We start from the raw sequence: 62896 nt of genomic DNA, 5'->3' as shown, positions 1-62896 counted from the left end.
AAACAAATTTAAGAGCAACCCCTGATTTCTTGTTTGTCTTTTCTAACGCCCCTTTTTCTTTATGAACATCATTCAATCAGAGGTGTGAAGATTGGAACTAGCAAAAATCGGATTCAAGGAACAAAAAGGGGTAGGAAAAAAAAAATTGGTATAGAAATAAATTACCCACCTCAGGATCTCAATGTGCTCGATTTCTCCAGTAAACGAGAAGAACTCGTGAATCTCTCTCTCACCAGCTAGATTTGAAACTTGCTGCACATGAACCGTCCTCGTCTGAAATAATCAAGGCCAAAAAAAAAAAGACCCAGAAAGAGAAAACCAAATAAGGCTCCAATTACAAGAAGAAAAAATAGAAAAGATGGGATTTTGAATTGGAAGAAGAAGAAATAACAGCTTGAAGTGTAGTTCGAATGCTGTAAAAAATGACCTGCATTGCGATATCAGGCAATAGAAGTGTGAGCTATTTTGCAAAGTGGAAAATGTTTCTGTTTTGAAAACAGTCTTTGAAGAGAGAGAGGGGTAGCGGTTGCTATGTTCAGAGCGATGCTGTGTCACCGAACATAATGAAGTTGCATTGAAGCAGAAACTGAAAATAAAAGAAAGAAAGAGAGAAGAATGTATGATGAGGTTAAGGAATGGAATCATGATGTCCCTAGTCAAAGACCATATCCTCTAATTCCACAATTGTCCCCTTATTTCTTTATAAATTTCGGTGATTAACATTTTTTATTTTTTTATTAAATACAAAAAGAAAATTTGTTAATTCGAAAGTTGCTTTTAAAATATAAGATGAGAAAGGAGTGTCTGTCATTTTAGAAGATGTAAAGTTATATTATTTTAAGCGATAAAAAAAGATAGTTAAAGGAAGAGAGAATAGACAAAAAAATATAAAAATGTGGGTCTCACTTCTTTGTAAAAATGAAATAACATTATGTCATTTAAAAAATAAACATTTTTCCATAAAATAATAATATTAACCCAAATTTTATTCCCACGTCTTCAAATGTAAACTTATACGAGACATTCAATAAGGAAGTGGATCATGTCCTATTAAAATTTTACATAACTTTAGTCATTTTATTTTGGCTTAAAAAAATGTGAAAGTGTTCCTTTATAAGAATGATGTGCTAGAGGTGTCAACTGAGAAATATTTAATATGGTCCAGGATTATTGAATTTTTTTGTGCTTTCTCTCACATCATTAATTTTTTTTCTCTCTTTTTATCTCTGTTATTTTCTTTCTTTTTCAATTTTACCCTCTATTTATACTAAGGGACCACATAAAAAATGGTGGTCCCAGTTCACAAAAAATAATCTCATAAAGTGGGGAAAAATTGATTTCATATTATAATGGAAATTATATAAAAAAACTACATTTATTTCTCTATTTATTAATGATAATTGAATTCGACCTATATAATACATATAAAGATAGATAAATATTGAAATTTTATAAATATCCAATCTCTTCAACAAGGTTATCATTGATATTAATTAATCCAAACTTCTGCACTGTATATGCTATGCCGGCATATTGTATTCATTGTAGTTGTACGCAGCCAATGCGCGGTGGAAAGGTAATTTTCTTTAATTATTAAAACATTAAATTTCTTGCAAAAGTTAGTTGAAATAAAGAGCGACGTCGCTTTCCGAAAAAAAAAAAGAGCGACGTCTACCTCCCTTGAAATGAAAATCCAAGTTTACTTTTTTTTTTTTTTTAAATGATTTTTGTGCTCAGAGAGTAGTACTTTAAAGATATCTTATGTTTTAAAAAAGATTAGCTTGTGAAGTTCAGATAAATTATCTGCAATAAATTTAATACGATGTCGTTTTAGAGCGGAAATCATGGTATTTTTGTAATTTTAATTTATTTCAGGTTATAATAATCTTTATATTTATAATTTTTTAAAATTTTAATACCAAAACGACGTCATTTTGGAAATAATGCAGATAACTTATCTGCATTAATTACAAAAATATTTTTCCCTTTCAAAAATAATAATAATATAATTATCAAATGTGATTAACATTTGGAAATGCTTTATTATCTAAGACTAGATTTGATTATAAATTTATTATTAATAAAAAAGCTTTCGACAAAATGTAAGTAATTCAGTACCCCGTCTGCTGCTTAACCACCAAATAACCAACATCATTAAAACAAGGCAATAATGCTACTAAAGACAAATAGATAGCATTCAATGTACTTTTCACGTATTTAACGACATTGTTTTTCACACAATATATATATATATATATATATAAAAGTCAAGATCATTTTATACCAGTGTAAGTTACATTCTCAATCTTATCCATTGTTTTCACTTATATCTAAGGGCTCTAATTTTTTAGTAACGTGAGCCATTGGATATAAGTGGATCAATAGTCAAGATTGAATGTAACACTTCTAACTCTTACATCGGTGTAAGAATATTCTGCCCATATATATATATATATATATATATATATATATATAGACAAGATCATGTAATATCAAATTCTAATTGTTAATTTTTGTTAATACAATGGTTATAATTTATTAGATTAAATTTATTAATTAATTAGTAATTTTCAATAAATTATAACTGTTGATTGTCGAAAATCAACATTTGGGATCTGGTGTTAATAGGGGTGTTCGCGGTCTGGATTGGATTGGTTTTGTAAGCAAAAATCATCTGATCCAATCCCTTCGGTTTGATCATGTAATCATCCATTTGGTTTGGATTTTTTTTAAATCCGATCTAATCCAATCTAATTTTTTCGGTTTGGATTGGTTCGATTTTCGATTTTTTGAAAATCCTAAAATTTGTTTCATGGTTATTGTGCAAATAACATCTTTTGTATACTATTATCTTAAACGATAATATAATTTCCTTTTTTGGTACTGAGATATAAAGCTTTACACAAATAAAATTTTGTTGATGATATGTGACTAGGTTTTTTCTTGGATTTAGTTGATGGGTTAATAAGTCTTGAGTTTAGAAATTTTTGGGTTATGATTGGGTAAAGATCCAAGTAGGTAGAGGAAAATTAATATATTGGATCGGTTTTCATCAACCCATCCGAAAATCGATCCAATCCAATTAAAATTTGCGATTTTTTCGGTTCTTGATTTTTCGATTTTCGGTTTATTTGGGGGGTTTCGGTCACCGCGATATGAATCAGTTTGGATCGGTTGATGAACACCCTTAAGTGTCAAACTTTTAATCAATGGTTGGGATCTAAGTTTGACACCAGATTTCGAACCGTTGATTTCCACCAATCAACGATTATAATTTATTAGCTTAAACTTATTAATTAATTAGTAATTCTCAATAAATTATAATCATTGATTAACAAAAATTAACGGTTAAGATTTGATATCAAACTAAAAAGTTTGACACTGGTATCAAAGAATCCTATCCTTATATGGTAAAATCTTTTGACATCGGTGTCAAACATTTTTATTTTTATTTTTATTTTTTTTTGTAATATGGTGTCAAACATTTTAGTTTCATACCAGATCCTAACTGTTGATTTCTACTAATCAATGATTATAATTTATTAGCTCAAACTTATTAATTAATTAGTAATTTGACAAATTATCACATTAATTATATATTATCAAATGTGATTAACATTTGAAATGATTTGATTATAAATTTATTAATAATAAAAAAGCTTTCGAACAAAATGTAAATAATCCAGTACCCCTTCTGCTGCTTAACAACCAAATAACCAACTTCATTAAAACAAGGCAATAATGCTTACTAAAGACAAATAGATAGCATTCAATGTACTTTTCACGTATTTAAGGACATTGTTTTTCACACAATGTTTCTCACATTGTTTTTCAAATAGACAAATGACATTGTTTTTTGTTTTTTTTTTCGGTTCCCTTTATTTATAGGGTGCTTATCCATAATTAATCATCTGTTACAGTTTCATCAAACACTATACACGTCACCACCTGGTGTTTATTACAGTAAAGCTGAGTATCTTGCACTGACACCGACACGGCATACGACACAACACAATACTTCAACACATTAATTTTAAAAAATATTAAATTTCACACGTTAGGATACGTTTTGATATTATATAATATTTTTAATTTATGTAGTATATATTATATTTATTATTCAATAATTTAAGAAAAAATAACGCTAAACTTATAATGTCCATCAATTTTATAAATAAACATAATATATCTCAAATGTTCATATTAAACTCAATAAAATCGTAATCGTAATCTAACGAATCTAATAGTTGGAAATCAAAATGCAACGCAACGTAACCTTTAAACCTTTTTTGAGTCTTTGCTACGAGTGTTGGAGTGTCGGGAAGTGTCGGATATGACACGTCAGGAATTTTGAAGTGTCGGTGCTTCATAGATCTACAATTTGACACTAACAACTATGACTCAAATCAGATGGTACGTCCGTTCTCTTCACTTTGACTCTCAATCTTTATTATTTGATTATAATAAAGGAGAAGATTATATTTACAAACTTTTTGTTTACAAACTACACTAAGTATGACCGGTCATACTTCAATCAGGAGTGTATGACCGATCATACTTAATGTAATTTGTAAAAAAAAATTGTAAACGGATCCTTCCCCTATAATAAATTACATTTTGGTCTTATTCTCTACACACTCCATTAAATAAGAATCCTTTCGACTTGAAATATGGCTATTGCACAGATCCAATTTTTTTTAGTTTACCTTGTGTTTATTTTAATTCCATCGAAAGTGGAGGGCGGTGAGGATCGAACTCGTAATCTTATGATCACTGAAGCTCTGACCATATAAAGAACCATTTCAATCCAAAACCTTAAGATATTAGATAAGAACCTTTTTAATGGTTTATATTATTCTCTACAATCTCACACATGATTGGTGTACAAAAATACTTTTTATTCGTATCTAGTGCAATATTATTGGTTATTAACAATAACAAGCAACATCAAAATAGTATGCAAAGGAATTTCTTTTAATTATTGTAATTTACAAAATAAGAAGAACTAGTATCCCTTCCAAAAAATGTACTTTTCAAACAACATAAAAAATAATAATTTTAGATCGTTACTTTTATTACACATATTTTTGGGATTAATGTTTATCATTTTAAAAGAGAAAAAATTGTGTCATTTCAATCAAAATTATGGTATTTTTTGTTTAGAAAAATGATTACAAAATAAAAATTATGGTGGAAAAAATGGAGGTTTTTTTAATTTAAATATTAAATAAATAATAATAATTTTAACTAAATGATTTTCAAGGATAAATATTTTTTAAGAAAATCAATTAAAACATTTGCCAAATAAATAGTAAGTGAATTTTGTGTGATTCCATGTGCAATGATAGAACTTAAATATAAAATTTAGAGGTTAGAAAAGTGAAAAGAAAATAAATGGGTGGAATATATATACATACATATACACACATATATATATATATATATATATATATATATATATATAGTTTATTATTTGTCATATCACATGATATAATGTTATGACATGTCATCCTAAAACTACATTGTTTTGAGTTTGAGGAATTAATGAAAATTGAAGAGTGTTTTACTATTTTTGTTTGTTTATTTATTATATGAATTTTATCAAAATATCCTTAATTAATCCACCGAATTTTCAAAACGACGTAATTTTAGGGTAATAAGACATAACTATATGTCACGAGACATGACAAATGATAAACCCATATATATATGTGTGTGTGTGTGTGTATACACGGAAAAATATTTCTGCATTTGCTGTAGAAAATATTTTTCACATAAAAGTGAGTGATGAGACTCACTTACTTTTATATGAGAGTGACATAAAATCTTTTTCTGTAGTGAAAATAGAAACTACATATATATAGGGGAGGACTTTTTGACCACTATAGCTTTTTTTTAATAATTAATTACCAAATTGACCCTATTTATAAACTATTTCAAAAATTTAACCTCTCCAGAAAATATAACACCAATCTGTCCCTGTTTGACCGTTGACCATCAAGCCTACCCAGGTACACCCCTACCTACCCGGGTACACCCCTCCTTACCCGGGTATATTTCTTGAATCTGAAAAAATGTTTGAATTATTTATCCGGGTAAATAGGGGTGTACCCGGGTAAATAATCAATGAGTAATATTTCAGTTAAAGAAATTTTTGGCAGCAATCAACAGAAAGTAAAAAGCATAATATTTCAATCTCCATTTTGGCTGCTGGGGTTAATTGAAAAGTAGCAAAAATAATTTCACATATTCAGTCAATAAAAAGGGGAGGGGAAGGTTGGGGGGGGGGGGGGGGTTGAGAGGAACAAAGAAAGGAAATAGGGATGTTTCTGTTTAATCTATTTCTAGCTGTAAGCAGTGACGCATCATGATGAGTTGTTAGCATCAGAAAGATGGATCAGTAGATTAACCGCTCAATAGCTAAAGAAAAAAGGTCATCTTTTTATCACTGAAACAATGATTAAGGCCGAATAGAATCAAACGATAAAGACAAATTCTGAATCAGCAGATTCATTTACAGAATCACAGCACAAAGTTCCAAAGTAGGAACGAGTATACCGCAGAATAGAGTAAAGAGTACACGCGTAGAACAGCTACATACACACAAACAAGATGAAATAAGCGAAAACATTCTACTAGCCTTCTTGGAATTTCTCAGAAACCAAACTAAGGCACGGTACATGTAGAAAGTAGAAACTGCAAAAAAAGGTATGATTATTTACTCGGGTACATCCCTATCTACCCGGGTAAATAATTCAAACATTTTTCAGATTCAAGAAATATACCCGGGTAGGGAGGGGTGTACCCAGGTAGGTAAAAAATTTCAAAATATACCCGGGTAAGTAGGGGTGTACCCGGGTAGGCTTCATGGTCAACGGTCAAACAGGGGCAGATTGATGTTATATTTTCTGGAGAGGTTAAATTTTTGAAATAGTTTATAAATAGGGTCAATTTGGTAATTAATTATTAAAAAAAGGCTATAAAAAGGGTGAATTTTACCTACTTTTTTGTGTTTTGCATAAAGTAATTTACCTTATACAACATGAGAAACACACACACACACAGATATATACAGTGGCAGACCTGAAAAATTTTATTTATGTCTGTATACTTAGTGGCTGGTGTTGTCCCCAATATATTTTTTTTAAAAACTTTTCAAATGCATTAATAAATAAAAGAATATAAATAAGAAGAGAAAAATAAACTATTCACATATATCAAACTTTGTTATTTCAAGATATTTCACGCATATCTCATTTTTTGTAAATGTTATTTCAAGTTAGAGTAAAGTACCTTTTGGGTCCTCAACAAATATTACGGGCCTAATTTAATCTTTTAGAAAAAAAAGTCGCTTGTGGTCCCTCTGAAATTCATAATAGACCTATGTTATTCCTTTTGTGGGACTAACATGAGTCTTATTTGAATTTCAGAGGGACCAAGATTTCGACTAACTTTGTCTATTTTAAATTTTAGAGTGAGCACAAGTCGATTTTTTTTTCCTAAGGGATTAAAAATGGGTCCTATGACTTTTGTTGAGGACCCAAAAGGTACCTTATACTTCAAGCTATTTCAAACGATTTTTTTTTTTGTGTCTGCACTTGCACAGATAGGCAACCATGTAGGTCCACAAATGTGTCTATGTGTGAGTGTGTGTGTGTATATATATATATGTGTATATATATATATATATATATATATATATATATATATATCATAGTTATTAAAACTGGACCGACCCGGCCGGGTCGACCCGGGAACCGGTCATATAACCGATCCGGTTGAAGCAACGGACCGGCCATGCATCAGAACCGGTGCGACCCGGCCGATTTTCATGAAAATTGGTGACCCGATCGGTTAACTGGTGACCCGGCCCGGTCCTAAAAAAAAATCAATTTTTTTCAAAAAAAAATAAATACAATGGACATATTTGAATTTTTTTTACTTATTTATGTACCTAGAACACTAATATTATCTCAATTGTGCATTATGCAGAAAATTTTGATTTGATTTATAGTTAGAGATGTCATTTTTTGAATTTAAAGCCCCGTATCACGATCATTATATTTTGTATTTGATCCTTTATTGGATAATAACATGTGATTTATTATTTTTTATATTAAAATATTTGAAATTTGTATTTTTTTTAGATATTTGAGTATATTTATAATTTTTTAATATAAATTATAAAATTACATATAATTACCGGGTCATGCGGTTGAACCAGTGACCTACTGACCCAGTACATCGACTGGGTCAATGACCGAGCCGATTTTAATAACATTGATATATATATATATATATATATATATATATATATATATGAGAAATAGTAGTCTCATGTGGTAGGAGACTAGTATCTTATGTCATAGACACTTCGATAAGTGTGCTGTTATTTTCTTTTTCTTTTTCTTTTTCTTTTTTAGTGGTGGGTCCCATCATCTTGTGTCTTAGCATAAGATATGATCTCTTATGCAACATGAGAGTAAACAAACCCTATATATATATATATATATATATATATATATATATATATATATATATATATATATATATATATATGTGTGTGTAGGATCCTTTGACATCGGTATCAAATTTAAAGTTTGACACCTCATCTGAGAGCCGTTAGATAAAAAAAATCAATGGTGTCATATGCTTACAACTCAGAGTCGATGATATTTTTTGATATAATGGCTCTCAGATGATATGTCAAATTTTAAATTTGACACCAGTGTCAAAGAATCTTATATATATATATATATATATATATATGAGCCAGGATCCTTTGACATCGGTGTCAAATTTGAAATTTGACACCTCATCTGAGAGCCCTTAGATCAAAAAAGATTAATGATGTCACATGCTTACAAATCAGAGCCGTTGATCTTTTTTGATCTAACAGCTCTCAGATAAGGTGTCAAATTTCAAATTTGACACTGGTGTTAAAAGATCCTACCTCTATATATACATAGGCTTTAATGTTTCTAAAGTGAATGTAGATAAGTTATCTACGTTCGCTCTCAAAACGACGTCGTTTTGGATTGAAAAATTAAAAATTAAAATAAAAAAGACAATTATAACTCTGAAATAAATTATAATTACAAAAATATCTTGATTTTCGTCTCAAAGCGACGTCGTTTTGGACTCACTGTAAATAAATTATCTACATTGACCGTAGAAAAATCGAACCTATATATATATATAGATATAGATATATATATCATCTGTAATTTTTTTTATATATTTTATTATAAATTATGATGATTTGTGTCAGCTTAGTTGTGCCTGTGCGCCAACTCATACTTGTGTTGTGCACGCCTTGTGGCTTACACCTTACGGAACTATTAAAGTACGTCTGAATAGAATTAAACTGTTTCTTCTTCTCGTAGTAATCAAGTTTAAGGTCTTCGATGCTTTAATTATATCAAAATTTAATTCTCTAAAATTTTTTTAAGTGATAATAAAATCTAACTTAAAATATAAACATAATTAACCACTTACAATATTTTTTCTTTTTCAATTTATATATTGATTAACTTATTATTAAACTAATTGAATTAATAATCACCTATGTATACTTAATCGTAACAATTAACATATCTACATTTTAACACCGTTGAATCAGTTAGCCGTGTCTAAATTATTGGCTAAAGTAATTAGGCATTAAGTTAATTAATATTCGAACTAAAATTTTAAAACATCTAGATGAGCCCCACTGTGGTTAATATTTAATGTGTTTGATGTTTATGATGTTGTAAGAGATATTTTTTTTTGGTAAAAATAAAATATATTTTCTATACACAAATATAAGTGTACGGAGTTCACGTGAAACTATATGAAGAGAAGAAAAAGAAAATATAAATCCTACACACTTTATGTATAGAAAATAATTTTATTTGTTATAACATCATGTTATAAGATCCATATTTAATAAGCGTTTAAAAGTAGGGGTGATGAAAAGTTTTATGAGACAGATTGTAACTAAATCAAATGTATTCTGGAATTTCAACCAATAATGTTATAAAAGAAGAATGGATGTTGCGCCATTCTTCCGAGTGCAATAGTGCATGGCTATAAGATACTATTTACTTACACCTCACTAAGTTTGCAAGGGTAGGTAGATATATAGTCCAGGAAACACACAGGTCCATTTATTTTCCAGGGTACCTGATATATGGATTTTCCTAGCTACCTAAGTTAGTTTTTTTCTGTGTCACTACGCATGCAGCAGAGCAAGCACACGACGCAAGATTCTTGTTGGGTCATTGGGAAGATAGAAAAAAAAAAGTTTATAATTTGGCAATGTTGGGAGGAGGATATTTGAGAAAAGTAAAAGTTATAGAAAGATATGTAGGAAGAGAACACTTTTATTGCTATGCAACTCTTTTTTTCTTTTTGGCTTGTTTTGGCTTGATTCAAAATGATGGAGGACACACCTATTTATACTAGTGGCACCTCCTTTTTGTTTTTAGTACAGGGAGGGGCAAAGTCCCAAGAAACGAAACTAACAGATAGCCTCAGAGGCCACTAACAGCCTCATCCCCATAGGGGGGGGGGGGTCATGGTAAACGATTAAATTCTCCTCCTTGCCGAGTGTTTCCTTCGCAAGCCCGTCCACGCAACTGTCTATCAATCTTCTCCAACCTCACGTTCCAGTCCTTCTTCCACCAATCTTTGATATTGTTCACTAAGTGAGTTTGGACTCCTTCTCCCTCGATAGTGTTTATAGCCTCCACTGCAATTGTGGAATCACTTTCCACTATGAGGTGCTGCGCTCCTCCATCCCAAGGGCTAGGATTGTGCCAACACAATTCTCATCTAAGGGCTACAAATTATTCTCTAGAATTTTCTGTAATCTCCTAGCCTAGATATTTATGATGGTGGTTTCTAGATACAATTATTCTCTAGATATTTTGATGGAGACATCTAGAGTTGATTATTCTAGGATTTGGGCTAGATAACTCTTGGATATTTCTAGATGTTTGGCTAAATGTATACTAAGCCCAATGGACCAAAAAACTAAATCAAGTTTATTATTCAACACCCCCCTTAAACTTGATTTTTTAAGCCAATCATATTATGTGGAACACATTTGTCTGGTGGCTTCGAGGATGGTGGAAGATAAACAATCTTTATCGGTGTTTGTGGCGTCTCCGGTACATACACGATCTCTGCTAAATTTGACCAAGTAATCCTTGGTTTTTCCCTTTGCTCATTCTCCAAAATATCTTCTTTCTTTTGCTTTTCTGGCACATCAACGAGAGTTTGTTTTTCTTTTATTGGAATTATTTCTCCTTTGTTTGTCTTCTTTGTTGGTACTCCCCCTGACTTGTTGCTACTGCTCCTTGGCTTCACTTTATGTTTAATTTCTTTGTTGCTATTGCTTCTTCCTGTTGATGGTGTAGATGCAAGAGTTATTGGAGTAGGACTTGGTGGAGGAGTTTGATCATTTTCATCTTGAACTGTCTGCCCTTCTGAGTCATCAACATTTCTAAAGAATACGCCTTCAACTTTTATTTCTCCAGTTGCTATATGCTTTTTCTTGGTTGTCATTGTTTCATCCAATATAATTTTTTTTTGGGGTTCTATCTTTGATTCTGGCAATGTTAGCACTGCTTCATTCTCCTCTTCTTCCTCACGTTCCTCATCATCATCATCGATGTCGTCAGGGTCACTACTACGCTCGTTGTCACCTTCTCCTCCTCTTTTTTTTTCATGTTCTTTCATCAAATTGGATTTATTTATCCACTCAGCAGCTTCTGTATCTTCTTCCATATCATCAATATTATCAGCTTCAGCTTCAGTTTCCGCTTGACTTTCTTCTTCTTCTTCTTCCATAGTCTCTGATTTCTCTGACTCCAATTCATTTTGGATATCGAATTCTGATTCTGGATTGCTTGATTCTGTGTCTAGATACTATGTATTCTCTTGTTCTCATATATTGTCATTGCGTACCATCAATAGAGTGCCATCTTCTTGACTCCTTTCCTCCACATAGTTCGCCTTCTCCTCAATTTTTCTTGTAGGAGTTCTACATTTATAAGCATAATGGCCGAACCTTTGATAGTTGTAGCACTTGATTTGAGACTTGTCACGTCTTGGTTGAGAGACACCTCTTCCACGATCTCTTGTTGAGCTCTATCTTCGATCTTCATTGGCATAGTTGTTGTTGAGGCCTATTCTTCTACGTCCACGATCTCTTCCTCGACCACGATATCCTCCTCGTCCTGTTGTGTTGCCAAAGTCTTCTTCCTTTTCTTTGAAGTTGAGTTGTGTCTTGAGTAATTGTTCACCAACCCCTTGCTTCTTCTTTTGCTTCTCCTCATATGCTTGTAAGGAGCCCAAGAGTTGCTCTATTGTCATAGCTTCCAAATCTTTTGTTTCTTCTATTACAGTGACAATATGATCGAATTTTGAATATAAAGATCGCAAAATTTTCTCCATAATTTTTACATCATCTATCTTTTCACCATTTCTTTTTAATTGATTAGTCACCGTCAAGACTCTAAAAAAATAATCGGAGATATTTTCGGCATCTTTCATGTGTAAAGTTTCAAACTCTCTTCTTAGAGTTTGAAGACGTACCTTCTTGACCGGCTCAGCACCCTTGTAAGAGGTTTGTAGCTTCTCCTATGCTTCCTTTGCGGTGGCTGCCTCCGAAATCTTCTCAAAAGCATCTTCATCCAATCCTTGATAGATGAGATAAAGAGCTTTCTTGTCTCTCTTTCTTGAATCCTTCAAGCTATCCCTTTGAGCTTGGAATAGAGTGACTCCTTCTTGTGGCTCATCGTAGCCTTTCTCTACCACTTCCCACACATCTTGAGATCCAAGGAGGGCCTTCATCTTGATGCTCCAATTATCATAGTTGCTCTTGGTGGCATAGGGACTTGGAAAGGAATCATGTTGCTACTTGCCATTTCTCTAGAAAGGATCTTAAGGCTCTGATACCACTTTGTTGGGAGGAGGATATTTGAGAAAAGTAAAGGTTATAGAAAGATATGGAGGAAGAGAATACTTTTATTGCTACAGAACTCTCTTTTTTTGGCTTGTTTTGGCTTGATTCAAAATGATGGAGGACACACCTATTTATACTAGTGGTACTTCCTTAACCAATGGCTAGGATTGTGCCAACACAATTCTCATCTAAGGGCTACATATTATTCTCTAGAATTTTCTATAATCTCCTAGCCTAGATATTTATGATGGTGGTTTCTAGATACAATTATTCTCTAGATATTTTGATGGAGATATCTAGAGTTGATTATTCTAGAATTTGGGCTAGATAACTCTTGGATATTTCTAGATGTTGGGCTAAATGTATACTAAGCCCAATGGACCAAAAAACTAAATCAAATTTATTTATTCAACAAATGTATGCATCCCTTTCTTTCTCTTAAATCTCAGCTTATAAACCTTTGGTTTACCATGTTTTTAGGCTAAATTGTACAAGAATTATGTAGTAGAATGCATGGAATTCAAGGTTTTAATACATTTAAGTCATAAGATAGGAAATTGAGCTGACATTTTGATAATATTTGCATTTTGAAGGTAAAATCACAAGAATTGGTGCTAAAAGTGCTAAAGAAATCATGACGAAGAAGTAGCGGCTCAATATGGATCAAAGGAAACCAAAATAATTCAATTCAAGGTCCATGAAAGCATGCTCAAACGCACAAGAGGACGCTCGAGCGTTTGGAAGCAGGAAAACAGCCAAACTAGGCACATTAGGACGCTCAAGCGCACACAAGCACGCTTAAGCGCCCAAGAATACACAAATCCAGACTCGAGGAGCACGCTCGAGCGCCCAGTAGCACGCTCGAGCGCTCCAAGGCAGACGCAATTTCAGCAATTTGGCATGCTCAAGCGCACAACAGCACGCTTGAGCGCCCAAACACGTCCCAGACAGCAAAGATTCACCAAGATTTGCTGAGATTTAAGAAGATTTGTCTAATTATGATATGGAACTAAAACGGGAACATATCAAAGCTGATTCTTGAGAAGATTGAAGGAAGATTATGACAAGATTCAAAGCTCAAATCTCTCAACCAATCCACAAGATATTAATTGCAAAAAGGAAACAATTGGAGAATCAACTACAAATCTAATATGGATACGGCAAGAGATGCAATGAAGGATACAACCTCCAATGGCTATAAATAAAGAGCTTGGGGTCAGAACCAAAGGACATTCAGAAATTCATTCATCCCTATTCATACTCCAAGGAGGAATCCTGTTCCGGAGCGCTGGAACACTGAGGAACCAAGTCAACATCACACCAATGGAGGCTTGGGGTTCTCTTTTCTTTATTATTTCTTTTCAATTCAGTATGCTAGAGTAGTCTTTTATGTAGTTAAGGGTAGATGGAACCCAATTGAATCTTTATGTTTATGAATTAAATTGTCTCCGAATCCTGTTCTTTTTATAATTGAATAAATTATCTGTCTTTAATGCTTTCTATGAGTTTGTTCCTTATAGAATGATTTTGGAGAATTGTATGACAATAGGGATGTTGGTGCATGAACCCTGACTTGATAATTTATCACAATCCTTATGATCTAGGAATATGCATAGGGTAATTATGCAATCTTGTAATTCTTGATCTAAATGCATGTTCTATTGGGGAATAATCGGAGAACTAGAGTTCTTTCAAGATTACATAGATTTATGGTAACAAGGAATTGAGCCGTAATTAACTCTGATAGAATTGATTGACAATATATAAAGAAACAGATTCTTGGCTATTTAATTCATAACATATTGAGGATATTGGGGGAAGTCGAAACCTTAACCACACTTGTTTTAAATTCTTAATCAAACATCATCTTCATTCATTTTTTAAATTCTGAATTTTCTTGATTGCATGCTTTTACTTGTTATAATTTTAAGTTCTTTGAACAACCATTCTCTCAAACCCAACTTTTGATTGTCCAACTAAAACGCGATTAGCGAACTAGTGCTTGAAAATTTTGATCCTCGTGGGAACGATCTCATACTCCGCTACACTTTATTACTTTACGACCGGTGCACTTGCCGAGTCGCAACATCAGCTAAACATAATTAATGCGACCATAGTCTAGTATCCATAGAATTGGTTTTTGTTGGCAATTGAAGTGTAACGCTAGTTTGTAAGGTAGGAGAACTCAAAGTCCATATAAATACCACATATCAATTGATATGAACTTTGGGAGAATTTCATCCCAAAAGCTAGCTCGTAAGATAGAAGAGTTCAATGTCTATAAAAACCTCATACTAAAACCTTATATTTTAGACATGGGACTCAAGTCCCATACCTTGCAATTAAATCATAACATGAAGTCTCACAAGGAAAATGAATGAGTTAAGCAAGTGATATATAAGTTTGACAACTAATAAATTTATCACTTTAACATTTTTGGTTGAAATATGGTGTCTAATCTCCTAAGCACTCACTAAATTTTCATGTGCAAAGCTCACGAACATGGAAGATAAAAGTAAAAATTACTTGCTAAACAAAAGGAGCTCCACTGTGCAGATATCCAAAAAACTAAAAACACAACCAACACCAATCATACTGGTAGATTAGATACATAGAGCTAAAGAAATAAAATCTCGCATACCTTGGAATTATTATGATATACCCTCGTAGAAGAATTTCTGGAATGCTTCCATATGAGCTGTTTGCAAACGAATGGCTACAATAAGAGAGGCATCATCGACAGGGCCTGGAATGATGAATACTTTGCCATCAGCACTCAAAGCTCCTGGACCAAAATACACAGGCTTTCCCCATCCAAAATCTGCTCCATATACGGGCATGCTCATCCAGCTCACAATATGAAGGTTAGGATTACCTAGAAACTGAGCATGCATGCATCCAAGTGTGTTGAATGAACCTCTTAGCCAATCCACATGCTGCTGACTCTTCACAAAATCAAGCTGTGATCTTAGGTACTCATTTGTAAGTATATCAACTGCTTCCCTTATCTTTTGGGCAGCATAGCCCAATGGTTTTGATATGATATCCCCACTAAGACAGAGGTGGCTTCAATCTATTGCGGATATCAGCAACAACCCTAACAGCTGATGGCTGAAGGGTATTATTACCATATTGGCAGGCCTTAGTCACAGACTTCCACACCTTAGCAGCAATAACTTCATATCTGCTATGAGGTCTACTTGGCCTCAAACTCTCTTCCTTCATGATTTCATTGGCATCACTCTTCAACTTCTCAACTTGCTCCCTCGTGAGTTTCAACAAAGCAACACTTGTCTCTTTCTTTCTCTCCTCTATGTTGTCAGAGCAACCAAGTAAAAGTGGCAATGGCTTGAACTCTTGGTGATCAAAGCATGGTTCCAAAAGTGGTGGTTGGTTGGATTTTAGAACTGTTCGATCAAGAAATGGCATTTCATCTTCCACTAACATGTCTCCCCGAGCCAGCTTGGCCCATGAGTTAATGAAGTGAATAGCAGCCGTTTCATCAGCAATGACATTGGATATTACAATTCCAACACTAAGGCCACCACACTTGAATCTTGTCAATTGTACTAGCATCAAGGGAACCTCCTCTATGGGTTTGTTATAATCAACCTTTGGAATAAGATCTTTGATGGTTTCATTTGGTTCAAAATCACCATATTCAGCCAACAATTTAGTGGATTCAGCTTCCATGAGCTTCACTCCTATTGCATTGCATTCAACTTCCAAACGCTCACTATCTCCTATCCAGCGTAGTCGACCAGCTAGTGGATAGTAATGGACTAGGATCTTGCCAAGGGATTCTCTCATTCCACAAACCATTTGTGGGATAACATTGTGGTTGTGTTTTGGCTTGTAAATGTAGATGCTAGGTGCATGAGTCCAAGGCACAATCTGGTCACTCTCTGACAACCACAAACAATGCTTTGGAGTAGGTTCGCTTGGAGTGACTGTGCAGGAGGAGATGATCGTCACCATTTTAGCTTCACTCGTCTTTCTTTCCTTGTTCAATATGCTTTTAGTATATATAATCCCCGATGTGCAAGGTTCTCCGACTTGTAAAATTAGGGCCAAAAGTCGATTGTATGCAACCTTACTCTTGTCTTCAAGTAAAGAGACTGTTTCCCAGACTCGGTCACAGGGCTACTCCAGGGCTTGCCTTCAAATTAAAACAGCAATGATTAAATGATCAGAATTGAACTAAAGCATAACTTAAAACACACCAATCAAATGAAAAACAAGAAAATAAAGGCTAGTAATGTATGAAAAGAAAGAAAATAAGGGTTATGAAATATTATTGATTTATATTTGAATCTGTACATAGGGGTCTCTATTTATAGAGACTTCTTGACCTAATTTTGACCTAATGGGCTTGGCCCAATATACAAGTAACGGACTAAATAAATACAAATAAATGACTACATAATTACTAATAAATGACTACATAATTACTATTTACAACACTCCCCCTCAAGCTGAGGAATAGATATTTATCATTCCCAGTTTGCTAGCAAGTTCTTGAAATCTATCTGAAGGAAGCCCCTTTGTCAATAGATCAGCTAATTGACGCCCAGTGGGAATGTATGGAGTGGTAATCAACCCGATATCAAGTTTTTCTTTGATGAAATGACGGTCGACCTCAATATGTTTAGTCCGATCATGTTGAACTGGATTATGAGCTATACAAATAGAGGACTTATTATCACATAGCAGCTTCATAGGTCCCTCACATTTTATTTTTAGATCATCAAGTACAATTTTCAGCCACAGTAACTCACAAATACCTTGAGCCATAGCTCGAAATTCAGCTTCTGCACTTGATCTGGCGACCACATCTTGTTTCTTACTTCTCCATGTCACCAAGTTACCACAAAGAAACATGCAATAACCAGTGGTAGAACGACGGTCAGTCACGGATCCAGCATAATCAGCATCTGTGTAGACTTCTAAAGATAGATTGCCATCACGTCAGAATAACAACCCTTTACCAGGACTACCTTTCAGATACTGAAGAATTCTCTCTACTGCCTGCATATGTTTCTCCTTTGGATCATGCATAAAATGACTGACAACACTAACAGCATAAGCTAAGTCTGGTCTAGTATGGGCCAAATATATCAATTTCCCAACTAGCCGTTGATATTGTCCTTTATCAACTGGAGGACTCTCCTCTTCATAGCACATCTTGTGATTCTGCTCAATAGGAGTATTAGAGGGTTTACACCCGAGCTTTCCTGCTTCTTTGAGAAGATCAAGAACATATTTCCTCTGGCTGATAAAGATTCCTTTGCTCGAATGAGCTACTTCTATCCCTAGGAAATATCTCAGTTTCCCAAGGTCTTTGACTTCAAACTCAGAGGCAAGCCGTGTTTGCAGGATCTGTCTCTCCACAAAATCATCACCTGTGATAATAATATCATCAACATATACAAGGAGCACAGTAAGCTTCCCATTTTGGGAGTGCTTGAAAAAAAGAGTGTGATCTCATTGACTTTGTTTATATCCTAAGGTCATCATAACCTTAGTAAACTTTCCAAACCAGGCACGAGGTGACTGCTTCAATCCATACAAGGCCATTTTTAATTTACAAACTTTATTTTCTCCCTTCACAGAATCAAAACCAGGCGGAATTTCCATGTAGACTTCTTCTTCTAACTCACCATTGAGGAAAGCATTCTTCACATCAAATTGGTTTATATCCCAATTGTAATGGGCAGCAAGGGATAACAAAACTCTCACCGTATTCATCTGTGCAACTGGAGCAAATGTTTCTTCATAATCAATGCCATAGGTTTGAGAGTAACCTTTGGCAACTAATCGAGCTTTGTATCTCTCAAGAGTTCCATCAGAATTATATTTCAGGGCATAAACCCATCTGCACCCTACTGCTTTCTTTCCAGTAGGTCTATCAATAACCTTCCATGTTTTATTTTTCTCCAATGCATTCATCTCCTCTTGCATGGCTTGAGCCCAATTCCCATCTTTCAAGGCTTCATGTACTGATTTTGGGATTGCAATAGAGTCTAGTGCTGAAACAAAGCTTTTGTGCTGCACAGACAGATCAGCAGAGGAAACAAAATGGGAGATAGGGTACTGAGTACAAGAGGAACAAGATTTCTTAGGACATGATCTTTTTCCTTTTCTAAGAGCAATGGGTAAATCATCAGAATCAGTAGTAATGGGTAAGTCATCAGAAGTATCATGATTAGAAATATGAGATTCAGGACTTACCAGTGGTTCAGACGATTGAGGTTGTTGCTGAGGCAATGTGGGTTGTGTATCAGTCATAGGAGGATCAGTCGCAGAAAGATCAGACATAGACACATTGGGAACAAGAACAAGAGGAAGAGACACTGACTCAGGTGAAGGAGTAGACACTGAAGATTCAAATTCAAAGAAGGAAGGTGATGAGTCTTCTAGTGAATTATTCTCCCCCTGAAGATGAGGACCTTGGAAAAAGGACTCAGATTCCTGAAATGTAACATCCATAGAAACAAAAAATTTCCGACTACCAGGGTGATAACACTTCTAGCCCTTCTTATCAGGAGCATATCCAAGGAAGACACATTTAAGAGCCCTAGGATCCAACTTACTACGATGCTGTTTATGAATATGAACAAAGACAACACACCCAAACACTCGAGGAGGAAGACTTTGCAAAGTTGGAACAGAAGGAAAAAAAGAAGTCATGAAGTGAATAAGACTTACATGATCGAGAACCCGAGTGGGTAGACGGTTGATCAAGAACGCTGCAGTAAGAATGGCATCTCCCCAATAGCATTTGGGTACATGTTTTTGAAACAGTAAGGCACGAGCAACTTCAAGAAGGTGACGATTTTTTCTTTCAGCAACCTCATTTTGTTGAGGGGTGTCTACACAAGTAAGTTCATGAATCATACCTTGATTTCGTATAAATTGGGAAAAACTGTGATTAACATATTCAGTACCATTATCTGTTCTTAGTCTCTTGATTTTTCTACCAAATTGGGTCTCAACCATTTTATAAAATTGAAAGAACAGATGTGGTACCTCGGACTTTTCATGCATTAAGTAAACCCAAGTTACACGAGTGCAATCATCAATAAAAGAAACAAACCATCTATTTCTAGAAGCATGAGGGACTTTAGAAGGACCCCAAACATCAGAATGAATAAGATCAAAAGGTTCAACACTCTTAGTACTACTAGAAGGAAAAGACATACGATGATGCTTAGCAAACTCACAAACATCACAATGAAAAGACTCAACAGGATTAGATAAAAACAATGACGGAAATAAAGACTTGAGTAAACCAAATAGAGGATGTCCCAAGCGCTTATGATGAAGCCAAATCAAAGAATCAGCAGTTGATTGACCATGAGACATCAAGATGTGATCTGTTACTTTATTTGCGGGAAATTGTGACACCAGATAGTACATCCCACCTTGCTCTTTAGCACTACCAATCGTCTTCCCCGTGGCGAGATCCTGAAAAACACAATGGGTAGGGAAGAAGGTTACAGTACAATTCAGATCTTTTGTAATTTTATGAATAGAAAGAAGATTCGTGGAGAGTTTAGGAACATGAAGAGCATCTTTAAGATGTAAGGACTGCTGTAAGTTTATGTCACCAGAACCCGCAACTGATGTATGTGAGCCATCAGCTATGGCTATAGTATGAGTTCCAATGGTAGGATGATAAGAAGCAAAGGAGTCAGCACAACAAGCCATATGATCAGTAACACCAGAATCAACAACCCAGGAATGTTTAAAATCATTACATGAAGAAAGGGAAGAATGAGTTTTGGGGCTCATACCAGTCAAAGCCAAAGCACTAGTATCAGATGGCTTACTCATATAATCAAGGATGGTTCGGAGCCGTTCTAACTCATCTAGACGAAATGCAGGTTGGGTCTCATTAGGTGCAGAAGTTATTCCAAAAGAAGTAAAATGCGTTTGACCACGCATCCTTGCCATCTTTTCTAAGACAGTTTGCTTTCCATGGAGGCAAAAGCATAAATCCTTGATAAGACCTGTTCTTTTACAATAAGAACACCATCGATCATCTCTCTTAGGTTTAGAAGATGCACCATCATAAAACTTTGTAAAGGAACTCCTTTGAGAAGAGACCATACTGCACAAAAAATAGTCAACGAAAAAGGCTCTAAGAAGCCAAAAAATTCGGAAAAAATACCAAACGATGTCCGATCAGAGAAAACAACACAGATCCAGAAAGAGAACATGGAGACGAGAAGAATGGTGGTGGTCCGGTCTAGAAACACCGCCGGACGCGCCTCCACGCGCCGGAGAAAGCAGCTGCGTGTGGGCTTCACTCTCGGACAAAGAGGCGGCGCGTGAGAGCGCGTGGCAAGGCTTCTCCGGCTGAAATTTTTCCGGTGTGGTCTTCCGGTGAGCGCGCACCTGTCTGTGGGTGGTTGCGATTGAAAAGTCACCGGAAAGGGTTCTAAACGGTGAAGACGGAACTGGTTGAAGGCGGTTGGAGGTGCTTGGGTCGTTTGTGGCGGAGGAACATTGCGTAGAATGATAGAACGAAAAAAAAGAAGGTCAACAGTGGTCCCCTTGGTCCAAAAGGTCCCCGGAAAAAATTTTCTGGTGGCGGCAAGAGGCAAAGAAATTAGGGTTTTGTAAAAAAAAAAGACAATAGGCACGGAAGCAGAGCCCTCAGGATCGAGAGCTCTGATACCAACTTGAAAAAGGGTTATGAAATATTATTGATTTATATTTGAATCTGTACATAGGGGTCTCTATTTATAGAGACTTCTTGACCTAATTTTGACCTAATGGGCTTGGCCCAATATACAAGTAACAGACTAAATAAATACAAATAAATGACTACATAATTACTAATAAATGACTACATAATTACTATTTACAACAGTAACCAATATTTAAGTTGAGAAGAAAATTAAATACAACCACACTTTAGGTTTATAAGCAAAAAAATTATATCAAGGGAATAACTCAGGAAAATTAAAACAGTATTAATCAATGAAGAGAGATTTGACAGAAGTAAATTAAAGCAAACTGAGAAGTAAGGTGGGTGGTAATTGAAAGGGAATTATAAACACCAAGCTAATATGGATTTCTAACCAAAATAGCTAAATTAAATAGCTGTAACTGAATTGAGTGATAAAAGAGAAATTAAGAGCAGTAAGCAACTCTTTAGAAGCTAAGAGTTGAATTCTCAGTTAGAAATTTAAGAAAATTAAAGGGAAGAGCAGCCAAACAGCTAATGTGGACTGAAGTTAAATAAACTTAAAGGGAGATTAGGAGTTCATTACATATATCAAATTAAAGGGAGATTAGGAGTTCATTAGTCCACTACTAATTTTGCATTTATATTGCCTAAAGAAGATGTTGCTTATATCTACAGTTTTCAATTTTATGGTTTTCGACATGCAACATTTTTTTTTTCTTCTGACTTACATCTTAATATATGTCCTTGCAAGCCATAAACCAAAATCCAACAAAAGTGCAGGTTAAATTGGTTATATGGAGGCAAAGCTCATCTATGAGGCTTTGCACATTGAGTGATTTCTCATTCAAACCCCATATAGTTAATGCCATGTCCAATTTTATTGTTTCTCAACAATTATAACTTTAAAAATTGATTTATGCCAGGTCCCAAACATAAACAACAACCAGAGAGATAAATCCAACATTAACCAAATTGAAATTAACTTCAAAGTACATGATAAGCAACCCAAACACTAAAACTGGAAGTGGGAACTCTGTTACCCCAATCTAGAGTATTTATTTAGCTCATATTCATGGTAAAGAATACAAGCTTAAAGTTATAGGAAAACATAAACGTCACAGCCGAAAACGAAAATTAAAAGTTCAGAAAAAAACATTACAAATCCTAGAATTCAGAGGAAAACTGGTTTCTCTCCCAAGGCTCTTTTTGACGAAGTGTTCATTCAGCTAAAACGATAATAGTGGCAGATTCTCTGGTTTGACCATTTTCTTTTCTTCTTATTCACATTTTACCTTGATTGGTAAAATAATAATAGGGATATGATATTGTTACTACTAAATAATATTATCAATGTTACTACTATATCTTAATCGTTTATTTCTGCCAATCAAAGGTTATTATTTTCACAAATTAAACTCATTAATTAATTATTAATTCGCAATAAATGATAATCGTTGATTGACAAAAATCAACGGTTAAAATATGATAATAACATTGATAGTAACATTATTTAATAGTAACAATATCCTATCCCATAATAATAAAGCTAAAATAGTAGTAATTTAGTTAATTTTTCCTGCACATATCATTTCAACAAATAAAAAACTGGAATAGGTAAAATTAAGGGCTTGCTTGATTGTTTTTTTTCTTCTTAAAACTGTTTTGGAGAATAAATAATGAAAGTAGATTTTTTCTATATTTTTTGTTTTAAAAATTAAAAGTCAAAATATAAAACAAAAACAATTATACATATTCTCTGAATTTAATTATAAAAACTAAAAAATAGTTATAATTTTTAAAATTATTTTTACAAAACAGACTTTATCAAATAAGTTTTTTTCATTTTTTTTTTTTTTGTCAAGAAAATCAAAAAACTGTTTTCGAAAATACAATTCAAACAGGTCCAAAGTTTTTTCTATTTTTTTTTTATCATTCAACAAGAGACTTAACACATGTATGTAAAGGCAAAAAGACTTTTCCCTTAAAAATATAAAATTAAAAACATGTGGAGATTTGAGTATTAGTTTTGATATTTAATTTAGGGTGGTTTTTGATGATCTAGCTTCTTCTATGAACGTTGGCTTGTAGCCATGAAAACCTTGTGGATACTATGACTCAACGAATGTGGTATTCAATAATTAATGAGTATGACAACCCATTTTGTACATTTCTATATGTGACTAATATAAGACTCATGTGGTACATAATGTTATATGACAGTCCATATCAAATCTAAAACATTATCATTAAGTAATTCTCGAAATGACAGGTTTATATCTAGCCATACGTTAGTAGTGACAAAAGTTTATGATACATCAAAGATTAAGGTTCTTCAACTCAGCCAAGTACAAGCTTCGTGGCAGATCCCTTTCTTGAGACATGGGAAATGGTGAATTGTGAAATCATGACTTTTCACATATCATTTTAAGCTTCCTGGATTTCTGTTCCAAGACAAGTATGATGGATCCCCAAGAGGTCTGCATATACAGCAATTTAGCAATGTCAGCTTGCAAGTTCTGAATAGACATACAGATAATCCATGACAAAATAGAATAGTGATTAGCTTTTCCATTCTAAATACCATAATCTTCATGACTTGCATGGCTCAGTTTGCTGACTCGCTTATACAGATCCAGATCAACATTCAGAAGTTTTTTTTTCTTTTTTTTTTTATTGTTGACTTATATGGAACCATGCAAGCACTAACATAGAAAAATCCAAATGCAATATTTGTTTATAATCCATAGTAAAAAAAAATCATGATGAACTTGCCAAATATTTTACCCATAAAAATAAGGGAATATTATTTCTCATGCTGTAGGAAATAAATTTTATCTTCTACACACACATAAATGTGTGAGAGGCCCATATTTCGTTTTTCTCTCTCTTTTTCTCACATGACCCCAAATGTGCCTCATACACTTTTATGTATGTGTAGGAAATAAAATTATCTCCTACAACATGAAAAACATTAATCCTTGAAAATAATGACAGAAAAGTATAGGAGAGGAGAATATGTAGTATTTCCTCACCTTGGCTTCATCACATACAGAAGTAGGAAACCTACAGCCAACAACAAGGAAATCCCGCCAATGAGAATATATGCCATCCCCAAGAAGTGATTTTTTCCACCAATCCAAGTTGTGGTTGAAAGCACCAAGCTCTTTCTGCCTCCAAACGCGTATGTATTATAATTGTTCTCTATTACTATCATTATTTCATCACTGACTTCAAGGTCATTCTCAATCTTTCCATATAATTTTCTGAAAGTGGGCAATGCTGCCGTTCGCATCCAAACAATGAGATCCTCTTGTTCACTCAACTGGTGCATGACACATGATGACAAAAGATTAATTTCTCAAAATATCAAAAAGTAAAGAGTAATTTTCTCACAAAAAGTGAACTAATGTACAAATTATACAGCAATGAAGATATATTTACAGGTACGCTCTCATTAAGTCTAGCACCCCCAATCAAACCTCCAGCCTGAAAATTTTTTGGATAAACATCAGACCCGAATTTCGCCTTTTGGTCACTCTTCCATGCTATGTTCTTTTTGTTGATCACCATATCCTTATTGTTGTTTGAAAGTCTGTACGTGTCATTGAACAGGCTCCATGCAATAAGGCCACAAGGAACAATTGGTTGATGACCCTTGTCATCAGGGGTATAGTCTTCTGGACCACATGAGCTTACATCATTCTCAGCTGCTTTGCTCCTCAGTTGTTTATCATCCCTACTTTTAACGTATCTGCAAATATCATCCCAAATCCAGGTAGGGAAAAGCATTTAAACATTCAGAGCACACAATGAGGGCAAGAAGTGGTTTGCATAAGAAGCTACTTAATGAAATGAGTTATTGTTTTCTATACTTATCAACTTGAATTTTGAGCGAGTTTTGTACTGCATGAGAAAAAACCAATCTATAGAATATAATTTCGAGAACTGAAATATGGATTGCAGTTTTGATCTATACAACGATACAATAAAATTTTGGAAATTCAAACACAAGATTTCGGAAAATGATATCATGCTAGTGGTCATCTCAAAATGTATGAATGAAAATGGTGATCATAGCAGTGCCTCAGAAGTCAGAACTGGCGGGGTAAGGGGCCCAACATGAGCACCCATTGTTATGACTAAAGCCCACGACAAGAGCTCAAACCAAAAGATTAGCTTATTGGATAGGAGAATCTCATCATTAAGTATATATTGAGTTTCTTTATTAATTTAATCAATGTAAGACATAAGGTAGAGCTTCAAAGCATCACAAATGCTAATATTAGGAAAAAACCTCCTGATGGGCCTGAGATAATTAGTTAGTTAGTTATTCTAGAATATTCTCAAATAATAGGATATAAGGAGGGGAGTGTGGGAGTGTGAGGGATGCATGTATTCAGTGAAATGGGAATTGAGAATTGGGAAAAGGATCTCTAGGGATCTTTTTGGCCCAAGTATTTTGGCTTGAGAACGAGGGAGGTCTTTTGGTGTTTTACTTTTTATTTCATTATAATTCCTTTGGAGTCTGTAGTTGCTGATTTGTAATTGCAGTTAATTCCCTGTCACAATGTGATAGGTTGGAGTCGATTCAATTTGAATCAGTAATTAGGCAATCCGTCATCGTTTTATTTCAATACAATCAGTGTTATTTCTCCATTTTGCTTGTGTATTTCTGTTTAATTGCTGTTGAATACACGGGTTCCATCAATTTGGTATCAAAGCTTCATATCCTTGGAACGTTGATCTAGATCTAAAAAAACAAAAATAAATGATTCTAGAATTTTATGGAGATAAAGATGAAATTAAAGCTTGGGGATGGTTGCTCGGGCTTGAACAACATTTTCAAGCAAATCAAATTCAAGAAGCTGATATGGTAAATGAAGCTATGAAGGGGTTGAGAGGTCGCTCAACTGGTACAAACTTTGGAGTGGGCTCAATCCCCATGTAAGCTGGCAGGGCTTTGATAGAGCATTTATAGGGAGATATATACTTGAGATCTGTTTGGTAGAGAAGGATGAAGTATCGAACAACCCAGAAAAAAGGGAGGAAAAAGAAAAAAAGAGATCGATATAGAGACAAAAGAAGAAGCAGATCGGAGCACAAAAGAAGATGATACTGTAGAAGAAGAAAAAAAATAAAAGTGCAAAGGAAGAAGATGCAAAAGTAAAGGCAGTAGAAAAAGAAACAGAAATCGGCAAACAAGAAGAAGACAAAATCGTAGTAGAAAAGGTAGCAGAAAAAGAAGAAGAAGAAATCAATTAAACAGAAAAAGAAGGAGCAGAAATAATCGAAGAAGGAGAAAGAGATCGAAATATAAAAGGTGCAGAAGAAGAGAGAGCTTGCTGAAAAAGATGGAGTGGGTAGAAATGGGATATGAAGACGAAATGGTCGTGGGTAAGCAGAGTGGACATGGAGGCCGAAGCGGGTCAGGATATGGTACTTGAAATCATTCGCGGGTTGCATTAACAACCCAAGATACCAATAGCAATGGAGAAAATGTGGGAGGCAATGGATCAGTAGCTCAAACGGGCCCAATAATTCGTTTCAGAAAGGGGTTAATAGTAATGGGGCCACTAATAGATGGAATACAGAGCAGGCCCAACGACTCACTTAGAAACCCAGGACCAGCATTAACAGAAACCAATAAAGGGCAAGAATCAACACACAGGGGGCTTCGTACGGCAATGATAGGAGGGGTACCAAGTTCTGATGGCTGTCATCGGCAGAAATGGTTGTTCGCCGGCGGCGAAATTTATGCTTCCGGTGCGACGCACCTTTCTCGCCATACCAAGTCTGTAACAGCCTGAACCTCCACGTGATGTTGGTGGGAGTTGGCGGGTCGGAGGTCGAAGGGGCACCAACTCAGAAACCAGTGACGCATTTCTTCAGAGCATGCACAACATCGCAGGTCTGATGTCGAGCAAGTCGTTGAAGCTTTGGGGAGCAGGATTCCGGCAACTTACGCAGCAGGAGAAGGAAGAAAAACGAGATGAAGAAGGAGCTTGGAAGGAAGAGGCAGTCTTGCACAAAGAGGATGAAAAAGGTTTGTCGCTAGAACTGGGTATGCATGATTTGGTAGGTGTGACTGGAATTGCAAATATTGGGGGAACAGGGGCGGACAACATGAATTTTGAAGGGGACGACATGGTGAAGGAGGAAGAAAGAGAGGAGACATACCTCGGGCCAACTATGTATAGGATGATGTGGCTGGTTTCTAATCGGTCATTAATGATTTGGGAAAAATCGAAGAGAGGAGGGTTGTTGTTTTAATGGACTTAGGAGTTTCCCATTTCTTAGCAATACAAGTGGCTCAATAATGGAAGCTTCTGGTGGTCAAGACAGAAACATATTTCGTGGAAGTAGGAGATGGACATAGGGTCGACAATGAAGGGATGTGTAGGGGTGTGGTACTGTCATTACCAGAATTGTCAATCACTCAAGATTTTTGGTCAACATGCTTCAAGCAATGGGATCCGGGCCGATGTTTTCTCACATCACCTATCCTCTTTCTTCACCTTGAGGACAAGGTGAGTTTTGGAAGAAGGAGAGTAATGATGGGCCTGAGATAATTAGTTAGTTAGTTATTCTAGAATATTCTCAAATTGTAGTATACAAGAAGGGGAGTGTGGGAGTGCGAGGGATGCATGTATGCAGTGAAATGGGAATTGAGAATTGGGAAAAGGATCTCTAGGGATCTCTTTGGCCCAAGTATTTTGGCTTGAGAGTGAGTGAGGTCTTTTGGTGTTTTACTTTTTATTTCATTGTAATTCCTTTGGAGTCCGTAGTTGCTGATTTGTAATTGCAGTTAATTCCCTGTCACAATGTCATAGGTTGGAGTCGATTCAATTTGAATCAGTAATTAGGCAATCTGTCATCGTTTTATTTCAATACAACCAATGTTATTTCTCCATTTTTCTTGTGTATTTCTGTTTAATTGCTGTTGAATATACAGGTTCTGTCACATGCATATAAACAATTTATCATCACAGTACATAGATGAATTATAGGCCTCTTCAATTTAGCGGGAGATATATAAAAATAAAATCATCAGTTTTTGTATCCCCCTTTTTAGGTATATTTGGAAGGTAATCTCAAAGTAAGAATTAGTAGTTGTGATCTTATACTACTAATTGGTCTTTCAAATTTTAATTTTTGAAATTCTACAATTCCTTATCACTGAGACGAATCTTGATGAGGATTTACTGTGAACAACTATAAATAATATGAGTATATGTTAGTTTCAGGCATTTGAAACTTCAAATAATCAATCCTTGCTCAGCCTTATGAATTTCTTAATGAGGATTATAGCATAAAGATGATTATTCATACATGAGTGGACAAAAGACTTTATAACAAGCATCTGCGTCAGCAGTAACGTGATAAAGGAATTTTGGGAATAAAAGGAAAGAGAGAAAGAGCCAAAAATTCATGTCAAAATTAAGACACTGGACAAAGCTGAGGTGGACTCCCTAACTCACTAAAAAAGTCAGCCAAGTATTTGAACTTTAGAATTCCAAATCAAGATGAGTTTATCAGATTAATGAGAGAAATATAAGGCAACAGCTGATTATATTATGAGAACAATACTATGCTATTCTGAATATATAGCGAGAAAATGGTGCCATAATGAGTAGATAGAGAGACAGCACGGACGGATGAATTAATTGAAGCATTTCCTAATCTTAGAACAAAAATTTACTAATACCCCACTGCTCCTCCACAGAAAAACAACAAATAAAAGTCCATGAAAATTATGATATTCTTTAGACAGATGTGTAATCCTGATATGCAGGAGGGGGCAGGGCACAGCCAAAGAGAAAATATGAGAATAAGAAAATAGCACACGATAGAAATGACTAAATACACTACGCTACCTATGGAAATTGAAAACATGATATTAATCAGAAAATGGTGTCACAATCTTGCTAGGAAAAATATATATTTTTGAATTTCTCCTGGTGAACTCACCACCCAAAGACACATGTAATTAAGTATATGCATATAAAGCTAAACAGTAAGGAAATAAGTCCCATAGTAAGTTCCATTTGACCAATTCTCTATTTGGTCTTATTCTCTTTTCTGATTCAAAATATGTTACGGCTCTTGATTCTTGAAAGGTACAAATTACATAAATGGGGTAAGGTGAAGATAGAAAGGGAAGGAAAATGAAAGAAAGGAAAGGTATTAATGATGAATGACCAAAGCATGAGAACAAGAGGTAATCCTCTTCACAAGGGAATTCACGCGACACCTGAGAAATATCTCAGTCAACAATCAAATCTCCAAAAAGTGTCTTAACAATAGAGAAGCCCTGCCTTATATACTGGCAACACTTCTCACCCATAAGACTAACTAACTGACCACCTCATCCAGCAGTTGCTAACTGCTCTAGCTTTCTAACCGATGCTCATAACTAACCTAACAACTATCTGGGTATATTCCTTCGGAAATATCCTTTCCAAACCGGGGTTTTCCACCCTCTTAATGCTAGTCGTATCAAAATATGACAATTTTTTTTTTTTTTTTTTTTTGTGAAATTCAAAATATGACAGTTATCTACCTATGCCATTCTCAGTTACATTTCTAAAATTTAATGCATTTTGCATGAAAGCCCTTTTTTTTCCAGGTTGATGCATATTAATAGAAACAAAAGATAATAATGTTTAATGAAATTAGTACTTAAAAGAAAATCTGCTGTTGGTATTTGACACTTCATATTTTGCTTCATATTATTCATGCCTCCTTTCCTATCAATAATCAGAAAGTAACATACATACTTTTTCGGTAGTTTAATGGAGAGGCATTTCATCTTAAAGATGGAATAAAATGTCAAATCAAATGCACACTGATGCACAGACAAAAAGGGAAAGAGACTTTACTAGTTAATTGAACATACCGGCGATGGTTCTGGTAAAAGTTATCAAGCTGATAATAGACATAAACAGGGGCTTTCATTTTATTCTTAACCTGCAAAATTTGCAGCAAATTACTTAATAAAAGTTGCAGCCTAAATTATCATACAATATCAAACAAGGAGAAATAAATTCTTCCAGTGCAAAGGAGAACTTTATTTTTCAATGATATCATTGATAAGGAATTGTACTAACAGTATATGTCCTGGTGCAAGTTTTGTTTGTCTTATCGTCCTTAATATATGCCTCTGCACGGTCTCTATAAACAGATGGAAGGCATTGATCATCATATCGGAATGGAACTTCCACCACCTGCATCAGAATTTCTTGTTCAACATACAATTAGTTTGTGAACCAAATTCCATTTGATACTACGTATAGGGAATAGTTATTACACGCTCTGATGCAAACAATGAAGCAAGACCAATGGGGATGAAGACGAGTCCTATAACTGTAAATATTGAAATGACCTGGAAAACAAAAATAAAAACGCTTTAGAGCATGGAACATTTGAAGTCTAGACAAAATCTGTTGCATACCACGATTATTTTGTAAAAACTAAACAAGTGATGTTGGAAGCTATACCCATCCTGGTGTTAGAATTGGTTGCCATGCAGGAAGTTCTTGCTGAGTGAATTTAGAATCTGCCATAAATAAAAATTTCATGAGTTACATTGGCCAGATAAATGCAATAGAAGACAACACAACACACATACTCTAAAAAGTAAAAAAAACATAGAAAAGGACATAAGAGAACTATCAGCATCAATTAATACGACAACCTCAGAGGCCTCCAGATTTGAACAATGGAGAGGACAAAAGAACAGCAAGAGTAAGAGAATAACACAATGAAAATGGTAAAATTACAACCACCACACCACAAGACAGTTGAATGAAATTAACAATGATTATTCTTGTAATGCAAGATAGTTAGGTTACAGAATTCAAACAACTTCATATGGAATGAACCAAAGTTTTGCAAAATCCTATCTTTTTTAATAAGCATCCCTCAACCTGCTTAAAGGTAAATTCCCATGTTGTTAATGATCAAAACCCTGGAATTTAAATTTATAAAACTAAAAAACTGCGCTAAGGAAATGCCTCATTGTTTGGGAGGGACATTTCAGGAAGTTCAATGACATTTACCTAAAGTAAAAACCACAAGAACAAACAAATAAATAAATAGGATTGGAGGGGGAAGAAGAACTTACATTTGGGTTTCCTAGAATTTTTGGATTGTCCATCAATGACAACAACGGAGCTTGATGAAGGTTCTATAGACATAGCCAAGAAACCCAATGTGACTAAAACGACAGAACAATCAGGAAAATGTTAATAAAATTAACAATAAAAAAGTGGGAGATTTTGGGATGATGAAAAAGTGGAAAGCTTGGGCTTAATTTTGTTCCTCCCGTTCTCTCTCTCTATATTTATATTCATGTTATTTGGGTATGTTATGGGGGTGACAGCTTTTGAATGTAAAACCACCACACATTGTGGCTAATGGCTATCACATTCACATTTGGTTTTAAGAAAGGGAAGTGAAAGGTGGCTTTTTCACGAGTGCAGCTACCAGTCCTCATTCAATATCATTTCTCCTCCTAACTCCCATGTCCTAAAAGTGAACATCATGCACTTATTTTATTTTATTTTTTAATTTTTTTTTGGGTACACTATGCACTTATTTTATTTGATAGACCATGCACTCATGTAGTGTTATCAGACCGGGCTTAATGAACTGATTATTAGATGGGTTCGAATCAAGAATTGGATCGGTCATATATTGGATTCGGTCAAATCCAATTAAAATTAGTGATATGGTTCGGTCATGAAAACAAGCTGGTCTGGTCATGCATTTTTTATAAATAAATAAAAAAACCAAAAACTAAAGTTGTTTGGTCTTATCTGAAAAAAGTGTGAAACTCCTTTAATTTTTTTTTTTTTATGATTTTGTTTACTAGTAATATACTCTCCGGTAGAATTTTGCAGGCAGAACAGTAAATTAAGAGAATGTGACATATTTATTCCTTAGAAATCTATTTTTATGAGAATAGTTGTTGGTAAATGCCTTGTAATTATTAAACATAGTTAGTTGAAGATATCTGGTAGAAGAATTATATAGGATCACCTTATACTTGAATTTTCCTTTTTCTTTATTTATTTCTTTTACAATATATTATATGTGGTTATCAAATATGATTTTTTTTTTATCCTTACTAAAATTATAAATGTTGCAGCTCAGTATAACAATTTTTTACATGTATTTAAATATTTTATGAATTTTTAATGTATAAAATATAAATTTTATATAATAAGTCGAGTTATGCAGTTCAACCGGTGATCCAGTAATTCAATTAACGAGTAACTCACCGTTTGCTTACGTATATGTATGTACACCTAACACGTTTGTTGTTTTGATGCAATTGGTATTTGATACACCGTAACCACCCCCTTCCTTTCTCTCCTTCTAAAATCAACTGTTTTCTGATTAACAAAAATCATGTAGGACTCTTTACAATCTATGGACAAGGTTGATCATGAACAAAAGGGAAACCGAAAAACGGGAAAGATCCGAAGCCCGCCGAGTTTGTGTAGGAAGGTTGATCATGTTCACAAACTTCTAAATTTGCTTAGCCAATACTAACGAGACTAGCACCACGCTTTCTAAGGTTATCAACTTATTTTAGTTTGGCAGAAAACTTTTTACGTTGGAAATACATTAAGCAGAAAACTTTAGCTATTGTCTTATTAAGATTAGTAATAATCTTAGGCTAATCAAAAGGTACTAATAATAAACTTAAGAAGTTTAGAGGTAAAAACACTACCTGACGCTGAAGACCTGTTGATTATTGATGGGGCATTCTTAAATTAGTGGGTGTAAAGCATTGTCAGAAGAAAAAAAAAAGTAACATAAATAATACATTGATTATGACACATCCACCCACATAAAATATACCAAAAAAAAAAAAAAAAAAAACATAGTCACTCTAGGGTGAATAATAATAACACATAGGAAAAAAGTAGAGATGAGTAGAGTAGAAAAAGGAAAGAGCCATCTATTGTAAAGAGGAAAACAAATATCCATTTTCCAATCGAGAACCAAATGTAGTGGGGCCCTCGCTCCTTGCTTTTATACAGTGTTATTAAAACTAGCGTGACCGGCCAGTCGGATTGATTAAATCGAGACGCGAATTTCTAATTGGTTCGATTTAGTCAATTAACTGACCATGTATACAAACCGATCAAGAACAAATGAACCGATCAAGAACAAATGAACAAGCGATGCTAACCTGGTACTGGTTTTTTGGTTAAATTGATTTTTAAAAATTGTGACAAAATATTCCATCACAGTTGTACTCTTGGGATTTGATATGGAAAAATATACAGGCCAATGAGATTTAAAGCCCAAAGAGAGCCCAAGAGACACAGTGATCTCACAGCGCAAGATACATGATTCAAGCATTGCGCAACCCTATATAACTTAAAGGCTAAGGAAAAGCTTTGCAACAAGCTGAGTTCCACCACCGTGTACAAAGACCAACATAAGGAAGACAGCTTCAGCTTGCCACCACTCTAAAAAACAGGCTACTATATAGACTTGCTCACCAAGGAAATAGCCAAAAAGGCAGCAACCCACAGTAACCAATAAGAAGGTATGCCGCCTACCAAAGGCGGCACAAAGATTGCTATAAATACGAAGGGTGCAAACCCATGTATGACCATCTTATTCCCATTCAATACAACATAAACCTAGCATTGATACTAACTTGAGCATCAGAGTGTCTTTGCAGGTGCCCCCCAGTCTTTTCCATTGTGCCGAAATCATTCAATAGCCCTCACATGTACAGGAATCATCTCAAGCCCATAAATTACAACGTACAACCCAAAGTCTTCAACCTTCAACCTTCAACCGTGTATGATTTAGCTTAATCCATATTGGATTGGTCCGATCAGGATTTAAACTTGCAACCTAAGGGAAAAAGAGTGACATAACCAGGCAAATTACTTTAGTTGTTATATTACTTTTAGGGAAAATAGAAAATTATCAAATTCGTTCTAGAAAAGCGTTATATATTTATTATACATCTTTACATATTAACTGAAGTAACGCGTTATCCTGACTGAGTTGATAACTGATTTGGGTTTAATAACTATTCTAGCAGGCCCTTACAGGCCCTATACATTGGGTCCAATATCAAAGCTCATATCTAGAGCCTTCTAGAGGGCCCCTCATCACATAGAATTCTCCTTCTCCCCCATGCAATGCTGCCCCTGCATACCAGCAGTTGGTTCAGCATGCTTAGCCTGAAAAGACTAGGTTGGTTAGGTGATAGCTTTCCACCCTTTCTCTCCCACTCTTGAGAGGAACTCCACTACTCTAAATATCCCTTTCTCCCATAGAAGAGGCTTTTTCCTCTCGCTTCTACTATTATGTTGTTACTCTACCTTTACCATTGCTACACATAGTACCCCTAGATTTACATATTTCACCTTTCATGGAACACATTCACGAACTCCCTACAATTCAATAACATTGCCTCTATATATTAGCCTATTCGGTTTTGGGAAATCTGAAAGGGTTTTATTTCTCTTATGAGATATAAGATAAATTTTTTCTCCTATTATCATTTCGATTTCCGTGTTTTATTTTTTAAGTAAAGTGGATCTTACTATTTATTTTAGGGGAAAATGTGTATCACTTTAGGGCCTGTTTGGAGCACCTGATAAAGAAGATAGGATAAGATAGCTTATCATATCCTACTTTTATCTCTTCTTTGATGGGTCAATAGGATATGATTAGCTTATCCTATTGTCTCATTTTATGCTATCCAATACATGATTTATTATTCTATGGGGGGAGTTGGGTTAGAATCCAACATGATAGGATACCAATATTGGATACCCAATATAGCCCCACGCTACCCAATATATTTCCACGCTATCCAATATATTTGTATTTATTGCATTATATTTTATTTTTTATTTTTTCTTTCTCTTTCTACATAATCTTATCAGATTACTAATCAGGTGCTCATCAAACGCATGACATAATATAAGTTTATCAGCCTCATATCATATCCTACCCATATCAATCCCATATCATATCTCATCCTTATCCTATCATGTCCACCAAACGAGTCATTAAAACATATAAAGTTGTGTCATTTTAAGTGAGAGAAAGAGATAGATAAAGGAGGAGAGAGTGAACAAAAAATATAAAGTGTGGGTTTCATCTCTTTGTGAGAGTGAAATGAAATAAGTTGTGTATTTAGAAGGACAAATATTTTTTCCTAATTGTACAATAGCTGTAGTAAACAACATAAGCAGATATTGAATATGATAAAGAGAAGACACGATCAAGCATACCCAAATAGAAATTGGAGCATACTGAGCTCCCGACCTCACTACCAAAATTTTCTTTTGAAGGTGAGAATCAATAAGCCTTGTAGAAACAAGGGAATGTTTCTTTCTTGAATTTCATGTAATGCCATAGCTTTTCTTTATATTGGGTACCAGTATATGTTGGACATATATATTGGGCTATTGGCATACAAGCTTAATAGGTGATGATGATGATTGTTTGGATCCATATGGATTGGATATTAACTCTAAAGTTTTTCTTTAACATGAGATCAGCGTTCCAAAATCCAATACGTGTTAGTGTAATACTTCAATCAACCTTCTCTCTCAAACCCATAAATCTAAAGAAGACTGAAGTTAAAATATCATCTTTGACATTGGTTCTTCAGCTTTTGCATCCTTTTAAACTCCTGCATTTCTCCTTTCCATCTTTGGCCTGAGAAACAAGGAGATAAATATGTTGTGGCATGATAGATCCAAGGAATAGAGGATGCTGGAGTTTCATATAGCTGCACTTTCGATAAGAAGACGGCAAAATTGGTTAATCATTCGTTAAGTACTATGAATGTCTGTTATTTAAAAAAATATTTGTTATTTCAAATATAACGGAACGGATACAAAAGAAAACGGAACAACCTTTAACCAAAAGAGAAACAGAAAACGTTAAAGAACCCGGCTAAAGCGAGGTGTGTGCAAGAATCGACACTTTACCTAATGTCGCCAAAATTTTTCTTATTGGGCTTAAGAAACTTGGAAAATTTAGAGGGAGAAAAGGCCGCGTGACTCTAACTATTATTTAACGGGAATGACGTTTTTATAATTTTTTTTTTTACAAATTACATTAAGTATGACCGGTCATACACTCTTGATTGAAATATGATCGGTCATACTTAGTGTAGTTTATAAACAAAAAAATTGTCAATATAACTGTTGAGATATATAGTCTCACATTGGTTGTATGTGCAACTAATGTGGAGTTTATAAGGCCTTGGGCACTCCCATCCTTTGAGCTAGCTTTTGGGGTGGTGTATCCCAAGGTTCTTTACATGGTATCAGAGCCTCGCCGTCCCTCACTTTCTATTGTGGCGTTTCTTAGCACAGGTAGGCTGGGCCTGTTGCATTGTCCACTCTTCAAGCCCAATGGGCTCTCGTGTGAGGGGCGTGTTGAGATATATAGTCTCACATTGGTTGTATGTGCAACTAATGTGGAGTTTATAAGGCCTTGGACACTCCCATCCTTTGAGCTAGCTTTTGGGGTGGTGTATCCCAAGGTTCTTTACAATAACCTTTTTCTTATTTAATTAAAGGAAAAAAAGTGTGTCATTTTAAATGATACGCCTTATATCCTTTCACTCTCACAAAGAGGTAGGACCTACATCTTTAAAAAAATTTCCCTTCACTCTTTCTTCCATGATTTATCTCTTTTTCTCACTTAAAATGACGCAACTCTGTGTCCTTTAAAATGATACACATTTTTCCCTTAGTTAAATCTCAAATTAGTTTATGATTTTAATTGAAGGACTTTATTAATCTCATGTGATAGGAGAGAAATCCTCTCATATTATAAACACAATCATGTGTGAGATCCATTTACTTATAAAAAAAGAAAAAAAGAAATAGCACTAAAATCAATCTAGGTGTAAAAGAGAAAAATATCCACTCTCTACCAACACGAGAGTATATATATTTTCCTTTAATCAAAACATAAAACAATTTAAGGACTGACTCCGTTTTTAGAAATTAAATATCTTGAGACTGGCCTTTCTTTTAGAAGATTCGTCTATGTTAGTTTAATCTATGCCAACGATGTTAAGTTCTCCAGAAAAATCTTATTTTTATTATCTTTAATTTTTTTTTAAATTTATAATACAATTAATAAATTAAATCAAATAAATTTTTAATATTAATAATCCTATTTAAATTTTCCTCTTTCCTGTAATGTTTTATTTATTTATTGTCTTTAGTTAAGTTATCTTTCAGAAAGAAACAACTTTGAAAAAGTAAAGAACTAATTTATTATTTTCTTTCAGAGCAAATATTACTTCATTGAGACATATCGTTTAGACAAAGTAACATTTTCATTGAGTGTAGTAAGCAATTATACCCTTACAATGATATTTTTTTCTTTCATTTTAATTTGTAAAAATAATAATTATCTGGGCTTAGCTTGCTTCTTCATATAGCCTTTGCATGCCTTGTTATCACGAATGGAACAAAATGAATGATCCAATTCCTAAATTCTCAGAGAAATACATCTACGCATGAAGGAAGTGAGTATATTCAAACACGTAAAGTATATAGGTTACTAACCCTCGAGGTAACAATACTTGGAAAGGTTAACATAGAATAATTCTAGTTCATGACGAAACAAGAAGGCAACCTTCAAGCCCTTTTGCCCTTCAAGTCTCTTCTATACATTCTAGTTATATGTAAAATAACTTAACCCAACATTAATTGGCCTCCTTCAACCTAAAAGCAATTAATGGATACCAAGCATGCACATATAGCTAATCGGTCTTATGAGGATTATGATCCTGTGTACAACTGGCGTACAGAAGAGAACCGTGATACCGTTGAACTTCATCTTCCAGGCATGTTTAATTTCATGTGCCTACATTATGCACTTCATTTGTTTTATATATATTAAACACGCTTAGTTTTGAATGGGTCCATGTCTTCATAAAAAGCATTTATTGAATCTATACCTAAGAGGTTAAATACTTGCATCTTTTTGGCTTACAACCCTTAATTAACAATTATTTTTGTTATTGCTAGATCAAAATCAAATCAACGGATATTTTTGCCATATAACCTTTATCAATTATTTTTATTATTATTAGATTAAAATCAAATCAATAGATGTTTTTGCCATATAACATTTGAGTTTGTTTTTTCTAAAGTTACTTTAGATAACTTTATCTAATGTTCACCAAAACGACGTCGTTTTAGAACAGAAATCATGATGTTTTTATAATTTTAATTTATTTCAGGGTTATAATAGTCTTTATCATTCTAATTTTTTAATTTTTCAACCCCAAAACGACGTCGTTTTGATGAACATTAAGCAAAGTTATCTAAAGTAACATTAGATACTTTTTTTCCAACTTTTATCAATTAGTTTTATTATCATTGGATCAAAATCAAATCAACGGTTACAAAATAATATCAAATGAAAGTCGTTGATTTGATTTTGATCCACCAATAACAAAAATAATTGTAACATATTGCAATTATAACCTTCCTCAATCTTATATGACCAAATATTTATTCAAATTCTATTTATTTTGTGCATACTCATGTTATTGTAATTTCTTCCAAACTAGACCACAATTTTTTTTTTTTATATCAGGTTTTAAGAGAGAGCATATACGAATTCAAATCGACCATCTTGGTTTTTTGATAATAAGTGGAGAGCGTCCGTTGGATGGAACTAGATGGAGACGTTTCCAGAAAGAATTTGAACTCCCATCAAATTGCATTGTAGATGATATTTATGGTAATTTCATGCAAAGCATTCTTTCGGTGGTAATGCCAAAGAAAATTCCTCAGCAAGAGGAAATCACTGAATTTGTGCACAAGAAAGATTTAGAGAAAAAGGGGTTTGCAGAAAAGACAGAAACCACAGCCAAAGAAGCACTAGCAGAAGATACTCATATTAATCGAGAGGAGCAAGAAACAGATCACTACCAGTTTGCAGAAAAAAATGATGTGGGGTTAACACCAGAAACGACTAGAGAGATTGCCCTCAAATTCATGGTTGTTATAATTGTGCTATTGGTTATAGCAAGTTATGTAGCAGATATGAGCAAAAGCATCATGACTCAAGCTCAATCATATTTTAACAATTAGAAGAAACTCTGGTTTAAGGCTGTTAATTCTGTAAATTTTAAAGCTCTGAAATCGATAAAGTTATTATATTATTATATTTGTTTGACAGAAGTTTCCTAAGGCTTATAAATTAATCCGATCAATGTGTAGCTATAAACTAACGGAAAAAAATAATTAATTTATTGCTTTTTTTAATAAAAAATTAGGAAAATGTAGTTGTTTTGAAATTAATTACTAAAATATAGCAGTCAAACACGCCCATGTGTTCCAATAAAGAGAAACACACCCATATGGGGCGTGACCTAAGCGTGAGTCACGCCCACATGGGGCGTGACCAGGTTGGAGAGAGACACTCCCATCTGGGCCGTGACCGAGGAGAGAGACACTCCCAATCTGGGCGTGTTTCACCGGGTGCTGCCACGTGGCACAAAAGTCAATAGTTTGATCGTAAAACTTTGGAAGTCCATAACTTTTGACTCGGATATCCGAATTAGGTAATTTTTTTTTGATTTCACATAACTTTTCGAGATCTACGCAATGACACCTCTTTTGACATATTTTGTCTCTCGCAAAAAAAATTGAATTTACAACAATGATACCATAATTATTAAAAATGACATAACTTTGTTATTACCTTATAATTATTACTAAAAATAATCTAACATTTTTATAATCATGAACAAAAACTTAAAAATCAAAATAAAACGAAAAGCAATCACTTAACTTTTTAATATAAATTATTTGATATTTTGTCACCGAGAGATGTTAACCGAATAAAATTATAAATTTCATAAAATTCTTCATTCAAATTTTTAACATATATCTCAATAACATACATAATTAACCTTATCATAACTTACCATAATCATAAGGATTTTTATTATGAATGTTTCTAATCATAACAGTGGTTTTCTGCTTATTAATTTGAGTTTAAACGTTCTTATGGTATCATTGTTGTAAATTCAAAAAAAATTTTAAGTAACAAAATATGCCAAATGAGGTGTCATTATGTAGATCTCGAAAAGTTATGTGGAATAAAAAAAATTACCTAATTCGGATACCCTAGTCAAAAATTATGAACTTCCAAAGTTGTACGGTCAAACGGTTGACTTTTGTGCCACGTGGCAGCACCTGGTGAAACACGCCCAGATGGGAGTGTCTCTCTCCTCGGTCACGCCCAGATGGGGAGTGTCTCTCTCCAACCGGTTACGCCCCTATGGGGCGTGTTTGACTGCTATATTTTCGTAATTAATTTCAAAACGACTACTTATTCGTAATTTTTTTTATTGAAAAAGCAATAAATTAATTTGTTTGCCATAAACTAAGAGATGTGAAAACTAACAAAAAAAATTAAACCGAATTGTATAGTTATCGGTTTTTAAATTCAGTTCATAAACCGAATCGATTTTTAAAGAAACAGTTCATGATGAATTGAACTGTTTTTAAAATCAGTTCAAGAACCAAATCATTTTCGAACCAAACCGAACTATTTTCGAACTGAATTGATTTTTATTACTTTAATTATTTAATTTTTTTTTTCAGAATATAGTTGACCCGAACCTGTTTCGAACCGTATAGAACTGTTTTCATTAAAATCAAATCATTTTCGAACCGAACCAGATCAGTTTTAAACCGAACCGAACCATTTTTGAACCGAACCAAATCGGTTTTGAACCGAACTGAACCATTTTTGAACCGAACCGTTAAAACCAATCCGGTTTATTTTAAAAAAAATTCGGTTCAACTCGACCCATGCACATCCCTACTATAAACTAGCGAGACATGAAGTTTATTCAAGTTTAGTGAATGTTTATACAGGTTTAATCATATTAAGGTCATCATCAATTTCATCAGGTTCCATTTGGCTAATTTTGGCGGTGTAGGCATGTCAAACAATTTTAGTGAATGTTTATACAAGTTTTGATATGCTACTCGTAGAAAATATTATATATCAATTTACATCAGTATAAATTATATTTTTTATTTTGGTTGTTGATATTATTTATATTCTAATTTATTAATTTATATGACCATTTAGATGCAAATAAATTAATTACTAAAATTTGATATATGACTTCTTATTCTTATATCAATGTAAGAATAACCCCCATGATGTATTTACCAATTTAAATTTTGACTATAACAACCGGAACTTTTTTTATCTTATTTAACTATGTTGACATTTCGTTAAGAATATTGAGAATTACAAAACAGCCATTGAGAAAACATTTCTAGAACATTACAATAAATAATCATAATTTTTTCATGGGAAAACTTTTTGTCTGTGTTTTTAACTGCTTATAACTATATATTCCGGAGAATACATAATTATCATATTAAAAAATTATATTTTTTCATTTTCTACGTCAGTTAACAGCTTCTGAAGAAAGAGAAAAATATGTAATTTTAATATTATAACTATATATTCTCTAGGGTATATAATTATAAGCAGCTAAAATAATACAACTTATGTTATTTAAAATCACAAATCATTTTCCCTTTATTCATACAATCATGTATAATTCAGAAAAACAAACCCAAACAAAGATATCTGAAATGGCTCGAGAAGTGGCACTGTCAGGCGAAGATGGCTGAAATGGCAACAAGGGCTGCCATGAGGACCCCAGATAGAGAAGAAACAACAGCAGAAGAAGGAGCAGGTGCAGGACCTTCGGTCACAACATTGATGACAAGCTTCATTTGATGATCAGAACAGTGGTTTGCAACGCCACAAGCGTACCACTTCTTCCCTTCGAGTTTCAGTTGAATAACGTCATTTCCGGTTGAAAGTGAATTGTTTGATGGTGGGAAGCTGCAGTTCTGGAATTGTGTAGCGTTCAATTTGAACACATTGTGTCTTGAGTTGTTATAATTGAACACTGCATCATTAATAGATCAAAGAGAAAGACTTCATCTTAATTTGACTACACATTCTATATATATAAATACCCAAATAATTAATTCTAAAGTCAATAATATATCAAAAAGTTCGGTAAAAGGTCTACCAAAAAAATTCTGATCGATTGCATAGTATTTTTCAAAACAATAATTACCATTCTTACATAAATTCTTTTGAATAATAATAATATAAAAAGTCTTTCTATCTTTTCTTATCCTAATAAGGAAATAATGTATATAAATTAACATAACGATTTATAAAAAAAGATAAGGTTATATTTACAAAATTTTTGTTTACAAACTATAGCGTCTGACCGGTAATACACTCTTGAGTAAAGTATTACCGATCACATATAATATAGTTTGTAAAAAAAAAATTGTCAATAAAACCCTACCCATAAAAAAAAACTGAATAACTGCAGCAACATTAAGTTAATAAGTGCCATCAAATTCTGACTAATTTAAGTATTACTTTTATTTTAATCTTGTTACATACCAAGGTTGTCACCAACACGGAAAACTTTGTCCTGGGCCCACTGTGTGTAGTTAAAATCAAGAGTCCAGCCACTCTGATCCCCCACATTGTAATCAGTTGCCATTGCAACTGAGGAAAGCAAAACCGTGGAGATTGCTAGGAATAAGGCAATGCGAGAAAAAGCCATTGGATTTGAACTAAGACTAAGAAGTTAAACAGCTACGCGCTTAAAATCTCAAACAAGTCCTCGACAAGCTAGCTAGCAAATGTTATTGCTTAGATGAAACGTTAGCTAGCTCATACCAATTTGCATTTCAACTTAATTTGACTATATATAAAGACTTGCCTATTGATTTTATCGACATACATATGGAAACCTCGCAAGAGGAGGGGCGCGTGGGGTGCCCGAACATGCCGGCTTTTACTATGATGATGAGCTTGCACCGCATAATCTTATTTGAGCGTAGTACGTATAGAATAGAATTAAACTTGGAAGCAATTTGACCGTTAAAAACTAAGCTTATAGCCTTGTTTTGGAATGGTGAGTTTTTCAATATATACTGTGTTGAGCTGTCAAAAGGAAATAGGAAAAAAGTGGATTTGTTCCGTCCTGAGTCCTGCCTTCTGCGCTTTGGTAATATTGCCGTGCGCTGATTCTTTGACTTGCAAACGTACAAGTACAAAATGTACAAATACCAAAATAATGAGTTACCGTATAATAGATTAATATTCCGCTTACCACGTCGTAATACGCGATAATTAGAGATGGGCATGGGTCGAACCAAACTTGATTTCTTACATAACCAAACCAAATCATTTTAATTCGGTTCGGTTCAAAGAACGGAACCTTTTTTTTTATTTGAACTGGTTGAATTTGGTTCAGAATTGGTTAGAAACCGGTTCTACCCAAACCAGTATCTCGACATCTCAACCAAATTTAATTCCAGGAAAACCCTCTTCTCAAAACAAAGTGTTCAAACAATGAAGAAAAACTAAAAAAAAAGGGAGTGTGCTCTGAAACTTGGCGTCAACTAGAGATTAAGATCGGTCATCTGAAATTTGGTAAATTTGGTGAATTCGTTCGATCAGTTATGTTTTCCATCGAAAGCAGAATTATTAGTCTTCGACCTCGAGAACTGCAAAATTGGGTTCAGATCTCAGACCAACAAGTGACTTCCCATTTGGATGCGTCATCGGCGATGGGAGTGGGAGCGTCTAGGTCATGAAGCTCCGACATGGGCCTCAAGGTGCCGCCACGGAGCGTCTCAATCGCTGCCTGGTACAAGTGGCAGTTTCCGGTCAACAGAAGCCCCATGGTGCCATTCACAGGGTTTATAGATTGAAACAGAGCTGTATAGGAAAAACATTTCTTGAAAAGATTTCACGGAAGAAAAAAAGAGAGAGTGAAAAACTGATTTATGAGATACTGTGATATATTTGTTTTCATGATTAAGGTTTTCATTAAAAAATTCCTTACTTGGAAGTCTCTGTTTGTTGGCTTATTCATAGTGCAAATTGAAGAGCAGTGAAAAACTGATTTAATGTGGTTCTTAAAACAATTCAGTTTTTCTAGATATTTTGAACATCCCTGACGATAATTATCACTTATCAAGCTGATCCAAACTTTGAAAACTTTGCTGACGCGTCGCTCTCTTTTTCATTATAAGATTTGTGTTCACAATTGAAAGAATTTGAAATGTTTCCTCTTTTAATAATTCTTTTTCATTTTAATAAATTAGTTTAAAATAAATTTCAAAATAATTTGATTTTCAAATTCAAATTATTTGGTGGCCAACAACAATAATTAAAATCTCACTACTTTCTGCATGGAAAATAGTTAAGCCTATTAATTGTTAAATTCAAATTCAAATTCAAAATTTGAACTCAATAGGTGAGAATTATTCAAATTCAAAACTTAAACTTCATAGGTGAGAAATAACTGAATTAATATCTCACAACTTTCTGCATGGGTAATTGTTAACCCTATTAATATCCCACTATTGAGCTTAATTATTAAAAAATTAAATTATTTCGTATATAAATAGAATACGTGTTACTTAGTCTTTTCATTTGGTAATCAACTTTTGTGCACATATTTGTTCTCTTATCTTTGTGTTTATCTTCTTCATATTCTCAAATTGTTCTTCTATTAGATGAACATGTAATATTTCTCTCTATTTTTTTGGCAACTCTGATGTAGAGTAAAGCCGACAAGATGATTTGAAATCACTAAGATATGTTGATGTAATGGTGCCATTTAGGAACTGTGTTATCTCAGTTATTTACTTGATTGAGGCTTTTTTGACTAAAATGAAATTAGTGAGACTTCTGGGTCTAACATATAATGTGCACTTATTTATGTTAAATGTATTCTCACATGCATCTGAAATTATAAATGCTGGTCTAGGGTGGTCATACCCATGCGATTTGTGGAATGTTGGATGTTTCCATATATCAAGATAGATTATGGTATTATTTGAATATGGAACAACTGGTCTTAGTGTTCTAAATGTGGAATTTTTGTCAGGGTGAAGCATTGTTTTAGACTCATAAAAACTTGGAGCACCTAACAATAATGGAGAGAGTTCTTGGACCTCTTCTTGAGCTCATGATTCAAAGGTCTAAGTAAGTAGAAAATTTCTTGAATGTCCTCTAATTTTTCCAATCCAATATGGTAATTAGTTTGAGTTACATCCAGAGCGACAGTCTTCCAATTAATGAATCATTAACTTGGAATAGCTTAAAGGTTGAAGTCGATTAATAATAATTGAGAATGCTAAATTTATATAGTAACATCTTTTTTATCCGTTTACTTGACATATGTAGCTAAGGTGCAAAAAAGTATTTCAGGAATGGATCACGACTAAATTGGCTTGAGGGAGTTGTTCAAGGGAGAGCATTCATGCAGTGAAAAACCTTCATCAACTTAACTTAAGGTTTGTTGTGCTTCCTCTTTCCCATAAAAAAAATTCTCTATTATTTTTTATTTCTGAAAAAATTGTAACGACCAATAATTATGCTTTATGCAGGATATTATATCACGTTATGCAGGATTTTGTATCACCTCAAGCTGGAAACTTCGAAGATAAAGTTTTTTTTTTTTTTGGGAGGGGGGATAATTAAAAAAAACCCTTAAATTTTCGAAGATGAAGTTCATAACTGTATTTAGGCCCGTTAATAAGATTGTTAACTTGGGAAAGATAATAAATGTGATTGTCATTTGACACTATAGTTGATGGTGTGTCTTTCCTTTAAATTTTCCATGCAAAATATTTTCGAGGAGTTTCTCAGATATGCAACAATGGTGCCAGTTTTTGGTCAGCTCTTACAACGATTGTATCTCCTTCGTTCCTTAACGAAACAAGGCATATCATATATCAAATTAAAGTCCCAGAAGTCTAGGTTCATGTATAAATTTTTTCAAATAAACTGGGCTTTGGTACGTTCCCAGTTTAAATTTGAGTATGCTGCCCTATTTTCCGGTAGTCCGATTTTAAGCAATTGGCTTACATCAAACGTATCTTGATCTATACAGATCCAATTGAGGCTTATAATATGTCGTTGGAAATATCAAAGAGGTATAATTTAACATATTGAAAGATAAGAATTTATGGTCATGTATTTCATTCCCAATTTAGTAAAACGTAAAGACTATTAATGTAAAACATGGTAAAATTGTGAATTTAGCCTTGTTGGTTTATGGGGACCATTTGACATTTATGTAAAAGCAATGTATGATACGTTTAACCCAAGTTTAATTATTACGCATGTCGTTGAGTTATGACGTAAATTTGGATTGTTTTATATATGAAAATAATTTCTAAGCTAAAATGTTTTTAAAAGAAAAAAAAAAGTTTAGCCGTATTTTAATTCAACTGATGTAATTGTAACTGCACTTAATATTATACGTAATGATAACAAACAGGAACAGGGTGATATAGTTGCAACATATCATGTATTAACAGCTCACTAACTTTTGACAAGAGGTGGTGCAGATGTTGGAGATCTTTAGGGAACAATACGTGCCTTCCAGCTCACATTCTCAACAAGGCATCCTTGGTTTTGGATCTTATTTAGAATCAAATGCCCGACCCTTCAATTTGGATACAGAGGGGCTACTTTAGTCACTCAAAGTCCTTGCTAAGTAAGGAACAAATTCTCCAAACAAAAGTACGTACTACGCAACCGAGGAAGCATCCGAAGCATCTAAAGTAAAATGAGTAATCTGAATTCGTTGAATAAGAAGCCTTTGATCCATTTTTGGAGAGCGCTGAATCATTCAATTTGAAAATGTGGGAAAATGGTCATAACACTCCTTCAGGGGTACAATGGTTAGGCACATTTGGCCTAATCATAGCTAATTTTGCTTATATTAAAATGATGTTCCCCTATAACAATGGACAAGTATTACTTCACGATGACCATTGAATAACCCCAAGCCTTATTTCTTCTTTTCAACATCGTAACTAGTTACACAAGAATCATTTACTTCTTATTTCACGATGACCATTGACCATTTCGACACGCGAATTTGACCGTATCCGACATAGTTAAAAGGTATTTTCGTAATAAAATTATAATTTTAAAAAATTATAATATATTAATAAAATTATAATTTTAAAAAAATTAAAAAAACATTTAATAAAAAATTAAAAATAAGCTTTGACTAACCAGGCCACACATTTTGAACAGGACCACATCCAAATCATAATATCTGACGAAACATCGAAACCCTCCCCACTCCTCTTCGCGTTGTTGTTTACGTTCTTCCTGCTTGTCGTTGCTGTTTGCGTTCTTCATCTTCTTGCTGGTAACTGGTAAGTGCTCTCTCTCTCTCTCTCTCTCTCCACTTTGTTGCCGACCAGTATCTTGGTGTGTTGTATTTGTATATGATCTTGATGTATATAATAAAACCAATATCATTATCATATTCTATTTTATGATGTATATAATAAATTTGTAGTATTTCTAAAATTGCAGATATTCTTAATGAGTGGTGATTACTGATGACTTAGTCAGTTATGTGGATTATATAATTATTAATTAAATGCTGATCTTACTCATTTACATTTCTTATTGGTATTTCTTTGTCGTTTCATATCGCTCTATGGTTTCTTATAAGAGATGATAATTAGAGGATGCATGCTTGTTTTGTAATGGTAGCCGATAGGTTTAATATTTTTTATTTGTATTTTATTAGTTTATACTTTATATACAAGACATTTTATTGATGTAGTTTTTTATTTTGTTTTATTTTTTACGTTATTTTATTTTATTATATTTTTATGGAAGGATTCAAGTATTGCAAGTTGTGCATCTCAGCCAAATTCAGGAGATGGTGAATTTCTAAGTAAACCATTATGAAAATATGTTATCAAAGTAGGCACCCAGAAAGGAAGCACAAGGGAATATATCTTGGAAATGCAACTTTTGTGGAAAGGATTTTAAAAGTTCATATACTAGAATAAAGACTCATTTGTTAAAATTATCGGGTAGAGGAATTAGAAAATGTTTACATATGTAGACAAAAGACTTGCTAGAGATGGAGAAATTAGAACAAAAAGTTAGTGACAGATTGAAGAATAATGCACCCAAAAATGTACCTTTACCCCTTTCTAGTTTTTCCATAGATTTGAACTCAGAAAAAAAGTGGAAGTGAGTGTGGAAGATCAATAAGAAATCCTCTTGAGAGGGCATCCCATGTTAGGATGCAGGAAGAATTAAATCACTTGATTGTTAGGATATTTTATTCAGTAGGATTGCCATTCAATTTAGAAAGGAACCCATATTTCAAGTTGCATTCACTTATATCGCGAATCATAATATTGAAGGTTATTTGCCACCAGGATATAACTCGTTGTGAACCACTCTTTTGCAGAAAAGAAGGAAAATATTGATAGGTTGGTGCACCTATTTAAGTTGGGAGGAATGAGAAAGGTGTTAATATTATGAGTGATGAATGGAGTGATTCACAATGAAGGCCACTTATTAATTTAAGGGTAGTATCTGATGGTGAAGCTACGTTTTTGAAACCAATTAATTGTTCAAGAGAGATTAAGGATATGCATTTTATTTTCAAATTGTTAAAAGAAGTAATTCAAGAAGTTAGGCATGAAAAAGCGGTCCAAGTAATCACGGATAATGCTACAAATTGTAAAGGAGCAAGGCTACTTATTGAGCAAGAATTTTCATCTATTACTTGGACACCATGTGTTCTGCACACACTGAATTTAGCTGTGAAAAATATTTGCTGCTAAAAATGTGTAGAATAATCAAATAGAGTATAAGGAATGTAATTGGATTTCTGAAATTGTTGTAGATGTTACTATAATAAAGAACTTCATAATGAATCATTCTATGAGACTATCAATGTTTAATGAGTTTGTGGGATTAAAGTTACTTTCTATAGCTGTAACACCCCGTGTATACTCGGTTTGTTATCATATTAGAGTGTTAAGCGCAACTCAATTAAATGCGGAAGCTAACTTTTTCTTTTCAATTATGACGTCATTATTATCAACCAAGTTGATTACTTAATCATTTTTCAAAACATCGCCAGTATGTGAATTGCAATAAAGCTAACTACACTGAATAACCTCATAATATGATTAAATGTGTATCTAGTCACGAAACTACAACACGTAGACCGAACAATATCCTGATACAATTATACAACTCAAATCTAAATAACATAGTCAAGTCAACGTGGTATGGACAATCCCCATGCTCACCAAATAAACAGCACAATCATCAAGTCTCAAATACAATACTCATAGTAGAAGAATCAGACATGATCATATAAGATAACTAAATCATCAAGCATATATCAGTCAGCTCAGTTCGGCTACTGCCGCTCGAGGTCTCAACCCCCGAGGTACCTGAACATGAAAATGTGCCCAAAACGTGGGGTGAGATCTCTAAAAAGAAATCTCAGTAAGACAATGGGTCCTCAAGGATCTCTCCACCCCAAGCTCACTTACATGTGCAATATAAGTTCTAAAAACATTATAACAGTATACGTTCCAAAATCGATGCAATGCAGCATATAATCATGTCATGTGTGTCAAAATCCTACTGGCCAGAGAATAAACATGCAGGAATTACATACGTCTACAACCTACAGTACAAGACGCTACTTGTACCTCACCCACAGAATCACCATCTTGTATGATGTTACATACTCAGGCTTACCTTCTAGGTGGAACAACACATACATGTCATAAGGCACTTGCACTCAATAGCTCAAAAGCATTTCAATAAACATCATCTCATGAAAACATATCATGCATATAAATCATCCCTCCATGAGGTATGGTGGAACCAAAAATGGCAAAACCGAGGACACGAAAGCTTACCTCTAAGCAATCAATCCAAGCCAAAGTCCACACTGGCTCAAGGTCCACAAACAGCAAAATCACAATCTGTTTAGACCAGTAATCATATCAACATTCATCATTTAATAGTTCAAGACATAACAACAATGTTTTCTTCTTTGTTTCATGCCTATAGGCTTCTCACAAAGCCATAAGCCCTTAATCCATTTGATTCTGACTTAGTTAATTATTACAGAGGTTCAACTCAACCAATCTAGAATCCATAAACCCAGTATTCAGTTCTGTAAGAACAACGCAGTGCATCGCTCGCACTTTCCCAAAATATCCGGATATTTGTCAGGGCCATATCCGGATATCAATATCCGAATATTTCGCGACAGAATGCAGTTTCTGCATTTCGCGAGATATCACTTCCAAGGTTCATCTTTTAACATTTCTATAAGTCCAAGAATCCATTTTTAGACATATTTAGGCCAGTATACATGCTAGTTACTTAATCAACTCATTAAACATGTCAAGACTCATCTGTTATCAAAGAAACTCGGGATCAAATGTAAGGAGCATACCCCAAAGGCTTAAAACAGAGGCCAAGGTTGCTCTTGGAGCTCTCAAAGCAGCTCCAAAAATATGACTTCAAAGGTACACGAAAATGGCACACAAAGCTTGGTCCTTTCTCACTAAAAATGGCTTCTTGAAGCTCCAAAAGCCAAGACAATGGCTTCCTCCCAACCAAACAGTGAAGCCAGCCCCAAACTCATCAACTCAGAAGCTCACACTCAGTTATGAAGCACCCCACACCCTCACAAGGCCAACTCACACAAGGCTTTGGTGTTTGGATGAAGAAACTTGGACAAAAGGTGCTTACTCTGGCTCACAAGAGGAGAGGAAGAGGGTGACCAGCTTGGAGAGAAAATGCAGCAGCCATACTCTCACGCATGAGGCTGGAGATCAGCCTAGGGTTGTGTGCAACCCATTATTTATAGTCTGTTTAAGTTTAAACACACTGTATTAGCACTAATAGCTACGCTTAGTATTTTAATCCCAAGTTTTGGATTCTGAACCTAGCCGTTACTTGAAAAAGGGTATTCTGATATATTATTAATTGTAAATAATCTGTACAAAAGGTTCTCTATTTATAGAGAATACTTGACCTAATTTTGACCTAATGGACTTGGCCCAATACAACAAATAAATGACTAAATAATAACTAAATAATTATTATTTACAACACTCCCCCTCAAGCTGAGGAATATATATTTATCATTCCCAGCTTGCTAGTAAGCTCTTGAAATCTGTCTGAAGAAAGTCCCTTTGTTAATACATCAGCTAATTGACGCCCAGTGGGAATGTATGGAGTGGTAATCAACCCGCTATCAAGTTTATCTTTGATGAAATGGCAGTCGACCTCAATATGTTTAGTCCGATCATGTTGAACTGAATTATGAGCTATACAAATAGCGGACTTATTATCACATAGCAGCTTCATAGGTCCCTCACATTTTATTTTGAGATCATCAAGTACAATTCTCAGCCACAGTAACTCACAAATGCCTTGAGCCATAGCTCGAAATTCAGCTTCTGCACTTGATCTGGCAACCACATCTTGTTTCTTACTTCTCTGTGTCACCAAGTTACCGCAAAGAAACATGCAATAACCAGTGGTAGAACGACGGCCAGTCACGGATCCAACATAATCAGCATCAGTGTAGACTTCTAAAGAAAGATTGCAATCACGTCGGAATAACAATCCTTTACCAGGAGTAGCTTTAAGATACTGAAGAATTCTCTCTACTACCTGTATGTGTTTCTCCTTCGGATCGTGCATAAACTGACTGACAACACTAACAACATAAGCTAGGTATGGTCTAGTATGAGCCAGATATATCAATTTTCCAACTAGCCGTTGATATTGTCCTTTATCAACTGGAGGACTCTCCTCTTCAAAGCCTATCTTGTGATTATGCTCAATAGGAGTATTAGAGGGTTTACACCCGAGCTTTCCTGCTTCTTTGAGAAGATCCAAAACATATTTCCTCTGACTGATAAAAATTCCTTTGCTTGAATGAGCTACTTCTATCCCTAGGAAATATCTCAGTTTTCCAAGGTCTTTGACTTCGAATTCAGAGGCAAGCCGTGTCTGCAGAATCTGTCTCTCCACAAAATCATCACCTGTGATAATAATATCATCAACATATACAAGGAGCACAATAAGCTTCCCATTTTGGGAGTGCTTGAAGAAAAGAGTGTGATCTCCTTGACTCTGTCTATATCCTAAGGTCATCATAACCTTAGTAAACCTTCCAAACCAAGCACGAGGTGACTGCTTCAATCCATACAAGGCCTTTTTTAATCTACAAACTTTATTTTTCCCCTTCACAGAATCAAAACCAAGCGGGATTTCCATGTAGACTTCTTCTTCTAACTCACCATTGAGGAAAGCATTTTTCACATCAAATTGATTTATATCCCAATTGTAATGGGCAGCAAGGGACAACAAGATTCTCACTGTATTCATCTTTGCAACTGGAGCAAAGGTTTCTTCATAATCAATGCCATAGGTTTGAGTGTAACCTTTGGCGACTAATCGAGCCTTGTATATCTCAAGAGTGCCATCAGAATTATATTTCAGGGCATAAACCCATCTGCACCCTACTGCTTTTTTTCGTTGGGTCTATCAATAACCTCCCATGTTTTATTTTTCTCCAACGCATTCATCTCCTCTTGCATGGCTTGAGCCCAATTCGTATCTTTCAAAGCTTCATGTACTAATTTTGGGATTGAAGTAGAATCTAATGCTGAAATAAAGCTTTTGTGCTGCACAGAAAGATTAGCAGAGGAAACAAAATGGGAGATAGGGTATTGAGTACAAGAGGGACAGGAAGAATAAGATTTCTTGGAACAAGATCTTTTTCCTTTTCTTAAAGCAATGGGTAAATCATCAGAAGCAGTAGTAATGGGTAAGTCATCAGAAGTATTAACATCATGATCAGAAATATGAGATTCAGGAATTACCAGTGGTTCAGACGATTAAGGTTGCTGTTGAGGCAATGTGAGCTGTTTTCTTCTTTGATATACCAATTCAGGTGTCACAATCTTCTGTATCTCTGGTGTACTTGATGTATCAGTCATAGGAGGATCAGTCACAAGAGGATCAGACATAGACACATTAGGAACAGGAACAAGAGGAAGAGACACTGACACAGGTGAAGGAGTAGACACTGAAGATTCCAATTCAAAGAAGGAAGGTGATAAGTCTTCTGGTGAATTATTCTCCCCCTGAAAATGAGGACCTTGGAAAAAAGACTCAGATTCCTGAAATGTAACATCCATAGAAACAAAAAATTTCCGACTTCCAGGGTGATAGCACTTGTAGCCCTTCTTATCAAGAGCATATCCAAGGAAGACACATTTAAGAGCCCTAGGATCCAACTTACTGCGATGCTATTTATGAATATAAACAAAGACAACACACCCAAACACTCGAGGAGGAAGACTTTGCAAAGTTGGATCAAAAGGAAAAAAAGAAGTCATGGAGTGAATAGGACTTCCATGATCGAGAACCCGAGTGGGTAGACGATTGATCAAGAACGCTGCAGTAAGAATGGCATCTCCCCAATAGCATTTGGGTACATGTGTTTGAAACAGTAAGGCACGAGCAACTTCAAGAAGATGACGATTTTTTCTTTCAGCAACCTCATTTTGTTGAGGGGTGTATACACAAGTAAGTTCATGAATCATACCTTGATTTTGTATAAATTGGGGAAAATAGTGATTGACATATTCAGTACCATTATATGTCCTTAGTCTTTTGATTTTTTTACAAAATTGAGTCTCAATCATTTTATAAAATTGAAAGAACAGTTGTGGTACCTCATACTTTTCACGCATTAAGTAAACCCAAGTTACACGAGTGCAATCATCAATAAAAGAAACAAACCATTTATTTCCAGAAGAATGAGGGACCTTAGAAGGACCCCAAACATCAGAATGAATAAGATCAAAAGGTTCAACACTTTTAGTACTACTAGAAGGGAAATACACACGATGATGCTTAGAAAACTCACAAACATCACAATGAAAAGACTCAACAGACTTAGACAAAAACAAAGACGGAAATAAAGACTTGAGTAAACTAAACAGAGGATGTCCCAAGCGCTTACGATGAAGCCAAATCAGAGAATCAGCAGTTGACTGGCCATGTGACAGCAAGATGTGATACTTAACATGAGTTGCAGGAGATTGTGACACCAGATAGTACAGCCCACCTTGCTCTTTAGCACCCCCAATCGTCTTCCCCGTGGCGAGATCCTGAAAAACACAGTGAGTAGGAAAGAAGGTTACAGTGCAATTTAGATCTTTTGTGATTTTATGAATAGAAAGAAGATTAGTAGAAAGTTTAGGGACATGAAGAGCATCTTTAAGATGTAAGGAAGGCTGTAATTTTATGTTACCAGAACCCGCAACTGATGTATGTGAGCCATCAGCTACGGCTATCGTATGAGTGCCAATGGTAGGGTTATAAGAAACAAAGGGGTCAGCACAACAAGCCATATGATCAGTAGCACCAGAATCAACAACCCAAGAATGTTTAAAATCAATACATGAAGTAAGAAAAGAAGAAATTTTGGAGCTCATACCAGTCATAGCCAAATCACTAGTACCAGATGGCTTACTCAGAGAATCAAGTATGGTCTGAAGTCATTCCAACTCATCTGGACGAAATGCAGGTTGGGTCTCATTAGGTGCAGGAGCTATATCAGAAGAAGTAAAATGCGCTTGACCACACATCCTTGCCATCTTTTCTAAGACAGTTTGTTTTTCATGGAGGCGATAACATAGATCCTTGATATGACCTGTTCTTTTACAATAAGAACACCAGCGATCATCTTTCTTAGGTCTAGAAGATGCTCCATCAAAATATTTTGAAAAGGAACTCCTGTAAGTAGAACCATCCTTTTTTGTTGAAATCATAGCAGACCCATCAGTGCGTTTAGAAGCAGCACCATCATTTGATGATAACATGACAGATTTATCAGGGTTCATCATAACACCCCGACGATTCTCCTCTCCCCGAACAGTATTGAAAATAGCAGAAAGGGATGGAAAAGTTTCTTTGCCAAGTATCTGAACCCGAATAGGATCATACTCGAAATTCAAACCAGCAAGAAAATAAAAAATACGCTCATTTTCCACCTCCTTGGCTAAAGCAGTAGCATCTGCAGTACATTTCATCTTCAGACTCTGAAATTGATCAAGTTCAGTCCATAACTCCTTCAAGGTGCCATAGTACTCAGTCACAGATAAAGAATCTTGTTTTGTAGTGAATATTTTATTGCATAATTCATAGCGCGCAGCCATATCCTGTTTCAAGGAATAAGTGGAGCGGACAGTTTCCCAAATCTCCATAACAGAAGACAGGAACATACAGTGACGACCCACTTCAGGAGTCATCGAATTCCATAACCAAGTCATGATAAGAGAATCCTCATTATCCCAGACAGCAAAACTAGGATCAGTGGCAGTAAAAGCAGGGCCATCAAGATGAGCAATCTTATTGCGACTCTTGATGGTAGTACGAATGAGATGAGACCACGACAAATAATTTGATCCATCAATTCGATAGCTCTCATGTAGACTTGGAAGAACATTGTGACCAAGAGGGGTCACCACAGATTGGGTAGAATTTTTTTCAGATGTGTTTAGAGTTGAATCAGTGTCGGAAGCGGCCATACTGCAAAGAAATACTCAAAGAATATTACCAAGAAGCAAAATAATCACAAAAAATACCAAACGATGTCCGATCTGAGAGAAAAACACAGATCCAGAACGAGGGGAAAGAGACGATCAAAACGGCAGTGGTCTGCGGCGGAGATTCAAAGCCACGCGCCGGTGAAGCTGTCTGCGCGTGGGTGTCACTCGTGGTGGAAGTGGTGGCGCGTGCAGGCACGTCCGGAGGCTTTCTGGGTTGCGATTTCGGTGGCTTGGTCGTCTGAGGAGCGCGGTCCTTTCTGGATCAGGTCGAAGGTGAAAGGACGTCGGAAAAAGGGCCTTCTTGCGCGATGAACAAGGCTGTTTGTGTACGGTGGCCTTCTTGTGCAATGAACAGTGTTGTGGCTGAAGGTGTTTGGAACAAGACAAGGTGAACAGTGGTCTTCTCGGTCCAAGAGGTCCCCAGAAATTTTTTTCCCGGTGGCGGCTGATGGCAGCGAGAGAGAAGAAGAAAAGAATAAAACGCGGAAGCAGAGCCCTCAGGATCGAGAGCTCTGATACCAACTTGAAAAAGGGTATTCTGATATATTATTAATTGTAAATAATATGTACAAAAGGGTTCTCTATTTATAGAGAATACTTGACCTAATTTTGACCTAATGGGCTTGGCCCAATACAACAAATAAATGACTAAATAATAACTAAATAATTATTATTTACAACACCGTTTTTCTGAGATTTGTCATATTTTTATTTTATTTTTCGCAGCACTTTGCTGGTACGCGCTTTTACGTAGCCGATATCAGTTCTCACGCCGTTCTCATTATTTCGACTCCGAACTTGTTATACTAGTCCTAGATATTATTCTAGTGATATATACATACTTTTCATACTTTTCTGGGATATTCATTGGTACGCATTTATACCGTGGAGCAGAACCGGTATATGCACTTTCGTCAGAAAAGCGACTTTCAACATTATTAATCACTTACTATAATTATTTAAGCTCTCTCATAATTATTCAAGGTTAATTATGAAATTTATCTCTTAACTCATATTTAAATTAATTAAATTCCTAATTTAACGGTACGGGTTCTTACAATAGCTGAAACCTGTTTTGCTTCCATGATTGTGATACTAAAGAGGTTCAAATTAATAATAGGTGGTCTCTACAATATGGTAATCAGTGAAAAATGAAGTGTGTATAAAGAAGATAATCTAGGGATGGCGAGATTTGTTAAAGTTAAGATATTGGGTGATCTTTGGTGGGATTAAATTAATTACATACTTGCTTTCATTGCTCCCATTTATAATATGATTAGGATTTGTGACACTGATAAACCTTGTCTTCATTTGATTTTTGATATGTGGGATGAGATGATTGAGAAAGTAAAAAAGTTATATGCTTTCATGAATTGGAGAGGATGGATGAGACCTCAACTTTTTATGAGGTGGCACATGGCATTCTTATGGATCGTTGGACCAAAAATTCAACTCTGCTTCATTGTTTGGCACATGCTTTGAATCCCAAGTAAGCTTTTTAATATGAATGAATTTAATACAGTCTCTTATTTGATATAATCTGTTAATTGTTTTTCATTTTTCTTTTAGATACTATAGTGAACAATGGTTTAAGGAACATTCTAATTGAGTTCCTCCACACAAGGATCAAAAGATTAGTCTAGAAAGATAAAAAAGCATAAAGAGATACTTCTTAACTTGGAGGACCAAAATAAAATAAATTTAGAGTATATGGACTTTGCTAGTATCAGTGGGGGGTTTAGTGATTATGATGCCATCCAAAATCGATATTCTATGGAGCCCAAAGCTTGGTGGATGCTTCATGGTGCTTATGCACCTATGCTTCAAAAGATAGCATTGCGACTAGTTGCACAACCTTCTTCTTCATCACGTGCTAAACGCAATTGGAGTACTTATTCTTTTGTGCATTTTGTAACGAGGAATAAGATGACTCCAAAACGTGCTGAAGACTTGGTTTATATACATAGCAACATTCGACTCTTATCAAGAAAGAGTCCACAATGTGTACAAGGGGAGAATAAATTGTGGGCATTGGTGGAGATACATTTGAAGATGTTGGAATTCTCGAAGTTGCTACTCTTTCACTTGATGAGTCAAAGATGGAGGCAAATATTATTCTAGATGAAGCTGCTCCATGAAAGTAATATACATATTTTATGGTTTTCTATGAATATTCTATTATTTTTGCTTTATATTAATGTAACGGTATTATGGAAATAATTTATTTTCTTTGAATCTTTTTGGTTTAATTGATAGGTATTATCAGTTTAGTTTTATTTTTTTTGTTAAATTATTGAATAATAAATGTAATATACACTATATAAATTAAAAAATATTATTTAATATTAGAACTTCTCCTATCATGTCGAAATTCATATTTTTTTGGAATTGACATGTCGAAGTGTCGTACAATGTCATGTCAAATGTCACGTGTCGGTGTCAGTATTACATAGATCAACGTTTGACCTTACTATTTTCTCCATTTTTAGAAGGCCGAAATTGAGAGATTGGTCATCAAAATGCTCACTGATGGTGTGATTTGCCTGAGCAATACTGCCTTCAATTATTTGGTACTCTTGTTCAAAAAAAAAAGATGGAGTGTGACACTTTTGCATTAATTATTATGCCCTCAAACATTGTTATCTTTAGCAATTAATTTTTGATATGGGTGTTCATCAATTGATCAAAATTGCGATGACAGGTCCGAAAAACCGATAACCTAAAATCGAAAAATCAAAAACCGAAAAAAAACTCACATATTTTAATTGGATTAGATCGATTTTCGGTTTGGTTGATGAAAATTGATTCAATCCAAACCGATTCAATGTATTATGTATTTATTATTTTTGAAAGATCCACTTGGAATCTTGGATGTTATTAATAGAAAATTATTTTATTTTAGTTTTTTATTGTCTATTAATGTATTTTAACTTTTCATGAGTGTTAAAATTTGCTTAGTTTGAAAACTTGAATTTTTCATGGTTTGTAACTTTGAATGACTTTATTTTGATATAGCTAGTGATTTATATGGCCGAAATTTTAGGTTTTTTAAAAAACCAAAACAAATCCAATCCAATCAAAACCGAATAAAATTGGATTGGATTGGATTTTTTTAAAAAAAATCCAAACCAATTGAATGATTAAATTATCAAACCGAAAGAATTGAATCGAATAATTTTTACTTCAAAATCGATCTAATTCGTATCACAAAGTCACAAACATCCCTAATTTTTTATTCCAATGGTAGTGATTTGTGGTCCGTCTTTCCTTGAGCATTTGGATTATCTCTCTCGGGTTCTATAAACTTTTTGAGCCCCCTTGTTGTTCGTTAGATTGCCTAGGTGCTCATTTGCCTCCCGAAAATCGAATATTTGATTAAATGCCATTTCCAGCCTTGGGGGTTCCCCCAACCTAGCCGAAGTCCAAGCTATTACAAATTGGCCAATTCTGGCAACACTGCTCAAGTATAGGTCTTATCAGCCCAACACTATCATATAGCCCAAACACCTCAAAAGGAAGCCCAGGGAAGCCCACTCACATTGCGAACTGTCAGATTTTGTGAGACCCATCTAACAATAGACAATTTGGGCACAATGCTACTCAAACATATCCAGACCTTTATCTTTTTACCCAGACATTTCCCAAACTCTGTCTCTTTTCTCAATATAGACTCTCTCTCTCTCTCTTCTTTGCATTTCTTCTTCCATTCTCAACTTCCTATTGGAAGCATATGCTTCATATACCAATCAACTTTATCAAAAGCTCCCGTCGATATATCAAGAGGCCCTTCAAAATATAACTACAATTTACAGTTAGTTTCGTGATGTTTCTAACTTGTTTTTTTTTTTTGAAATTGTTCCAAGGGTATCCTCATCGAAAACCAAGGACTAATTCTCTCGAGGCGGAGAAATCACGCGATTATAGATACAATCTCTTCCAACAAAGTCTTTTCTATACACACGCCACGAATTGAACTCTGACAGAGTACTTAAAGGACTCAATTATCTATCTTGAACTCTGACAGAGTACTTAAAGGACTCAATTATCTATCAACTGTGTCGGGCTTTATTGGTTTTTCTAACTTTTAATATACTTTTGAAATGGATATCCAAAATTGTTATAACTTGCAAATGAGTAAATTCACTTAATTTATAAACTGCTTTAATCAATGAATAATTATAAATTAGGTAGTGAGAGATAAAATTAAGTTACTCAAGTTTAGTGAATGTTTATGCAACTTTATGTAGATTAGGGTGTTAGAATTTTTATAATTATTGTTGGCTACAATCAATTGTAAGTTTTGTTGTTTTAATAAAAATAGCTAAGTTGATCCATATGAAGGTGCGGTAAAAACTTCATTCAAATAAGTGATCATTTTGTTTAAGTTTAGATATCTATAACATTGATTATGTGTAATAGTATAAACCTAACACATAGGCCTATGATACGAAGAGACTAAGGTTAATAAATTTGGGTTGGTTCCTTCTGCATTTTTAGTATGTTGTAGAAACAACGGTTCCACAACTTATCCTATCAATAGTTATGAACATGCATTTGGTGTGAACTATAAAGGAATATCATAGTCTTTCAAACCTTGCAAGAATATTGGAACAAGCACGGCAATTTAGTGAGATACTAAGAATCATGTTTTCAACAAACATGCTAAACTTTTGGTGTTCCAATTTTATATAATCATATTTTTTTTTTCTTATATTTAGTATTAGAGTCTAGACTTTACGAATTATGATCCAATTTTTATTATTGGACATATATGATTGGATTTTTTGGGTTTGAATTTGTTACCCTCTTTGGCTTTTAAATCTCTTCGTTTTTTCTTTTTTTATTTAATTCTTGAATATGTGATCCTTTTAATCAGATACTATTTCAAGAACATTAAATTATATAATTATCATTTATTCAACAATCATGAAAAATTCAGAAAAAAATAAAAACTCAAAACAAAGAATATGTCAATAACTTGGCAATGGGTCAACGCAAACTCTTGTTTTAATAAAAAAACTAAACTCCAGAAGCGGCACTTTCTCTCATGCAAAGATGGCTGAAATGGCAATGATAGCTGCCATGAGGACCCCAGATAGAGAAGAAACAACAGCAGAAGAAGGAGCAGGTGCAGGACCTTCGGACACAACATTGATGACAAGCTTCATTTGATGATCAGAACAGTGGTTTGCAACGCCACAAGCGTACCACTTCTTCCCTTCGAGTTTAAGTTGAATAACGTCATTTCCGGTTGAAAGTGAATTGTTTGAATTTGATGGTGGGAAGCTGCAGTTCTGGAATTGTGTAGCGTTCAATTTGAACACATTGTGTCTTGAGTTGTTATAATTGAACACTGCAACATTAATAGATCAAAGAGAAAGACTTCATCTTAATTTGACTATACGTTCTCTATATATACCCAAATAATTAATTCTAAAATCAATAACTTGTCAAATTGTTCAGTAAGAGGTCTACCAACAAAATTCTGATGGTATAATATTTTTCAAAACAATAATTACCGTTCTTACATCACATCTTTTTTTTTGAGGGGGGGAACACAAAAGTCCTTCTATCTTAATTTTCTTATCCTAATTAGGAATTTTTTTAAAAATAGTATAATAATGTATATAAATACATAACGCTTTTTAAAACAAAGTGATAAAAACCATTCATCCATACAAAAGTTAACATGTAAACTCATTACGAGAATAAGTGCCAATCAAATTCTGACAAAGTAGTAATTTTGTTACGTACCAAGGTTGTCACCAACATGGAAAACTTTGTCCTGGGCCCACTGTATGTAGTTAAAATCAAGAGTCCAGCCACTCTGATCCCCCACTACGTAATCAGTTGCCATAGCAACTGAGGAAAACAAAACCATGGAGATGGCTAGGAATAACGCAATGCGAGAAAAAGCCATTTGATTTGAACTAATAAATAGTTAAAGCTACGTGCTTCAAATCTCAAACTAGTCCTCTACTAGCTAGCAAATGTTATTGCTTAGATGAATTGTTAGATGTCAACTTTGGCTATATATATATAGGACATGTATATTGAATCTTATTTTATTTTTTTTGGAAATGACATGTGTATTGATTTTAACGACATACATGGAAGCCTCGAAAGTGTAGGGAGCTTGGGTTTAACCGGATCAGGCCGGCTTTTACTATGATGAGGTTTCACCGCAGAGATCTTATTATTTACACGTAAAAAACAATTTTTTGACTTAATCATGAGTTGGACTTGGACAATTGTAAATACTAGTAGTCTGAATAGAATTATACTTGGAAGGAATTTGACCTTTATGCTTACTCCTTTGTTTTGGAATGATAAGTTCTTTGATATTTATGCCATGTGGAACGTGTCGAAGGGAAATAAGAAAAAGAGTTGATTTGTTCCCTCGATTGACTCGCCTTCTACACTTCTTTTTTTTGCATTACATGAGAATTGAACACATACCACTACACTACACACACTTAACACACACCCCACATCACTAGGGCTAACCCTAGTGGATCTGTTGAGATATATAGTTCCACATTGATTAGATGGGCAACTAGTATGGCCTTTATAAGGCCTTGGGCACTCTCACCCCTTGAGCTAGCTTTTGGGGTGGTGTATCCCAAGGTTCTTTACATGGTATCATAGCCTCACCGTCCCCCACTTTAAAGTGGAATTAAAATAAAA

At 34.5% G+C, this 62896-nt stretch overlaps 6 protein-coding genes across 6 annotated transcripts in view; 1 reads left to right on the top strand and 5 right to left on the bottom strand.

Moving 5' to 3' along the window:
- Positions 1–612, bottom strand: part of LOC133289433 (binding partner of ACD11 1-like) — a 4002-nt gene extending 3390 nt beyond the window's left edge. The window contains exons 1-2 of the mRNA XM_061487363.1: positions 428–612; positions 170–273 (exon numbers count right to left, since the gene is read on the bottom strand). Coding sequence (XP_061343347.1) covers positions 170–273; positions 428–433 — 110 coding nt within the window. The 5' untranslated portion in view covers positions 434–612. The remainder of the gene's footprint in view (positions 1–169; positions 274–427) is intronic.
- A 14991-nt stretch (positions 613–15603) lies between these two features.
- Positions 15604–16930, bottom strand: LOC133289421 (hydroxycinnamoyl-CoA:piscidic acid hydroxycinnamoyltransferase-like). The gene is given in 2 exon segments (XM_061487349.1): positions 15604–16015; positions 16017–16930. Coding segments are annotated over 2 exon segments (1326 nt in total).
- A 6904-nt stretch (positions 16931–23834) lies between these two features.
- LOC133289401 (ALA-interacting subunit 3-like) lies at positions 23835–31861 on the bottom strand. The gene is made up of 8 exons (XM_061487319.1): positions 31774–31861; positions 31148–31206; positions 30958–31032; positions 30758–30874; positions 30547–30617; positions 25092–25401; positions 24683–24972; positions 23835–24127 (listed from the first exon to the last, which is right to left on the bottom strand). Exons 1-8 carry the CDS (start codon positions 31844–31846, stop codon positions 24070–24072), a joined length of 1053 nt encoding a protein of 350 aa, XP_061343303.1. The 5' UTR covers positions 31847–31861; the 3' UTR covers positions 23835–24069.
- Positions 31862–38405: 6544 nt separating this feature from the next.
- On the top strand, positions 38406–39772 carry LOC133289394 (inactive protein RESTRICTED TEV MOVEMENT 2-like). Its single transcript, XM_061487314.1, has 2 exons — positions 38406–38514; positions 39273–39772. Exons 1-2 carry the CDS (start codon positions 38406–38408, stop codon positions 39770–39772), a joined length of 609 nt encoding a protein of 202 aa, XP_061343298.1.
- A 2556-nt stretch (positions 39773–42328) lies between these two features.
- Positions 42329–43311, bottom strand: LOC133289399 (blue copper protein 1a-like). The gene is made up of 2 exons (XM_061487318.1): positions 43146–43311; positions 42329–42630 (listed from the first exon to the last, which is right to left on the bottom strand). Exons 1-2 carry the CDS (start codon positions 43309–43311, stop codon positions 42329–42331), a joined length of 468 nt encoding a protein of 155 aa, XP_061343302.1.
- A 17943-nt stretch (positions 43312–61254) lies between these two features.
- Positions 61255–62129, bottom strand: LOC133289397 (blue copper protein 1a-like). Its single transcript, XM_061487317.1, has 2 exons — positions 61964–62129; positions 61255–61562 (listed from the first exon to the last, which is right to left on the bottom strand). Exons 1-2 carry the CDS (start codon positions 62127–62129, stop codon positions 61255–61257), a joined length of 474 nt encoding a protein of 157 aa, XP_061343301.1.
- Positions 62130–62896: the final 767 nt, after the last annotated feature.

The sequence above is a fragment of the Gastrolobium bilobum genome, unplaced genomic scaffold (assembly GCF_033153095.1).
Source record: "Gastrolobium bilobum isolate Gb01-03AN ecotype WA unplaced genomic scaffold, APGP_CSIRO_Gbil_v1 utg3711, whole genome shotgun sequence".
NCBI lineage: Eukaryota > Viridiplantae > Streptophyta > Magnoliopsida > Fabales > Fabaceae > Gastrolobium > Gastrolobium bilobum.
Note: the sequence above shows the minus strand (reverse complement) of the source record. Positions and strands in the feature narration are given on the sequence as shown.

Coding starts and splice junctions, on each gene's coding strand:
- LOC133289394 (XM_061487314.1), top strand. CDS start 38,406: ATGGATACCAAGCATGCACATATAGCTAATCGGTCTTATGAGGATTAT. Junction 38,515..39,272: donor CGTTGAACTTCATCTTCCAG/GCATGTTTAATT, acceptor TTTTTATATCAG/GTTTTAAGAGAGAGCATATA.
- LOC133289397 (XM_061487317.1), bottom strand. CDS start 62,129: ATGGCTTTTTCTCGCATTGCGTTATTCCTAGCCATCTCCATGGTTTTG. Junction 61,563..61,963: donor CCATGTTGGTGACAACCTTG/GTACGTAACAAA, acceptor TTAATGTTGCAG/TGTTCAATTATAACAACTCA.
- LOC133289401 (XM_061487319.1), bottom strand. CDS start 31,846: ATGTCTATAGAACCTTCATCAAGCTCCGTTGTTGTCATTGATGGACAA. Junction 30,875..30,957: donor CATTGTTTGCATCAGAGCGT/GTAATAACTATT, acceptor ATTCTGATGCAG/GTGGTGGAAGTTCCATTCCG. Junction 24,973..25,091: donor GACTTAATGAGAGCGTACCT/GTAAATATATCT, acceptor GTCATGCACCAG/TTGAGTGAACAAGAGGATCT.
- LOC133289399 (XM_061487318.1), bottom strand. CDS start 43,311: ATGGCTTTTTCTCGCATTGCCTTATTCCTAGCAATCTCCACGGTTTTG. Junction 42,631..43,145: donor CCGTGTTGGTGACAACCTTG/GTATGTAACAAG, acceptor TTAATGATGCAG/TGTTCAATTATAACAACTCA.